The following is a 60,948-nucleotide window of genomic DNA, read 5'->3' on the forward strand; positions in this document are numbered from 1 at the left end:
ACACCAATCTCCTCCTGTCTGATATAAACCAACCCCACAGTCACTGACACCAATCTCCTGCCGTCTGATATAACCCAACCCCAGTCATTTACCAATCTCCTCCCGTCTGATATAAACCAACCGCACGGTCACCGACACCAATCTCCTCCCGTCTGATATAAACCAACCCCAGTCACTGACACCAATCTCCTCCTGTCTGATATAAACCAGCCCCACAGTCTCTGACACCAATCTCCTCCTGTCTGATATAAACCAACCCCACAGTCACTGACACCAATCTCCTCCTGTCAGATATAAACCAGCCTCAGAGTCACTGACACCAATCTCCTCCTGTCTGATATAAACCAACCCTACAGTCACTGACACCAATCTCCTCCTGTCTGATATAAACCAACACCACAGTCACTGACACCAATCTCCTCCTTTCTGGTATAAACCAACCCCACAGTCACTGACACCAAGCTCCTCCTGTCTGATATAAACTAACCCCACAGTCACTGACACCAATCTCCTCCTGTCTGATATAAACCAACACCACGGTCACTGACACCAATCTCCTCCTGTCTGATATAAACCAGCCTCACAGTCACTGACATCAATCTCCTCCTGTCTGATATAAACCAACCCCACAGTCACTGACACCAATCTCCTCCCATCTGATATAAACCAACCCCACAGCCACTGACACCAATCTCCTCCTGTCTGATATAAAGCAACCCCACAGTCACTGACGCCAATCTCCTCCTGTCTGATATAAACCAACCCCACAGTCACTGACACCAATCTCCTCCGGACTGATATAAACCAACCCCACAGTCACTGACACCAATCTCCTCCTGGCTGATATAAACCAACCCCACAGTCACTGACACCAATCTCCTCCTGTCTGATATAAACCAACCCCACAGTCACCGACACCAATCTCCTCCCGTCTGATATAAACCAGCCTCACAGTCACTGACACCAATCTCCTCCTGTCTGATATAAACCAGCCCCACAGTCTCTGACACCAATCTCCTCCTGTCTGATATAAACCAACCCCACAGTCACTGACACCAATCTCCTCCTGCCTGATATAAACAAGCCTCACAGTCACTGACACCAATCTCCTCCTGTCTGATATAAACCAACCCCACAGTCACTGACACCAATCTCCTCCTGTCTGATATAAACCAACACCACAGTCACTGACACCAAGCTCCTCCTGTCTGATATAAACGAACCCCACAGTCTCTGACACCAATCTCCTCCTGTCTGATATAAACCAACCCCACAGTCACTGACACCAGTCTCCTCCTGTCTGATATAAACCAGCCTCACAGTCACTGACATCAATCTCCTCCTGTCTGATATAAACCAACCCCACAGTCACTGACACCAATCTCCTCCCATCTGATATAAACCAACCCCACAGTCACTGACACCAATCTCCTCCTGTCTGATATAAAGCAACCCCACAGTCACTGACGCCAATCCCTCCTGTCTGACATAAACCAACCCTACAGTCACTGACACCAATCTCCTCACGTCTGATATAAACCAACCCCACAGTCACTGACACCAATCTCCTCCGGACTGATATAAACCAACCCCACAGTCACTGACACCAATCTCCTCCTGTCTGATATAAACCAACCCCACAGTCACTGACACCAATCTCCTGCCGTCTGATATAACCCAACCCCAGTCATTTAACAATCTCCTCCCGTCTGATATAAACCAACCGCACGGTCACCGACACCAATCTCCTCCCGTCTGATATAAACCAACCCCAGTCACTGACACCAATCTCCTCCTGTCTGATATAAACCAGCCCCACAGTCTCTGACACCAATCTCCTCCTGTCTGATATAAACCAACCCCACAGTCACTGACACCAATCTCCTCCTGTCTGATATAAACCAGCCTCAGAGTCACTGACACCAATCTCCTCCTGTCTGATATAAACCAACCCCACAATCACTGACACCAATCTCCTCCTGTCTGATATAAACCAACACCACAGTCACTGACACCAATCTCCTCCTTTCTGGTATAAACCAACCCCAGTCACTGACACCAAGCTCCTCCTGTCTGATATAAACTAACCCCACAGTCACTGACACCAATCTCCTCCTGTCTGATATAAACCAACCCCACGGTCACTGACACCAATCTCCTCCTGTCTGATATAAACCAGCCTCACAGTCACTGACATCAATCTCCTCCTGTATAATATAAACCAACCCCACAGTCACTGACACCAATCTGCTCCCATCTGATATAAACCAACCCCACAGTCACTGACACCAATCTCCTCCTGTCTGATATAAAGCAACCCCACAGTCACTGACGCCAATCCCCTCCTGTCTGACATAAACCAACCCTACAGTCACTGACACCAATCTCCTCCCGTCTGATATAAACCAACCCGACAGTCACTGACACCAATCTCCTCCTGTCTGATATAAACCAACCCCACAGTCACTGACACCAATCTCCTGCCGTCTGATATAAACCAACCCCACAGTCACTGACACCAATCTCCTCCTGTCTGATATAAACCAACCCCACAGTCACTGACACCAATCTCCTCCGGACTGATATAAACCAACCCCACAGTCACTGACACCAATCTCCTCCTGGCTGATATAAACCAACCCCACAGTCACTGACACCAATCTCCTCCTGTCTGATATAAACCAACCCCACAGTCACCGACACCAATCTCCTCCCGTCTGATATAAACCAACCCCAGTCACTGACACCAATCTCCTCCTGTCTGATATAAACCAGCCCCACAGTCTCTGACACCAATCTCCTCCTGTCTGATATAAACCAACCCCACAGTCACTGACACCAATCTCCTCCTGCCTGATATAAACCAGCCTCACAGTCACTGACACCAATCTCCTCCTGTCTGATATAAACCAACCCCACAGTCACTGACACCAATCTCCTCCTGTCTGATATAAACCAACACCACAGTCACTGACACCAAGCTCCTCCTGTCTGATATAAACTAACCCCACAGTCTCTGACACCAATCTCCTCCTGTCTGATATAAACCAACCCCACAGTCACTGACACCAGTCTCCTCCTGTCTGATATAAACCAGCCTCACAGTCACTGACATCAATCTCCTCCTGTCTGATATAAACCAACCCCACAGTCACTGACACCAATCTCCTCCCATCTGATATAAAGCAACCCCACAGTCACTGACGCCAATCCCTCCTGTCTGACATAAACCAACCCTACAGTCACTGACACCAATCTCCTCCTGTCTGATATAAACCAACCTCACAGTCACCGACACCAATCTCCTCCCGTCTGATATAAACCAACCCCAGTCACTGACACCAATCTCCTCCTGTCTGATATAAACCAGCCCCACAGTCTCTGACACCAATCTCCTCCTGTCTGATATAAACCAACCCCACAATCACTGACACCAATCTCCTCCTGCCTGATATAAACCAGCCTCACAGTCACTGACACCAATCTCCTCCTGTCTGATATAAACCAACCCCACAGTCACTGACACCAATCTCCTCCTGTCTGATATAAACTAACCCCACAGTCTCTGACACCAATCTCCTCCTGTCTGATATAAACCAACCCCACAGTCACTGACACCAGTCTCCTCCTGTCTGATATAAATCAGCCTCACAGTCACTGACATCAATCTCCTCCTGTCTGATATAAACCAACCCCACAGTCACTGACACCAATCTCCTCCCATCTGATATAAACCAACCCCACAGTCACTGACACCAATCTCCTCCTGTCTGATATAAAGCAACCCCACAGTCACTGACGCCAATCCCTCCTGTCTGACATAAACCAACCCTACAGTCACTGACACCAATCTCCTCACGTCTGATATAAACCAGCCCCACAGTCACTGACACCAATCTCCTCCGGACTGATATAAACCAACCCCACAGTCACTGACACCAATCTCCTCCTGTCTGATATAAACCAACCCCACAGTCACTGACACCAATCTCCTGCCGTCTGATATAACCCAACCCCAGTCATTTACCAATCTCCTCCCGTCTGATATAAACCAACCGCACGGTCACCGACACCAATCTCCTCCCGTCTGATATAAACCAACCCCAGTCACTGACACCAATCTCCTCCTGTCTGATATAAACCAGCCCCACAGTCTCTGACACCAATCTCCTCCTGTCTGATATAAACCAACCCCACAGTCACTGACACCAATCTCCTCCTGTCAGATATAAACCAGCCTCAGAGTCACTGACACCAATCTCCTCCTGTCTGATATAAACCAACCCCACAGTCACTGACACCAATCTCCTCCTGTCTGATATAAACCAACACCACAGTCACTGACACCAATCTCCTCCTTTCTGGTATAAACCAACCCCACAGTCACTGACACCAAGCTCCTCCTGTCTGATATAAACTAACCCCACAGTCACTGACACCAATCTCCTCCTGTCTGATATAAACCAACACCACGGTCACTGACACCAATCTCCTCCTGTCTGATATAAACCAGCCTCACAGTCACTGACATCAATCTCCTCCTGTCTGATATAAACCAACCCCACAGTCACTGACACCAATCTCCTCCCATCTGATATAAACCAACCCCACAGCCACTGACACCAATCTCCTCCTGTCTGATATAAAGCAACCCCACAGTCACTGACGCCAATCCCCTCCTGTCTGACATAAACCAACCCTACAGTCACTGACACCAATCTCCTCCCGTCTGATATAAACCAACCCCACAGTCACTGACACCAATCTCCTCCTGTCTGATATAAACCAACCCCACAGTCACTGACACCAATCTCCTGCCGTCTGATATAAACCAACCCCACAGTCACTGACACCAATCTCCTCCTGTCTGATATAAACCAACCCCACAGTCACTGACACCAATCTCCTCCGGACTGATATAAACCAACCCCACAGTCACTGACACCAATCTCCTCCTGGCTGATATAAACCAACCCCACAGTCACTGACACCAATCTCCTCCTGTCTGATATAAACCAACCCCACAGTCACCGACACCAATCTCCTCCCGTCTGATATAAACCAGCCTCACAGTCACTGACACCAATCTCCTCCTGTCTGATATAAACCAGCCCCACAGTCTCTGACACCAATCTCCTCCTGTCTGATATAAACCAACCCCACAGTCACTGACACCAATCTCCTCCTGCCTGATATAAACAAGCCTCACAGTCACTGACACCAATCTCCTCCTGTCTGATATAAACCAACCCCACAGTCACTGACACCAATCTCCTCCTGTCTGATATAAACCAACACCACAGTCACTGACACCAAGCTCCTCCTGTCTGATATAAACGAACCCCACAGTCTCTGACACCAATCTCCTCCTGTCTGATATAAACCAACCCCACAGTCACTGACACCAGTCTCCTCCTGTCTGATATAAACCAGCCTCACAGTCACTGACATCAATCTCCTCCTGTCTGATATAAACCAACCCCACAGTCACTGACACCAATCTCCTCCCATCTGATATAAACCAACCCCACAGTCACTGACACCAATCTCCTCCTGTCTGATATAAAGCAACCCCACAGTCACTGACGCCAATCCCTCCTGTCTGACATAAACCAACCCTACAGTCACTGACACCAATCTCCTCACGTCTGATATAAACCAACCCCACAGTCACTGACACCAATCTCCTCCGGACTGATATAAACCAACCCCACAGTCACTGACACCAATCTCCTCCTGTCTGATATAAACCAACCCCACAGTCACTGACACCAATCTCCTGCCGTCTGATATAACCCAACCCCAGTCATTTAACAATCTCCTCCCGTCTGATATAAACCAACCGCACGGTCACCGACACCAATCTCCTCCCGTCTGATATAAACCAACCCCAGTCACTGACACCAATCTCCTCCTGTCTGATATAAACCAGCCCCACAGTCTCTGACACCAATCTCCTCCTGTCTGATATAAACCAACCCCACAGTCACTGACACCAATCTCCTCCTGTCTGATATAAACCAGCCTCAGAGTCACTGACACCAATCTCCTCCTGTCTGATATAAACCAACCCCACAATCACTGACACCAATCTCCTCCTGTCTGATATAAACCAACACCACAGTCACTGACACCAATCTCCTCCTTTCTGGTATAAACCAACCCCAGTCACTGACACCAAGCTCCTCCTGTCTGATATAAACTAACCCCACAGTCACTGACACCAATCTCCTCCTGTCTGATATAAACCAACCCCACGGTCACTGACACCAATCTCCTCCTGTCTGATATAAACCAGCCTCACAGTCACTGACATCAATCTCCTCCTGTATAATATAAACCAACCCCACAGTCACTGACACCAATCTGCTCCCATCTGATATAAACCAACCCCACAGTCACTGACACCAATCTCCTCCTGTCTGATATAAAGCAACCCCACAGTCACTGACGCCAATCCCCTCCTGTCTGACATAAACCAACCCTACAGTCACTGACACCAATCTCCTCCCGTCTGATATAAACCAACCCGACAGTCACTGACACCAATCTCCTCCTGTCTGATATAAACCAACCCCACAGTCACTGACACCAATCTCCTGCCGTCTGATATAAACCAACCCCACAGTCACTGACACCAATCTCCTCCTGTCTGATATAAACCAACCCCACAGTCACTGACACCAATCTCCTCCGGACTGATATAAACCAACCCCACAGTCACTGACACCAATCTCCTCCTGGCTGATATAAACCAACCCCACAGTCACTGACACCAATCTCCTCCTGTCTGATATAAACCAACCCCACAGTCACCGACACCAATCTCCTCCCGTCTGATATAAACCAACCCCAGTCACTGACACCAATCTCCTCCTGTCTGATATAAACCAGCCCCACAGTCTCTGACACCAATCTCCTCCTGTCTGATATAAACCAACCCCACAGTCACTGACACCAATCTCCTCCTGCCTGATATAAACCAGCCTCACAGTCACTGACACCAATCTCCTCCTGTCTGATATAAACCAACCCCACAGTCACTGACACCAATCTCCTCCTGTCTGATATAAACCAACACCACAGTCACTGACACCAAGCTCCTCCTGTCTGATATAAACTAACCCCACAGTCTCTGACACCAATCTCCTCCTGTCTGATATAAACCAACCCCACAGTCACTGACACCAGTCTCCTCCTGTCTGATATAAACCAGCCTCACAGTCACTGACATCAATCTCCTCCTGTCTGATATAAACCAACCCCACAGTCACTGACACCAATCTCCTCCCATCTGATATAAAGCAACCCCACAGTCACTGACGCCAATCCCTCCTGTCTGACATAAACCAACCCTACAGTCACTGACACCAATCTCCTCACGTCTGATATAAACCAACCCCACAGTCACTGACACCAATCTCCTCCGGACTGATATAAACCAACCCCACAGTCACTGACACCAATCTCCTCCTGTCTGATATAAACCAACCCCACAGTCACTGACACCAATCTCCTGCCGTCTGATATAACCCAACCCCAGTCATTTAACAATCTCCTCCCGTCTGATATAAACCAACCGCACGGTCACCGACACCAATCTCCTCCCGTCTGATATAAACCAACCCCAGTCACTGACACCAATCTCCTCCTGTCTGATATAAACCAGCCCCACAGTCTCTGACACCAATCTCCTCCTGTCTGATATAAACCAACCCCACAGTCACTGACACCAATCTCCTCCTGTCTGATATAAACCAGCCTCAGAGTCACTGACACCAATCTCCTCCTGTCTGATATAAACCAACCCCACAGTCACTGACACCAATCTCCTCCTGTCTGATATAAACCAACACCACAGTCACTGACACCAATCTCCTCCTTTCTGGTATAAACCAACCCCAGTCACTGACACCAAGCTCCTCCTGTCTGATATAAACTAACCCCACAGTCACTGACACCAATCTCCTCCTGTCTGATATAAACCAACCCCACGGTCACTGACACCAATCTCCTCCTGTCTGATATAAACCAGCCTCACAGTCACTGACATCAATCTCCTCCTGTCTGATATAAACCAACCCCACAGTCACTGACACCAATCTCCTCCCATCTGATATAAACCAACCCCACAGTCACTGACACCAATCTCCTCCTGTCTGATATAAAGCAACCCCACAGTCACTGACGCCAATCCCCTCCTGTCTGACATAAACCAACCCTACAGTCACTGACACCAATCTCCTCCCGTCTGATATAAACCAACCCCAGTCACTGGCACCAATCTCCTCCTGTCTGATATAAACCAGCCCCACAGTCTCTGACACCAATCTCCTCCTGTCTGATATAAACCAACCCCACAGTCACTGACACCAATCTCCTCCTGCCTGATATAAACCAGCCTCACAGTCACTGACACCAATCTCCTCCTGTCTGATATAAACCAACCCCACAGTCACTGACACCAATCTCCTCCTGTCTGATATAAACCAACACCACAGTCACTGACACCAAGCTCCTCCTGTCTGATATAAACTAACCCCACAGTCTCTGACACCAATCTCCTCCTGTCTGATATAAACCAACCCCACAGTCACTGACACCAGTCTCCTCCTGTCTGATATAAACCAGCCTCACAGTCACTGACATCAATCTCCTCCTGTCTGATATAAACCAACCCCACAGTCACTGACACCAATCTCCTCCCATCTGATATAAACCAACCCCACAGTCACTGACACCAATCTCCTCCTGTCTGATATAAAGCAACCCCACAGTCACTGACGCCAATCCCTCCTGTCTGACATAAACCAACCCTACAGTCACTGACACCAATCTCCTCACGTCTGATATAAACCAACCCCACAGTCACTGACACCAATCTCCTCCGGACTGATATAAACCAACCCCACAGTCACTGACACCAATCTCCTCCTGTCTGATATAAACCAACCCCACAGTCACTGACACCAATCTCCTGCCGTCTGATATAACCCAACCCCAGTCATTTAACAATCTCCTCCCGTCTGATATAAACCAACCGCACGGTCACCGACACCAATCTCCTCCCGTCTGATATAAACCAACCCCAGTCACTGACACCAATCTCCTCCTATCTGATATAAACCAGCCCCACAGTCTCTGACACCAATCTCCTCCTGTCTGATATAAACCAACCGCACAGTCACTGACACCAATCTCCTCCTGTCTGATATAAACCAGCCTCACAGTCACTGACACCAATCTCCTCCTGTCTGATATAAACCAACCCCACAGTCACTGACACCAATCTCCTCCTGTCTGATATAAACCAGCCCCACAGTCTCTGACACCAATCTCCTCCTGTCTGATATAAACCAACCCCACAGTCACTGACACCAATCTCCTTCTGTCTGATATAAACCAACACCACAGTCACTGACACCAATCTCCTCCTTTCTGGTATAAACCAACCCCACAGTCACTGACACCAAGCTCCTCCTGTCTGATATAAACTAACCCCACAGTCACTGACACCAATCTCCTCCTGTCTGATATAAACCAACCCCACGGTCACTGACACCAATCTCCTCCTGTCTGATATAAACCAACCCCACGGTCACTGACACCAATCTCCTCCTGTCTGACATAAACCAGCCTCACAGTCACTGACACCAATCTCCTCCTGTCTGATATAAACTAACCCCACAGTCACTGACACCAATCTCCTGCCATCTCATTAAAACCAACCCCACAGTCACTGACACCAATCTCCTCCTGTCTGATATAAACCAACCCCACAGTCACTGACACCAATCCCCTCCTGTCTGACATAAACCAACCCCACAGTCACTGACACCAATCTCCTCCCGTCTGATATAAACCAACCCCACAGTCACTGACACCAATCCCCTCCTGTCTGACATAAACCAACCCTTCCGTCACTGACACCAATCTCCTCCCGTCTGATATAAACCAACCCCACAGTCACTGACACCAATCTCCTCCGGACTGATATAAACCAACCCCACAGTCACTGACACCAATCTCGTCCTGTCTGATATAAACCAACACCACAGTCACTGACACCAATCTCCTGCCGTCTGATATAAACCAACCCCAGTCACTTACCAATCTCCTCCCGTCTGATATAAACCAACCCCACAGTCACTGACACCAATCTCCTCCTTACTGATATTAACCAACCCCACAGTCGCTGACACCAATATCCTCCCGTCTGATATAAACCAACCCCACAGTCACTGACACCACTCTCCTCCTGTCTGATATAAACCAGCCCCACAGTCTCTGACACCAATCTCCTCCTGTCTGATATAAACCAACGCCACAGTCAGTGACACCAAGCTCCTCCTTTCTGATATAAACTAACCCCACAGTCTCTGACACCAATCTCCTCCTGTCTGATATAAACCAACCCCACAGTCGCTGACACCAATCTCCTCCTGTCTGATATAAACCAGCTTCACAGTCATTGACACCAATCTCCTCCTGTCTGATAGAAACCAACCCCACAGTCACTGACACCAATCTCCTCCCATCTGACATAAACCAACCCCACAGTCACTGACACCAATCTCCTCCTGTCCGATATAAACCAACCCCACAGTCACTGACACAAATCTCCTCCTGTCTGACATAAACCAACCCCACAGTCACTGACACCAATCCCCTCCTGTCTGACATAAACCAACCCCACAGTCACTGACACAAATCTCCTCCTGTCTGATATAAACCAACCCCACAGTCACTGACACCAATCCCCTCCTGCCTGATATGAACCAGCCCCACAGTCACTGACACCAATCTCCTCCTGTCTGATATAAACCAACCCCACAGTCACTGACACCAATCTCCTCCGGACTGATATAAACCAACCCCACAGTCACTGACACCAATCTCCTCCGGACTGATATAAACCAACCCCACAGTCACTGACACCAATCTCCTCCCGTCTGATATAAACCAACCCCACAGTCACTGACACCAATCTCCTCCGGACGGATATAAACCAACCCCACAGTCACTGACACCAATCTCCTCCTGTCTGATATAAACCAACCCCACAGTCTCTGACACCAATCTCCTCCTGTCTGATATAAACCAACCCCAAAGTCACTGGCACCAATCTCCTCCGGACTGATATAAACCAACCCCACAGTCGCTGACACCAATCTCCTCCTGTCTGATATAAACCAACCCCACAGTCACTGACACCAATCTCCTCCGGACTGATATAAACCAACCCCACAGTCGCTGACTCCAATCTCCTCCCACCTGATATAAACCAACCCCACAGTCAGTGACACCAAACCCCTCCTGTCTGACATAAACCAACCCTACAGTCACTGACACCAATCTCCTCCCGTCTGATATAAACCAATCCCACAGTCACTGACTCCAATCTCCTCCCACCTGATATAAACCAACCCCACAGTCAGTGACACCAAACCCCTCCTGTCTGACATAAACCAACCCTACAGTCACTGACACCAATCTCCTCCCGTCTGATATAAACCAACCCCACAGTCACTGACACCAATCTCCTCCGGACTGATATAAACCAACCCCACAGTCGCTGACACCAACCTCCTCCTGTCTGATATAACCAACCCCACAGTCACTGACACCAATCTCCTGCCGTCTGATACAAACCAACCCCAGTCACTTACCAATCTCCTCCCGTCTGATATAAACCAACCCCACAGTCACTGACACCAATCTCCTCCTGTCTGATATAAACCAGCCCCACAGTCTCTGACACCAATCTCCTCCTGTCTGATATAAACCAACCCCACAGTCACTGACACAAAGCTCCTCCTGTCTGATATAAACTAACCCCACAGTCTCTGACACCAATCTCCTCCTGTCTGATATAAACCAACCCCACAGTCACTGACACCAATCTCCTCCTGTCTGATATAAACCAGCCTCACAGTCACTGACATCAATCTCCTCCTGTCTGATATAAACCAGCCCCACAGTCTCTGACACCAATCTCCTCCTGTCTGATATAAACCAACCCCACAGTCACTGACACAAAGCTCCTCCTGTCTGATATAAACTAACCCCACAGTCACTGACACCAATCTCCTCCTGTCTGATATAAACCAACCCCACAGTCACTGACACCAATCTCCTCCTGTCTGATATAAACCAGCCTCACAGTCACTGACATCAATCTCCTCCTGTCTGATATAAACCAACCCCACAGTCACTGACACCAATCTCCTCCTGTCTGATATAAACTAACCCCACAGTCACTGACACCAATCTCCTCCTGTCTGATATAAAGCAACCCCACAGTCACTGACGCCAATCTCCTCCTGTCTGATATAAACCAACCCCAAAGTCACTGACACCAATCTCCTCCTGTCTGATATAAACCAACCCCACAGTCACTGACACCAATCTCCTGCCGTCTGATATAAACCAACCCCACAGTCACTGACACCAATCTCCTCCTGTCTGAAAGAAACCAACCCCACAGTCACTGACACCAATCTCCTCCTGTCTGATCTCAACCAACCCCACAGTCACTGACACCAATCTCCTCCTGTCTGATATAAACCAGCCTCACAGTCACTGACACCAAGCTCCTCCTGTCTGATATAAACTAACCCCACAGTCTCTGACACCAATCTCCTCCGGACTGATATAAACCAACCCCACAGTCACTGACTCCAATCTCCTCCCACCTGCTATAAACCAACCCCACAGTCAGTGACACCAAACCCCTCCTGTCTGACATAAACCAACCCTACATTCACTGACACCAATCTCCTCCCGTCTGATATAAACCAACCCCACAGTCACTGACACCAATCTCCTCCGGACTGATATAAACCAACCCCACAGTCGCTGACACCAATCTCCTCCTGTCTGATATAACCAACCCCACAGTCACTGACACCAATCTCCTGCCGTCTGATACAAACCAACCCCAGTCACTTACCAATCTCCTCCCGTCTGATATAAACCAACCCCACAGTCACTGACACCAATCTCCTCCTGTCTGATATAAACCAGCCCCACAGTCTCTGACACCAATCTCCTCCTGTCTGATATAAACCAACCCCACAGTCACTGACACCAATCTCCTCCTGTCTGATATAAACCAGCCTCACAGTCACTGACACCACTCTCCTCCTGTCTGATATAAACCAACCCCACAGTCACTGACACCAAGCTCCTCCTGTCTGATATAAACTAACCCCACAGTCTCTGACACCAATCTCCTCCTGTCTGATATAAACCAACCCCACAGTCACTGACACCAATCTCCTACTGTCTGATTTCAACCAGCCTCACAGTCACTGACATCAATCTCCTCCTGTCTGATATAAACCAACCCCACAGTCACTGACACCAATCTCCTCCCATCTGATATAAACCAACCCCACAGTCACTGACACCAATCTCCTCCTGTCTGATATAAAGCAACCCCACAGTCACTGACGCCAATCCCCTCCTGTCTGACATAAACCAACCCTACAGTCACTGACACCAATCTCCTCCCGTCTGATATAAACCAACCCCACAGTCACTGACACCAATCTCCTCCTGTCTGATATAAACCAACCCCACAGTCACTGACACCAATCTCCTGCCGTCTGATATAAACCAACCCCACAGTCACTGACACCAATCTCCTCCTGTCTGATATAAACCAACCCCACAGTCACTGACACCAATCTCCTCCGGACTGATATAAACCAACCCCACAGTCACTGACACCAATCTCCTCCTGGCTGATATAAACCAACCCCACAGTCACTGACACCAATCTCCTCCTGTCTGATATAAACCAACCCCACAGTCACCGACACCAATCTCCTCCCGTCTGATATAAACCAACCCCAGTCACTGACACCAATCTCCTCCTGTCTGATATAAACCAGCCCCACAGTCTCTGACACCAATCTCCTCCTGTCTGATATAAACCAACCCCACAGTCACTGACACCAATCTCCTCCTGCCTGATATAAACCAGCCTCACAGTCACTGACACCAATCTCCTCCTGTCTGATATAAACCAACCCCACAGTCACTGACACCAATCTCCTCCTGTCTGATATAAACCAACACCACAGTCACTGACACCAAGCTCCTCCTGTCTGATATAAACTAACCCCACAGTCTCTGACACCAATCTCCTCCTGTCTGATATAAACCAACCCCACAGTCACTGACACCAGTCTCCTCCTGTCTGATATAAACCAGCCTCACAGTCACTGACATCAATCTCCTCCTGTCTGATATAAACCAACCCCACAGTCACTGACACCAATCTCCTCCCATCTGATATAAACCAACCCCACAGTCACTGACACCAATCTCCTCCTGTCTGATATAAAGCAACCCCACAGTCACTGACGCCAATCCCTCCTGTCTGACTTAAACCAACCCTACAGTCACTGACACCAATCTCCTCACGTCTGATATAAACCAACCCCACAGTCACTGACACCAATCTCCTCCGGACTGATATAAACCAACCCCACAGTCACTGACACCAATCTCCTCCTGTCTGATATAAACCAACCCCACAGTCACTGACACCAATCTCCTGCCGTCTGATATAACCCAACCCCAGTCATTTACCAATCTCCTCCCGTCTGATATAAACCAACCGCACGGTCACCGACACCAATCTCCTCCCGTCTGATATAAAGCAACCCCAGTCACTGACACCAATCTCCTCCTGTCTGATATAAACCAGCCCCACAGTCTCTGACACCAATCTCCTCCTGTCTGATATAAACCAACCCCACAGTCACTGACACCAATCTCCTCCTGTCTGATATAAACCAGCCTCACAGTCACTGACACCAATCTCCTCCTGTCTGATATAAACCAACCCCACAGTCACTGACACCAATCTCCTCCTGTCTGATATAAACCAACACCACAGTCACTGACACCAATCTCCTCCTGTCTGATATAAACCAACCCCACAGTCACTGACACCAATCTCCTCCGGACTGATATAAACCAACCCCACAGTCACTGACACCAATCTCCTGCCGTCTGATATAACCCAACCCCAGTCATTTACCAATCTCCTCCCGTCTGATATAAACCAGCCGCACGGTCACCGACACCAATCTCCTCCCGTCTGATATAAACCAACCCCACAGTCACTGACATCAATCTCCTCCTGTCTGATATAAACCAATCCCACTGGCTCAGAAAGATTAAACTCAGCCCATTACTTGAATTGGACTTGTCTCCATTCCCGTGCCGAGGGGATTGCTGTACCAGACGGGAGGGGCAACATTTGGGGATCCTCGATTCTCCACCAATTCCCATTCCCCTTCTTTCTGGTGGATAATGGAGTTGCCACTGTGTGTAATGTGCAAGTCAGTAAGAATTGTCAGTGAGGATTAATCAGCACTTTCTAATTGGAGATGTTAATCAGTGGAACTTTTCAGACAATAAATTGTAAATTTTGTACCAAATGTCAATTTTGGGTTAAAGTAAAATTCATAATTTTATTGTCAAATAATTTCTTATGAAAGTCCTGAATTAAGGGGAACGATCACAGACAATGGTTCTTAAAGGGACACTGCAGCCCCAACAAGTCAATCAGCTATATATCCAGAATATTAAACTCCAGCCAGTTATAGGGTTATTATCATCAGCAGAAACAAACTACAACTGTCAGAATGAACATGGTTCAGTCCTGGCTGTAATTAACAGCAGCAATAACATCAGAATCCAACCCCTGCAGTTAGTTGTGAACTCGCTGGTGTCTCAGCAGGTTGGATGACTGAGTGAATCCCTTCCCACACACAGAGCAGGTGAACTTCCTCTCCCCGGTGTGAACTTGCTGGTGTGTCCGAAGGCCGGATGAACAAGTGAATCCCTTCCCACACACAGAGCAGGTGAATAGCCTTTCCCCAGTGTGAACTCGTTGGTGTTTCAGCAGGCTGGATGAACAAGTGACTCCCTCTCCACACACGGAGCAGGTGAACGGCCTCTCCCCAGTGTGAAGTCGCTGGTCTGTCAGCAGTTTGGATAACTTAATGACTCCCTTTCCACACATGGAGCAGGTGAATGGTCTCTCCCCAGTGTGAGTGCGCTGGTGTACAATGAGATCGGATGAATACCTGAACCTCTTCCCACAGTGAGAGCAACTGAATGGTTTATCGTCAGTGTGAACTCGCTGGTGTTGAATCAGTTCCTCGGAGCTTTTAAAGCAGTTCGCACACTCGGAGCATTTAAAAGGTCTCTCGTCAGTGTGAACTCGCTGGTGTCTCAGAAGGTGGGCTGAATTAGTGAATCCCTTCCCACACACGGAGCAGGTGAATGGCCTCTCCCCGGTGTGAACTCGCTGGTGAGTCAGCAGGTTGGATGACTGAGTGAATCCCTTCCCACACATGGAGCAGGTGAATGGTCTCTCCCCAGTGTGACTGTAACGATGAGTTTCCAGCTGGGATGGGGAAATTAATCCCTTCCCACACACGGAGCAGGTAAACGGCCTCTCCCCAGTGTGACTGCGTTGATGAGTTTCCAGCTCAAACAGGTAATTGAATCCCTTCCCACAGTCCCCACATTTCTACGGTTTCTCCAAGGTGCGGGTGTCCTTGTGTCTCTCCAGGTTGGACGATCGGTTGAAGCCTCGTCCACACACAGAACACGTGTACGGTTTCTCCTTGCTGTGAATGGTGCAATGTTTTTTCAGGCAGTGAAACTGGTTAAAGCTCTTTCCACAGTCAGTGCACGGGAACACTCTCACTCGGGTGTGTGGGGCTCGGTGCTTTTCCAGTTACACTGATGTTGAGGTGATGTTTGGTTTGAGTTTCCTGTCTGTAAACCCTCCCCTTCTAATACCCTGTAAAAGAAGTTTACAAAAGACATCACTCTAAGTAGAGGATAGAAATTCAGAACAGACAATTCTAGTTTCTATGGAACATTCTTTCCTCTCTTTTTCCCCAAAGCTGTAAATCCCCGTCCCACACACTCTCGCTCCTCCCTGTGCTGAAATCCAAACCCATCGCACCAACTCCAACATTTTTCCTTTCAATTGACTTTTCTTCCTCCCCCTGAAAGTGTTGACTCTGATGGGTTCAGTTCTACACTCATGAGTGACTGGAAGCCAGCACCCTGCAGGGACCAGACTCTGTCATAAAATAATGGCTTCAGAAGAGAAATTGAAATGATTTGAATTTTTCGAAGGGGTGACTATGTGTGTGGATGAGGGTAGTGCAGTGGATGTGGTTTACATGTATTTCAGTAAGGCTTTCGATAAAGTCCCGCATAGGAGACTGGTCAAGAAGGTAAGAGCCCATGGGATCCAGGGTGCCTTGGCACATTGGATCCAAAACTGGCTTAGTGGCAGAAGGCAGATGGTGATGGTCGAAGGTTAGAGTCATAGGGGGAGAAATTGGGTATAGCCCCATTTGGGGCGCTAGTTCTGGTGAAGCGCAAAGCCTAGTGCCAGGCGGGATTTAGTGCTACCTGGCGCAATATTGGGTCGTTGCGCCCCTGAGGGTGATTGCGGCGCTAAATCAGGTGCTGCACGAGGCTCCTAAGTCGCTAACTCGGCGGCGCAACCCAATTTCGCGGCGGCGGGGCGCAGCGAAGGTGCTGTCAATAATCACTTTTCTGATACACACTGGCGCCGCCCAGCTCTTAAAGGGGCAGGTCAATTGGCATCACCAGACACACTCACTGCCTTGTAGGCCTTCAAATCGGTGGGAGCCTACCTGTGGCGCACCAGCCTAGCAAGACATGGAAAGGGTGAGGCAGAGGGCGGAACGCCTCACTGATGGGGCATTGGATGCTTTGGTTGGCGCAGTGGAATCAAGGCCAAGGAAGATGGTCGGAATGTGATTTATGTTTTGGACAGTCTCCCGGGTGTGAGAGGCAGTTATGTGTCAGTGTATTCGTTTTGCTTTCTGTTGCCATAGCTTTCTCATGTTTGAAGGAACCACATTTTGTGAAATGAAACACTTTCTTCATTTACAATGGCCATGCCAGCTATTTACATGCATCTTGCCCTTCACAGGCTTGGGGGCATCAGATGGATCCATTCCTGTTCTTGGAATGGCAGCAAGCATTCTGTGAGAGGGGCCTAGAAGCTACTTCTGATCAGCCTCTGATGCGCATCCTGAGAAGAGCCGCTCGCGTAGAAGTTCAGGGCAGCAGTCATCTTCTCAGCCACCGACAGAGATGTCCTGCACCTTATCTGAGGCTGCAGATCTGGCTGAAGCAGCTGGCACAGCTCAGTCACCACCTCCTCTCTAAATCGCAGCCTTCTGACACACTGCTCCTCCGACATGTTCATGTAGGAAAACTGCTGTCGGAAAACCCTGCCAGCATAAGGTCTGCTGTGGCGACGTCTGTTGGCCCTCTTCCGTCTGGCCATGGCCGCACCCCTCTCCCTGCGTCTCAGTGCCCTTTCCAGATGATTCAGCAGCAGGACGTTTCCTTCCAATGCAGCCCCCGTAATAAGTGCCCACAGGAAGGTTCCCCGTTGTTAAAGCTCACCAACAGCCAGGCGATGGTCAGAAGGCTGAAGATCGTCTGCCTGCGCTGGCTCAGTGGTCAAATGGCTCTCAGTGTGCAGCTCAGCAACTCTTTGTAACTCACAAAGAAGTTGTGCTCCAGAAATGGCTGCCGTTTTTAAACCACGCCAGTCACCTTTAAATAACGCCCCCCCCAGGCCGAGAGCGATTGGGTAAGGTTCCCTGTAAGCTGTCACTAATAGCGCCAGGCGCTACGGAGAGGGGCGCCACTGAATTTCCGATCCGGGGCACGCAAATGGTGTTGCACACTGAAATGACATCATAATCTGCCTGTGCCCATGAGTGGGCGATACGAGTTTGCGCCAGCGCTAAATGCATGGTCAATATGGGGCGAGGCGCTAGGCACCCTGCGCCAGCCCGGAAATTGGCTAACGCCCCACTTCTCGGCCTCTTTAGGTGTTAATCGGTGGCGCTACCAGCCGAATTTCTCCCCCATAGAGTCATAGAGTTATACAGCACAGAAAGAGGCCCTTCAGCCCATCACCTCCACGCCGGCCATCAAGCCCTGTCTAATCTAATCCCATTTTCCAGCATTTGGTCTGTAGCCTTGTATGCTAAGGCATTTCAAGTGCTCATCCAAATGCTTCTTGAATGTTTGAGGGTTCCTGCCTCTACCACCCTTTCAGGCAGTGAGTTCCAGATTCCAACCACCCTCTGGGTGAAAAAGTTCTTCCTCAAATCCCCTCTAAACTTCCTGCCCCTTACCTTGAATCTATGCCCCCTTGTTATTGACCCCTCCACTAAGGGAAAAAGTTCCTTTCTATCTACCCTATCTATGCCCCTTATAATTTTGTACACCTCAATCAGGTCCCCCCTCAGCCTTCTCTGCTCCAAGGAAAACAACCCCAGCCTGTCCAGTCTTTCTTCATAGCTGAAGCGCTCCAGCCCAGGTAACATCCTGGTAAATCTCCTCTGCACCCTCTCCAAAGCAATCACATCCTTCCGATAGTGTGGCGACCAGAACTGCACACAATATTCCAGCTGTGGCCTAACCAGCATTTTGTACAGCTCCATCATAACCTCCCTGCTCTTATATTCTATGCCTCGGCTAATGAAGGCAAGTATCCCATATGCCTTTTTAACCACCTTATCCACCTGTTCTGCTGCTTTCAGGGATCTATGTACATGTACACCAAGGTCCCTCTGATCCTCTGTCTTTCCTAGGGTCTTACCATTCATTGTGTATTCCCTTGCCTTGTTAGTCCCTCCAAAATGCATCACCTCACACTTTTCAGGGTTAAATTCCATTTGCCACTGTTCCGCCCATCTGACCAACCCATCTATATCGTCCTGCAGACTGAGGCTACCCTCCTCGCTATTTACCACCCCACCAATTTTCGTGTCATCTGCGAACTTACTGATCATACCAGTTGTTTTTGTGACTGGAAGCCTGTGTCCAGTGGGGTACCGCAGGGATCGGTGCTGGGTCCCTTGCTGTTTGTGGTCTACATTAATGATTTCGATGTGAATGTAAAAGGTATGATCAGTAAGTTCGCAGATGACATGAAAATTGGTGGGGTGGTAAATAGCGAGGCGGGAAGCCTCAGTCTGCAGGACGATATAGATGGGTTGGTCAGATGGGTGGAACAGTGGCAAATGGAATTTAACCCTGAAAAGTGTGAGGTGATGCATTTTGGAGGGACTAACAAGGCAAGGGAATACAGAATGAATGGTAAGACCCTAGGAAAGACAGAGGATCAGAGGGACCTTGGTGTGCATGTACATAGATCCCTGAAGGCAGCAGAACAGGTGGATAAGGTGGTTAAAAAGGCATATGGGATACTTGCCTTCATTAGCCGAGGCATAGATTATAAGAGCAGGGAGGTTATGATGGAGCTGTACAAAACGCTGGTTAAGCCACAGCTGGAATACTGTGTGCAGTTCTGGTCGCCACACTATAGGAAGGATGTGATTGCTTTGGAGAGGGTGCAAAGGAGATTTACCAGGATGTTACCTGGGCTGGAGCGCTTCAGCTATGAAGAAAGACTGGACAGGCTGGGGTTGATTTCCTTGGAGCAGAGAAGGCTGAGGGGGGACCTGATTGAGGTGTACAAAATTATGAGGGGCATAGATAGGGTAGATAGAAAGGAACTTTTTCCCTTAGTAGAGGGGTCAATAACAAGGGGGCATAGATTCAAGGTAAGGGGCAGGAGGCTTAGAGGGGATTGGAGGAAAAACTTTTTCACCCAGAGGGTGGTTGGAATCTGGAACTCACTGCCTGAAAGGGTGGTAGAGGCAGGAACCCTCACAACATTCAAGAAGCATTTGGATGAGCACTTGAAATGCCTTAGCGTACAAGGCTACGGACCAAATGTTGGAAAATGGGATTAGATTAGACAGGGCCTGATGGCTGGCGTGGACGCGATGGGCCGAAGGGCCTCTTTCTGTGCTGTATAACTCTATGACTCTATTTGATAGAAGGTGTGGTGGTGAAATGTTGGTCGGGTGCTCAGCATCTCACACATTGTGGAAGATTAACATTCCACATGTCTGAACCTTTCATTCCGTCCCTGATTTGGGAATCTCTTGAGCTGGCACTTCTTGTCCCATTATACCGAGTTGGAGCAACAGGAGAGCCAGGGATGAGGGTGATATTGGACAGGAAGCACACAGCACGGACATTACACTGCAGGTGGGATATGAGAGAGTGTTACAGTGAGGGCTTCGGGCACTTTATTAAACACACCCACAGCAGAAGCACATTAATCTGATGGGAGATCACTGACACACGAGCAGCCAGTGGTGTGGAGCCTCCTGAGAGTCCAGTCCCTTTACAGCCAGTATTTACAGGAGCTGGGACACAGAAAGAGTCTCATTAAAATCACTGATATATTTGTTCACACAAATCAACCCCCAAAAAATGCTGAATGATTTCTTCCAGACGCTCCCTGACCAATCTCCATTTCTCCTCCATTTCCAGACGCTCCCTGACCAGTCACCATTTCTCCTCCAGTTACAGACGCTCCCTGACCAGTCACCATTTCTCCTCCATTTACAGACGCTCCCTGACCAGTCACAATTTCTCCTCCATTTACAGACTCTCCCTGACGAGTCACCATTTCTCCTCCATTTACAGACGCTCCCTGACCAGTCACCATTTCTCCTCCATTTACAGACGCTCCCTGACCAGTCACCATTTCTCCTCCATTTACAGACACTCCCTGACCAGTCTCCATTTCTCCCCCATTCACAGATGCTCCCTGACCAGTCACCATTTCTCCTCCATTTACAGACGCTCTCTGACCAGTCTCCAATTCTTCTTCATTTACAGACGCTCCCTGACCGGTCATCATTTCTCCTCCATTTACAGGCCCTCCCTGACCAGACTCCATTTCTCTTCGCTTACAGACGCTCCCTGACCAATCTCCATTTCTCCTCCATTTACAGACGCTCCCTGACCAGTCACCATTTCTCCTTCATTTAGACGCTCCCTGACCAGTCACCATTTCTCTTCCATTTACAGACGCTCCCTGACCAGTCACCATCTCTCCTCCATTTGCAGACGCTCCCTGACCAGTCTCCATTTCTCCTCCATTTGCAGACGCTCCCCGACTAGTCTCCATTTCTCCTCCATTTACAGACGCTCCCTGACCAATCACCATTTCTCCTCCATTTAGAGACGCTCCCTGACCACTCACCATTTCTCCTCTATTTACAGACACTCCCTGACCAGTCACCATTTCGCCTCTATTTACAGACACTCCCTGACCAGTCCCCATTTCTCCTCCATTTACACACGCTCCCTGACCAGTCACCATTTCTCCTCCATTAACAGACGCTCCCTGACCAGTCCCTATTTCTCCTCTATTTACAGACACTCCCTGACCAGTCCCCATTTCTCCTCTATTTACAGACACTCCCTGACCAGTCCCCATTTCTCCTCCATTTACAGACGCTCCCTGACCAGTCACCATTTCTCCTCCATTTACAGACGCTCCCTGACTCACTTCCTGTCTGTCCCGGAGTTTGGTGCTTTGTTGAGATTCGGGCCGGAGTGAAACGTGAACCCGCGGGTGGAGGCGGATAATGCTCACTGCTCTTATAATCGGGCCTGAGGTCACACTCGGGGTGTGTGAAGCCCGCGTCCCCCCGGGGTTCATTAACCCGCCTCCCTCTGACCTGCTGCAGCCTCGCCACCCGCGCATGCTCAGCTCACACTGCCCAACAATCAGCCTCTCCCGCGCATGCTCAGCTCACCTTCTGTTGTTCAGGTTTAACGGTCAAGCCCCGCCCCTCACACACTCCGATTGGTTGGAGGACACGCCGCCCGCTCGGTCCTCCAGCCCCGACCCGGCTCTTCCTATTGGTCCGGTGCTCCCGTCAATCACCCGGGCAGTGTGAACAGAGCATGCGCGGACCTTGGCAGCAGCCGCTGACACATCAGGTGAGGGAGCTCAGGGAGCGGGTTCATGAACCCCGGGGATTGGGCATATATTATCAACATTTTATTTTCTGTATTTGATAAACCATTGCTAACTGAAATACTGAGTTGCATGTAATCAAGGAAAGGGAAATCAGTTGATTTGTTTCTTTGAAGAGACAAATATAACCAAATTAGTAAAAATACTGTCGAGGAGGAATTCCTGGAGTGTTTGCAGGATGGTTTCCTGGACCAATATGTCAAGGAACCAACTAGAGATCAGGCCATCTTAGACTGGGTATTATGTAATGAGAAAGGATTAATTAGCAATCTTGTTGTGCGAGGCCCCTTGGGGCGGAGCGAACATCATACGATAGAATTCTTCATTAAGATGGAGAGTAAAGTAGTTGACTCAGAGACCAGGGTCCTGAATTTAACTGAAGGAAACTACGATGGTATGAGGCGCGAGTTGGGTAGGATTGATTGGGGAATGTTACTTAAAGGGTTGACGGTGGATAGGCAATGGCAAACATTCAAAGATCGCATGGATGAACTTCAGAATTTGTTCATCCCTGTTTGGCATAAAAATAAATCAAAAAAGGTGACTCAACCGTGGCTAACAAGGGAAATTAGGGATAGCATAAGATCCAAGGAGAAGACATATAAATTGGCCAGAAAAAGCAGTAAACCTGAGGATTGGGAGCAGGTTAGGATTCAGCAAAGGAGGACAAAGGGATTAATTAAGAGGGGGGAAATAGAGTATGAGAGTAAGCTTCCAGGGAACATAAAAACTGACTGTAAAAGCTTTTATAGATATGTGAAAAGAAAAAGATTGGTGAAGTCAAACTTAGGTCCCTTGCAGTCAGAATCAGGGAAATTTATAATGGGGAACAAAGAAATGGCTGACCAATTAAATACATATTTTGGTTCTGTCTTCACAAAGGAGGACACAAATAACCTCCCAGAGATGTCGGGGAACATAGGGTCTGATGAAAGGGAGGAACTGAAAGAAATCAGTATTTGTAGGGAAATGGTGTTAGGGAAATTGATGGGATTGAAGGCTGATAAATCCCCAGGGCCTGATAATCTACATCCCAGGGTACTTAAGGAAGTGGCCCTAGAAATAGTAGATGCATTGCTGATCATCTTCCAACATTCGATGGAATCTGGAACAGTACCCATGGATTGGAGGGTAGCTAATGTTACCCACTATTCAAAAAAGGCGGTAGAGAGAAAACGGGGCATTACAGACCGGTAAGCCTGGCATCGGTAGTGGGGAAAATGCTAGAATCCATTATAAAAGATGTAATAGCAGAGCACTTGGAAAACAGTGACAGGATCGGACAAAGTCAACATGGATTAACAAAAGGTTAATCGTGCTTGACTAATCTACTGGAATTTTTTGAGGATGTAACTGATGAAATAGATAAGGGAGAACCAGTGGATGTGGTGTATTTGGACTTTCAAAAGGTTTTCGATAAGGTCCCGCATAAGAGATTAGCGTGTAAAGTTAAGGCACATGGGATTGGGAGCAAGGTATTGACTTGGATTCAGAACTGGTTGGCAGACAGAAAGCAAAGAGTTGCAATAAACGGGTCTTTTTCTGAGTGGCAGGCAGTGACTAGTGGGGTACCGCAGGGATCAGTCCTTGGACCCCAGCTATTCACAATATATATTAATGATCTAGACAAGAGAACTAGATGTAATATCTCCAAGTTTGCAGATGACACAAAGCTGGGTTGTCAGGAATGACCCAGGTTCTGTCTCGCCTCGCCACCAGAGGGCACCATGAACTCTTAATCATTTCCTTCTTTCTTCCTAACCGTACTCACCTGTGCATGGTTATATGCCTGCTATTTAAGTGGTGCTTAGTTTTATGTCCGGTGCTCAGTCTTGAGTTTCACACTGCCTTGTGATCCTCTTGCCGGCCTGCTAGTCTGTATCTGTGCTGTTGTTATTTTGTTTGTTTCTAGTAAAGTCTATCTTTGTTTTTGCAACCTAACCTCTGCCTCAATTTGCCTTCCTGCAGTTGGGTTCACCCAGTGCCACTCGTCACAGCAAGACTGAGCCAAACATAGACCCAGCAGAGAGGGACCAATGGCCACAACGAGTCTTTGAACATCTACAACTGATCTTGGATGAACTGCGGTGCTTCACCACGTCGTTCTCCCGAAGCCAGAAACAGCTGGAGGCCCTCGTCATTGCTTTCCATCAGAGCCAGAGTCAGGCGACCCAAGCTGCTCCAGCACCGTTACCCGCTCCTCCAGTTTCGCTTCCCCCTCTGAAAGAACCCCGATTACCTGCACCCGAGCGCTATGACGGTAACCCAGGAGGATGTCAAGGCTTTCTAACCCAGTGTTTCCTGGCTTTTGAGCTGCAAGGTTCATTGTTTCCCACTGACAGTTCCCGAGTAGCCTACATCATTTCGCTACTCGCCAGCAAAGCACTTACCTGGGCTACGGCCGTCTGGGAACAGCAAACTCCGGCATGTTCAAACTACCAACTTTTCACTGAGGAAATGAGAAGGGTCTTTGATCATCCTGTCAGTGGGAGAGAGGCATCTAACAAACTGCTTCGGCTTCGCCAGGGGGCTCGTAGCGTTGCGGACTTCGCCATTGAGTTTCGCACTCTCGCGGCGGAGAGCCAATGGAATTTGGAGGCGCTCATCGCCACTTTTCGCCACGGTCTCACGGATGAAATCAAGGACGAACTGGCTTCCAGAGATTCGGAGAGTGATTTGGAGTCTCTCTTTGATATGTCCATTCGAGTGGATAATCGTCTCCGTGAGAGGCGAAGAGAACGTCGCTCCTTTTTCACCCCACTTCCGGAAACAACAGCCTTCCCTGCTTCGAAGCCATCCGAGAGCCTCTGAGCCATCCCGAGTCCATCTTTGACTGCTCCAGAGGAGCCCATGCAGTTGAGAGTAACTCGTCTCTCGCAGCCTGAACGTGATCGCTGAATGAGAGAGGGATCTTGCCTCTATTGTGGGGAACCGGGCCACTTTTGCTCTTCTTGTCCAGAGTTGGTGGGAAAAGCCAGGGCTCGTCCAGGACGGAGGGACCTGAGATGAGCGTAACCATCCCTCCCAGCCCCACTGTTTCTAGGGTCCTGCTGGCATCTTCCCTTTTCTGGGGCAATCAACAACCTGATCTTAAGGCCCTGGTGGATTCTGGGGCCGATGGTAACTTCATGGATCTGGGTTTAGCTAAACAGCTCAAGATTCCCCTGACCCATCCAGATCACCCCCTCACTGTTATCGCCCTTGATGGAAGACCCCTGGGCTCCGGAACTATTCACCATCTTACTGCCCCCCTTGTGTTTGGGCATGGAAGGACAACATTTTGAGACCATCCAATTCTCCCTTATCCACTCTCCCGAGTTTCCATTAGTTCTGGGTTACCCTTGGTTGGCCTGCCATAATCCACGCATGGATTGGGCCGCCGGCCGGCTTACGGAATGGGGCTCCGCCTGCCACACCACCTGTCTTCGCTCCAAACCTCCTTCCCAGTCCCAGGAGCCCCCATCTCACTCTGAATTGTCCCGAGTGCCTCCCGAGTATGAGGATTTAAGAAAGGTTTTCAGTAAGGTTCGAGCCACATCACTTCCCCCTCATAGGCCATATGACTGTGCCATTGACCTCCTGCCTGGGACATGCCCACCTAGGGGTAGGATCTTCTCTCTTTCTGCTCCAGAGACCGCCGCCATGGAGGATTACATCTGTGACGCCCTCATCGCTGGCTTCATCCGTCCGTCCACCTCTCCTGCTGGTGCCGATTTTTTCTTCGTGAGTAAGAAAGGTGGAGGTCTCCGCCCCTGCATCGACAACCGTGGCCTTAACAAGATTACTATAAAGAACCATTATCCTCTTCCGCTCATGTCGACGGCCTTCGAGCTACTACAGGGAGCCACAGTCTTCACAAAATTGGATCTCCGCAATGCCTACAAACTCATCCATGTCCGCGAAGGGGACGAGTGGAAGACGGCATTCAACACACCTACTGGGCACTATGAGAACCTGGTCATGCCCTTTGGATTGGCCAACGCCCCTGTTGTGTTCCAGGCGCTCATCAACGACGTCCTCCGAGCCATGCTGAATCGCTTTGTCTTTGTCTACCTGGACGACATTCTCATTTTCTCCAAAACTCTTCACGATCATGTCCAGCATGTAAGGCAAGTCCTGCAACGTCTGCTTAACAACCTCTTGTTTGTCAAGGCTGAGAAGTTTCACGTTTCCACGGTTTCATTCCTGGGCTTCATCATCTCCAGCGGCAACATCCAAATGGACCCTGGCAAGACCCAAGCTGTCCGAGATTGGCCACCACCCACCTCTCTCAAACAGGTGCAACGTTTCTTGGGGTTTCCTAATTTCTATCGGAGATTCATCAGAAACTTCGGCACCATTGCTGCCCCTCTCAACGCCCTCACCAAAACCGCTTCCACCCGGTTCAGTTGGTCCGCTGAGGCTGCGCAGGCTTTCGAGGATCTCAAGCGGCGCTTCACGTCTGCTCCTGGCCTCGTGATTCCGGATCCCTCACTCCCCTTCATTGTCGAGGTGGATGCCTCTGATATAGGAGTGGGTACCGTTTTGTCCCAGCGGTCTAACGACAACAAACTGCACCCTTGCGCCTTCTTTTCTCACCAACTCACTCCTGCAGAACGAAACTATGATATTGGAAACAGGGAACTACTAGCAGTTAAGTTGGCACTGGAGGAGTGGAGACATTGGTTGGAGGGGTCTAAACACCCGTTCATTGTCTGGACAGACCATAAGAATCTGGCCTATATCCAGGAGGCCAAACAGCTTAACTCTCGTCAAGCTCGCTGGGCACTGTTTTTCAATCGTTTCGACTTTGTCCTGTCATATTGTCCAGGATCCAAGAATCTCAAGTCTGATGCTCTCTCCAGGCAATTTGATCCACCTGAGCGGGAGAGACAACCAGAACCTATTCTTCCAACTTCTCGAATTGTAGCACCGGTTCGCTGGGGGATCGAGACGCTGGTCAGAAAGGTGCAACAGAGGGAGGCAGACCCTGGCAACGGCCCACCAGGTCGCCTTTTTGTTCCCAACACGGCACGCTCACAAGTTCTGCAGTGGGGGCATTCGTCTCGACTCACCGGTCATCCAGGCATATCCAGGACACTGGAGTTCCTTCGCAGAAGGTTCTGGTGGCCCACCATGGAGAGGGACGTAAAGGCGTTCGTGGCAGCTTGTGCTACTTGTGCATGAAACAAGAACCCTCGATCCCGCCCCCAGGGTTTGCTGCATCCTCTCCCCATTCCCACCCTTCCCTGGTCACACCTCTCTGTGGATTTCATCACAGGCCTTCCACCATCTCAAGGCAACACTGTCATTCTGGTCATCGTGGATCGCTTCTCCAAAGCCTGTCACTTTCTGCCCTTGCCCAAGCTTCCCTCAGCCCAAGAGACAGCCGAGCTCATGGTCCAGCATGTTTTCAGGTTGTTCAGTTTGCCTCTTGACATCGTCTCTGACCGTGGTCCACAATTCGCCTCTCGGTTTTGGAGAGCCTTCTATAAGCTCATTGGAGCTACTGTCAGCCTTTCCTTGGGTTTCCACCCTCAGTCTAACGGTCAAACAGAACGGATCAACCAAGACCTGGAGACGACCCTGAGGTGTCTCGTGTCCGCTAACCCTGCGACCTGGAGCCGTCACATCGTCTGGGCTGAGTACGCACACAACACCTTGCGCTGCTCCTCCACAGGAATATCGCCATTCGAGTGCCAGTTCGGTTTTCAGCCTCCACTGTTCCAGGAGCAGGAGCTCGAGGTGGGGGTTCCCTCTGCGGAGAAGTTTGTCCAGCGCTGTCGATGGACCTGGAGGAGAGCGCGGCTGGCTTTACAACGAGCTTCTCGGCAATGACGGATCCAGGCCAACAAGCGGCGCAGACTGGCTCCTTTATTCCGTCCTGGTCAGAGGGTCTGGCTTTCTACTCAGGATCTCCCGCTGCGGGTGGAGTCCCACAAGCTGGCGCCTCATTTCATCGGTCCCTTCACGGTGTTGAGGAAGGTCAGCCCGGTGTCCTATTGTCTCCAGCTGCCTCGCTCCATGCGGATTCATCCCACCTTCCACATGCTCCGGCCAGTGGCTATCAGTTCCCTGGCGCCCGCCACGAGGCCTCCCCCTGCTCCCCGCATCATTGACGGCCAGCCTGCATACATGGTCCGTCGCCTGATGGACTCTTGCCGGGTTCGCAGGGGCCTCCAGTTTCTGGTGGACTGGGAGGGATATGATCCAGAGGAATGCTCCTGGGTCCCAGCCCGGAACATCCTGGATCACGACTTGGTGCAGGACTTTCTTCGTTGTCGCCATGGACCTTCTGGGGGTACGTCGGGGGCCGTTACTAGTGGGGGGTCCTGTCAGGAATGACTCAGGTTCTGCCTCGCCTTGCCACCAGAGGGCACCATGAACTCTTAATTGTTTCCTTCTTTCTTCCTAATCGTACTCACCTGTGCATGGTTATATGCCTGCTATTTAAGTGGTGCTTAGTTTTATGTCCAGTGCTCAGTCTTGAGTTTCACACTGCCTTGTGATCCTCTTGCTGGCCTGCTAGCCTGTATCTGTGCTGTTGTTATTTTGTTTGTTTCTAGTACAGTCTATCTTTGTTTTTGCAACCTAACCTCTGCCTCAGTTTGCCTTCCTGCAGTTGGGTTCACCCTGTGCCACTCGTCACATGGGTGGGCGTGTGTGCTGTGAGGAGGATGCTGAGAAACTCCAGGATGATTTGGACAGGTTGGGTGATTGGGCAGAAGCATGGCAGATGCAATATAATGTGGATAAATGCGAGGTTATCCACTTTGGTGTCAAAAACAGGCAGGCAGATTATTATCTGAATGGCAATAGATTGGGAGAAGGGGAAGTGCAACGAGACCTGGGTGTCCTTGTGCACCAGTCGCTGAAGGTAAGCATGCAGGTGCAGCAGGCGGTTAAGAAGGCAAATGGTATGTTGGTCTTCGTAGCGAGAGGGTTCGAGTACAGGAACAAGGATATCTTGCTGCAGTTGTACAGGGCCTTGGTGAGACCACATCTTGAGTATTGTGTGCAGTTTTGGTCGCCTTATCTGAGGAAATATGTTCTTGCCATGGAGGGAGTGCAGCGAAGATTCACCAGGCTGATACCTGGGATGGCAGGAATGACGTATGAGGAGGGAGTGGGTCGATTGGGCTTATACTCGCTGGAGTTTAGAAGAATGAGTGGGGATCTCATTGAAACTTATAAAATTCTAACCGGACTAGACAGACTAGATACAGGAAGGATGTTCCCGATGGCGGGGGAGTCCAGAACCAGGGGTCACAGTCTAAGGATGAGGGGTAAGCCATTTAGGACAGAGCTAAGGAGGAATTTCTTCACCCAGAGAGTGGTGAACCTGTGGAATTCTCTACCACAGAAGGCAGTGGAGGCCAATTCATTAAATATATTCAAGAAGGAGTTGGATATATTTCTTAAGGCTAAAGGGATCAAGGGATATGGAGAGAAGGCAGGGACAGGGTACTGAATTTGGACGATCAGCCATGATCTGATTGAATGGCGGAGCAGGCTCGAGGGGCCAAATGGCCTACTCCTGCTCCTATCTTCTATGTTTCTATGTTACTGTGACATGTCAGTCTTTTTGAAAGTGCTGTACAACAAGTATTGATACTTTTACAAAAATAGAATGCTTATGTTTGATGTTCTTTTGGACTCTTTCTGGGCTTTTGAATAATTTATATTTCAGCCCAAGAAGCTTCTTGGCTGATTGTTGGATTCATGTTGCATTAGATGTACTATATTACAGAAAGGAAAAATGATTAAAAGATCAGTATGTTTTAACTTGGCTGTAAATAAAGTTTGTTATACATAAAAAAAATAAACCCCGGGGGGACGCGGGCTGCTAACACCCCGAGTGCGGCCCCAGGCCCCATTATTAAAACACTCAACATTATCCGCTTCACACAAACCCGGGGTGGACCTGAGGCCCCGAACAAGAACCTCCGGGCCAGGCGTTTGCCCCGAGCGGGGCGGCAGCTGTGGGGCTTTCTTCCCGGTGACAGGCCCGGGTTAACGGCCGCCATCTTGAGAGGTTCAAGGTGCAGCAGGGCGCATGCGCAGCCCCCTTGCCCAGGAACCAGGAGGAGAGAATCTTGTCAATTTCTATCCTGGACTCACAGTGATGGCTTTTGTAAACTCCTTTTACAGGCTGTGAGAAGGGCAGCATTTACACACCGCAAACTCAAACCAAACACCACATCAAGATCTGACAGAGTCACTCCATTCATCAGGACCTGAATATCATCGGCCTTTGAATGTGGAAGGAGAAATGTTTGTCTGTTCTGTCTGTGGGAAAAGATTTCAAACATCAGTGTGACTGGAAAAGCACCGAGACACACACACCCGAGTGAGAGTGTTCCAGTGCACTGACTGTGGAAAGAGCCTTAACCAGTTACACAGCCTGAAAAAACATCACACCATTCACAGCAGGGAGAAACTGTACACATGTTCTGTGTGTGGACGAGGCTTCAACTGATTGTCCAATCTGAAGAGACACAAGGACACACGCACCACGGAGAATCCGTGGAAATGTGGGGACTGTGGGAAGGGATTCCATTTCCCGTCCCAGCTGGAAACTCATCAACGCAGTCACACTGGGGAGAGACCATTCACTTGCTCTGTGTATGGGAAGGGATTCACTCGCTTGTGCATTCTGCAGACACATCAGCGAGTTCACACTGACGAGAGACCATTCAGCTGCACTCACTGTGGGAAGAGGTTCAAGCAGTCATCCAACCTCATTCTGCACCAGCGAGTTCACACTGGGGAGAGCCGTTCACCTGCTCCGTGTGTGGGAAGGGGTTCACTCGGTCATCCCACCTGCTAACACACCAGCAAGTTCACACCGTGGAGAGGCCATTCACCTGCTCAATGTGTGGGAAGGGATTTAATCAGTCATCCAAACTGCTGACACACCAGCGAGTTCACACTGGGGAGAGGCTGTTCACCTGCTCCATGTGTGGGAAGGGATTTAATCAATCATCCAACCTGCTGACACACCAGCGAATTCACATGGGGAGAGGCCGTTCACCTGCTCCGTGTGTGAGAAGGGATTTAATCATTCATCCAACTTGCTGACACACCAGCAAGTTCACATGTGACTGCAGGGTTTGGATTCTGCTCTTAATTACATCCAGGACTGAACCATGTTCATTCTGACAGTGGGGTTTGTTTCTGCTGATATTAATAACCCCTATAACTGGGCTGGAGTTTAATATTCTGCATATATAGCTGATTGAGTTGTCGGGGCTGCAGTGTTTATTTAAGAACCGCTGTCTCATCTTTCCCCTTAACTTCTGATGAGAGTCGCTGAATTATTTTACAGTAAAATTATGAACTTTTACAATTCAGTGTCTGAAACGTTCCACTGATTAACATCTCCAATTAGAAAGTGCTGATGAATCCTCGCTGACAATTCTTACTGACTTGCACATTACACACAGTGGCACCTCCATTATCCACCAGAAAGAAGGGGAATGGGAATTGGTGGAGAATCGAGAGTCCCCAAATGTTGCCCCTCCCGTCTGATACAGCAATCCCCTCAGCATGGGAATGGAGACAAGTCCAGTTATAGTGACGGGATGAGTTAAAGGTATTTACTCAGACGGGTGGAAGGTGGGAAGTGGTGTTCCCCAGAGATCGGTGCTGGGACCACTGTTGTTCACCATTTACATGAATGATTTGGACTCGGGAATCAGAAGTTCATAGAAACATAGAAGATAGGAGCAGGAGTAGGCCATTCGGCCCTTCGAGCCTGCTCCACCATTCAATGAGATCATGGCTGATCATTCAAATTCAGTACCCTGTCCCTGCCTTCTCCCCATATCCCTTGATCCCTTTAGCCTTAAGAAATATATCCAACTCTTTTTTGAATATATTTAATGAATTGGCCTCCACCGCCCTCTGTGGCAGAGAATTCCACAGGTTCACCACTCTCTGGGTGAAGAAATTCCTCCTCATTTCAGTCCTAAATGGTTTACCCCTTATCCTTAGACTATGACCCCTGGTTCTGGACTCCCCGGCCATCAGAAACATCCTTCCTGCATCTAGTCTGTCCAGGCCTGACAGAATTTTATAGGTTTCGATGAGATCCCTTCTCAATCTTCTAAACTCCAGCGAGTATAATCCCAATCGACACAATCTCTCCTCATACGTCATTCCTGCCATCCCAGGTATCAGCCTGGTGAATCTTCGCTGAACTCCTTCCATGGCAAGAACATCCTGTGGTAAACCACTGTCATACCTGTCTGTGTCTGTATGTGTATTCCACTAGGTACAGGTCTGGACATGCCTCGGCTGACTCCTCCCACTATTCCAGGTATATAAGTGACTACCTCCCAGTCCCTTAGTATTCTGGACGGGTCGACCACTCGAGACAAGACCTTCATTCTTTAGTTAATAAAAGCCTGATTGTTACTCGCTCAACTTCAGTCTTTTGAGTAATTGATGGCGCATCAATTTTATTAACTAAATTTTTTATAATGGAGAAGATCCTCACACCAGCATGCCTGGACCTGGACAGTCGGGAAGCGGACGCTTCCACCAAGTTTGCTCACTGGCTCACGTGCTTCGAGACATTCCTGACTGCCTCCACTGCAGTCGAAACGGATGCGGACAAACTGTCTGTCCTGATCTCCAAGGTGAACCACCGAGTGTACTCAGTCATCCGGGACGCGACCTCGTACACAGCCGCCCTCCAGCTCCTCAAGACCCAGTACACGCGCCCTGTGAACGAAGTATATGCCAGGCACCTTCTGGGGAGTCGCAAGCAACAACCTGGGGAATCGACTGAGGAATACCTCCAAGCACTGTCCGTGCTTGGCCGGGCCTGTGGGTGTAAGGCGGTAACGCCCACTAAGTACACGGAGGAACTGATCCGGGATGCCTTCGTAGCGGGCCACAGGTCCAACTACACCCGACAGCGACTGCTGGAGCAGAGTGACCTCACCCTCGACAAAGCCTCCGACATCGCACTAACGCTGGACGCAGCCTTCCGGGGCATGGATGCCTACTCCTCTGCACCGTGGACGCCGCGGGGAACGACAACCTGGGACACGGTAGGACAGCCCCATAGCACCGTGCCACCCCAGCCACAGCCCAACAACGGCCCAACTACCGCAGCAGTGTCCCAAAGCCAGACAGCAGTATCCCAAGGCCAGAAATGCTACTTCTGTGGCCAGGCCAAACACCCCAGAGCGCGCTGCCCGGCGAAGAATGCAACCTGCTCGGGCTGCGGGAAAAAGGGACACTACGCCAGCGTCTGCAAGGCCAAAGCCACCCCGAACGCCAGCAGCGCCGCGTGTGGGCCGTGCGAGCCGCCATCTTGGGCCTCCCCAGCCATGTGCGAACCACCGCAGCAGCAGCCATCTTGGACGACTCCAGCCACATGGGAATCATGGGCGCCGCCATCTTGGACACCAGCCGGGATGCAGCAGACCGCCAACCCCCCCCCATCTGATACTCGCAGCGACACACCGACCCCTACGCTGGCCTCTGTGACGCTGGACCAAACGAGACCGCACCAGCTAGCTCGGTCCAAAATGGACGTTAAGGTAAACGGCCATGCAATAAACTGCCTTTTTGACTCCGGGAGCACAGAGAGCTTCATCCACCCCGACACGGTGCGGCGTTGCTCTCTCCCAGTCCTGCCTGCGCACCAGCGGATTTCTATGGCCTCCGAGTCCCAGTCAGCGGACATTGGCGGCTACTGCGTGGTGACACTAGTAGTAGACGGGACTGTGTTCAATAATTTTAAACTCCTGGTCCTGCCCGACCTTTGCGCTGCCGTTCTACTGGGGTTGGATTTCCAGTGCCACCTCAAAAGCGTTACGATGGCGTACGGTGGCCCCCTCCCCCCACTCACAGTCCGCAGCCAGCAGCCTCCAAATTGCCCGCCGCGCACTAGATGCAACCTCTCCACACTCAGAGTCCCACCCCCCCCACTGTTTGCTAACCTCACCCCCGACTGTAAGCCCATCGCCACAAAGAGCAGGCGATACAGTGCCGGGGACAGGGTTTTCATCAAAACCGAAGTGGAACGGCTCCTGAAGGAGGGGATTATTGAGGGCAGCTCCAGCCCCTGGCGAGCCCAGGTTGTGGTCGTTAAGACCGGCGAGAAACAACGCCTGGTCATCGACTACAGCCAAACAATAAACCGCTACACCCTGCTGGACGCCTACCCACTCCCCCGCATAGCTGACATGGTCAACCAGATCGCGCAGTACCGCGTCTTTTCGACCATTGACCTGAAATCAGCGTACCACCAGCTCCCCATCAGCCCTGAAGACCGCCAGTATACTGCTTTTGAGGCAAACGGCCGCCTCTATCACTTCCTTAGGGTTCCCTTCGGCGTTACCAACGGGGTCTCCGTCTTCCAAAGGGAGATGGACCGGATGGTCGATCAAAACGAGCTGCAGGCCACTTTCCCTTACCTAGATAATGTGACCATCTGCGGCCATGACTTGCAGGACCATGACGCAAACCTCGAGAAATTCCTCCGCACCGCCCAACTCCTGAACCTGACATATAACAAGGAGAAGTGCATATTCCGCACAGACCGCCTCGCCATCCTTGGCTGTGTTGTAGAACACGGGGTCATCGGTCCCGACCCGGACCGGATGCGTCCCCTTATGGAACTCCCACTGCCCCACTGCCTAAAAGCTCTGAAGAGGTGCCTAGGGTTTTTTTCCTACTACGCTCAGTGGGTCCCCTACTATGCAGACAAAGCCCGTCCGCTGATCAAGTCCACCTCTTTTCCCGTGACGGCAGAGGCCCGCTTAGCCTTCCACCGTATCAAGGAAGACATTGCCAAAGCCACCATGCACGCAGTGGACGAATCCATCCCCTTCCAGGTGGAAAGCGATGCGTCCGACTTCGCTCTGGCCGCCACCCTTAATCAGGCGGGGAGACCTGTGGCATTCTTCTCACGAACCCTCCAGGGCCCGGAGACCAGACACTCCGCGGTCGAGAAGGAGGCCCAGGCTATCGTGGAGGCTGTGCGTCATTGGAGGCACTACCTGGCCGGAAAACGATTTACCCTGCTCACTGACCAGCGTTCAGTTGCTTTTATGTTCAACAACAAGCAGAGGGGCAAAATCAAAAATGACAAGATCTTGAGGTGGAGAATCGAACTTTCCACCTACAATTACGAGATCTTGTACCGGCCTGGGAAGCTCAATGAACCCCCAGATGCCCTATCGCGTGGCACCTGCGCCAGCGCGCAGATCGATAGGCTGAGGGCCCTCCACAATGACCTCTGCCACCCGGGGGTCACCAGGTTCTTCCACTTCATCAAGGCCCGCAACCTGCCTTACTCCATTGAGGAGGTCAGGACCATGACCAAGAACTGCCAAGTCTGCGCTGAGTGCAAACCGCACTTTTATAGACCAGACAGAGCCCACCTGATAAAAGCCACTCGCCCTTTCGAACGCCTGAGCGTCGATTTTAAAGGGCCTCTCCCCTCCTCCGACCGCAATGTGTACTTCCTCAACATCATTGACGAGTACTCCCGGTTCCCGTTCGCTATCCCCTGCCCGGACATGACCAGTGCCACGGTCATTAAATGTCTGAACAGCCTCTTCACCCTGTTCGGTTTCCCCAGCTATATCCATAGCGACCGGGGCTCATCGTTTATGAGCGACGAACTCCGCCAGTACCTGCTCGCTAGGGGTATAGCCACAAGCAGGACCACCAGTTACAACCCCCGGGGGAACGGACAGGTGGAAAGAGAGAATGCAACTGTTTGGAAGGCTGCCCTACTAGCCTTAAAGTCTAGGGGCCTTCCGACCTCCCGCTGGCAGGAGGTGCTCCCCGATGCGCTCCACTCGATTCGGTCACTTCTCTGCACTGCCACCAATGCCACCCCTCACGAGAAAATGTTTGTCTTCCCAAGGAAGTCCACATCGGGGACATCGTTACCGCCATGGCTGACGTCCCCAGGGCCGGTACTACTGAGAAGACACGTGAGGGCCAATAAAACGGACCCCCTGGTCGAGAGGGTCGACCTCCTCCACGCCAACCCCCAGTACGCTTACATTGCGTACCCGGACGGGCGGGAGGACACAGTCTCCATACGAGACCTCGCACCCTCGGGGACCGCTGTAACCCACTACCCATTACCACCCCCCCCAACGACCCGATATCCAACCCCAGCAGCCGGCTCGCCTTGGACCGTCACCCACGAGGACTACACTCCAGGGCCCCAGCCTACACGGGACGCGACGCCGGAAGCTCCACCACCCCTGCCGTCGCCACGTCGATCACAGCGGCAGACAAGACCTCCGGAGAGACTCCAATACACGAACTTTTAAATACACTTCACCCCGCCGGACTCATTTTTAAACAAGGGGTGAATGTGGTAAACCACTGTCATACCTGTCTGTGTCTGTATGTGTATTCCACTAGGTACAGGTCTGGACATGCCTCGGCTGACTCCTCCCACTATTCCAGGTATATAAGTGACTACCTCCCAGTCCCTTAGTATTCTGGACGGGTCGACCACTCGAGACAAGACCTTCATTCTTTAGTTAATAAAAGCCTGATTGTTACTCGCTCAACTTCAGTCTTTTGAGTAATTGATGGCGCATCACATCCTTCCTCAGATAAGGCGACCAAAACTGCACACAATACTCAAGAGGTGGTCTCACCAAGGCCCTGTACAACTGCAGCAAGACATCCTTGTTCCTGTACTCAAACCCTCTTGCTACGAAGGCCAACATGCCATTTGCCTTCTTAACTGCCTTCTGCACCTGCATGCTTACCTTCAGCGACTGGTGCACAAGAACACCCAGGTCTCGTTGCACTTCCCCTTCTCCCAATCTATTGCCATTCAGATAATAATCTGCCTTCTTGTTTTTGCCACCAAAGTGGATAACCTCGCATTTCACAGATCACAGAAACCCCACAGTGCAGATAGAGGCCATTTCGGCCCATCGAGCCTGCACCGACACATATCCCACCCGATCCCCGTAACCCCTACACCAACACATATCCCACCCTATCCCCGTAACCCCACATATTTAATCCCCCTAACACTAAGGGTCAATTTTTTATCATAGCCAATCATCCTAACCCGCACATCTTTATCCACGTTATATTGCAGAGTCCTGGCGGATCATATAACTAGGGCTGTAGAGAGGGCTTTAAACTAACTAGTCGGGGGGAGGTTCCTAGAGAGCAAATAATAAAAATGACAACAGAGAAGGTCATAGACTTAGGTAGCAGTGGGGAAATTAAAAACCAGAGCATGTCAGGAAGGGGCAGAAGGTATGGAGTAAAAGGTAAAGTAATAAAAAGGGCAAAAGCAGGAACTAAGTGTCACAAAACATCTTTGAAAGTTCTCTACCTGAATGCACGTAGCATTCGTAACAAAATAGACGAGTTAATGGCACAAATAATTACATATGGGTATGATCTTGTGGCCATTACAGAAACATGGCTGCAGGGTGACAATGCCTGGGAATTAAACATACCAGGTTATTTAACGATCAGGAAGGACAGGCAGGAAGGAAGGGGAGGTGGGGTGGCTATGTTAATAAAGGAAGGAATCACTGTAATACAGAGAAATGATATTGGGTCAAAAGATCAGGATAATGAAACAGTTTGGGTGGAGGTAAGGAATAATAAGGGGAAAAAAACACTAGTGGGCGTAGTCTATAGGCCTCCGAACAGTGGCAACTCTGTTGGACGGAGTATCAATCAGGAAATAGTTGAGGCTTGTAATAAGGGAACATCTATAATTATGGGGGATTTTAACTATCATATTAATTGGACAAATCAAATTGGGCAGGGCTGCCTTGAGGATGAGTTCATTGAGTGTATTAGGGATGGGTTTCTTGAGCAGTATGTAACTGAACCGACCAGGGGGCAAGCAACCTTAGATCTGGTCCTGTGTAACGAGACAGGATTAATTAAAAATGTCCTAGTAAAGGATCCCCTTGGAATGAGTGACCATAACATGGTTGAATTCCATATTCAATTAGAGGGTGAGAAGGTTGGATCTCAAACAAGCATGCTAAGCTTGAATAAAGGAGACTAAGAAGGTATGAGAGCGGAATTGAGTAGAGTGGATTGGGAAAATAGATTAAAGGGTAAGACGATACATGATCAGTGGTGTACATTTAAGGAGTTATTTTACAACTTCCAAAAAAATATATATTCCACTGAGAAGAAAAGGGTGTAAAAGAAAAGACAGCCATCCATGGCTAAGTAAAGAAATTAAGGATAGTATTCAACTAAAAACAAGGGCATATAAGGTAGCCAAATCTAGTGGGAGGATAGAGGATTGGGAAAACTTTAAAAGACAGCAAACAATAACAAAAAGATTGATTAAGAAAGGGAAGATAGATTATGAAAGTAAATTAGCAAAAAATATAAAAACAGATAGTAAGAGTTTTTATAGTTATATAAAAAGAAAAAGGGTGACTAAAGTAAATGTTGGTCCCTTAGAGGATGAGACCGGGAAATTAATGGTGGGAAATATGGAGATGGCAAAAACACTGAATGAATATTTTACATCAGTTGTTACAGTAGAAGACACTAAGAATATCCCAACACTGGACAAACAGGGGGCTAAAGGGGGGGAGGAGCTAAACACAATCAAAATCACTAAGGAAGTGGTACTCGGTAAAATAATGGGACTCAAGGCAGATAAATCACCTGGACCTGATGGCTTACATCCTAGGGTCTTGAGGGAAGTGGCGGTAGGGATTGTGGATGCATTGGTAATAATTTTCCAAAACTCCCTGGGCTCGGCAAAGGTCCCGGCAGACTGGAAAACTGCTAATGTAACACCCTTATTTAAAAAGGGCAGTAGACAGAAGGCTGGAAACTATAGACCGGTTAGCCTAACATCTGTGGTAGGTAAAATTTTGGAGTCCATTATTAAGGAGACAGTAACAGGACATTTGGATAATCATAATTTAATAGGACAAAGTCAGCATGGTTTTATGAAGGGGAAGTCATGTTTGACAAATTTGCTGGAGTTCTTTGAGGAAGTAACATATAGGGTGGATAAAGGGGAACCAGTGGACGTAGTGTATTTAGACTTCCAAAAGGCATTTGACAAGGTGCCACACAAAAGATTATTGGTTAAGATAAAAAATCACGGGATTGGGGGTAATATTCTGGCATGGATAGAGGATTGGCTATCTAACAGAAGGCAGAGAGTTGGGATAAATGGTTCATTCTCAGACTGGCAATCAGTAACTAGTGGTGTTCCACAGGAGTCAGTGCTGGGTCCCCAACTCTTTACAATCTATATTAACGATTTGGAGGGGGGGACCGAGTGTAACATATCAAAGTTTGCAGATGATACTAAAATGGGAGGGAAAGTAGTGAGTGAGGAGGACATAAAAAACCTGCAAGGGGACATAGACAGACTAAGTAAGTGGGCAGAGATTTGGCAGATGGAGTACAATACTGGAGAGTGTGAGGTTATGCACTTTGGCAGGAAAAATCATAGAGCAAGTTATTATCTTAATGGCAAGAAACTGGAAAGTACTGAAGTACAAAGGGATCTGGGGGTCCTGGTGCACGAAACTCAAAAGGTTAGTATGCAGGTGCAGCAAGTGATTAAGAAGGCCAATGGAATGTTGGCTTTCATTGCTAGGGGGATAGAATTTAAAAATAGGGAGGTATTGCTTCAGTTGTACAAGGTATTGGTGAGACCGCACCTGGAATACTGCGTACAGTTTTGGTGTCCATACTTAAGAAAGGACATACTTGCTCTCGAGTCAGTACAAAGAAGGTTCACTCGGTTAATCCCGGGGATGAGGGGATGGACATATGAGGAGAGGTTGAGTAGATTGGGACTCTACTCATTGGAATTCAGAAGAATGAGAGGCGATCTTATTGAAACATATAAGATTGTGAAGGGGTTGGATCGGGTGGATGCGGGGAAGATGTTCCCGATGATGGGTGAAACTAGAACTAGGGGGCATAGTCTTAGAATAAGGGGCTGCTCTTTAGAACTGAGATGAGGAGGAACTACTTCACTCAGAGGGTGGTAGGTCCATGGAATATGCTGCCCCAAAAAGCTGTAGAAGCTACATCATTACATAAATTTAAAACAGAAATAGACAGTTTCCCAGAAGTAAAGGGAATTAAAGGTTACGGGGAGCGGGCAGGAAATTGGACATGAGTCTAGGTTCGGATCGGTCATGGCCCTGTGGGTAGCGGAGCGGGCCCAGGGGCCGTGTAGCCCGATCCTGCTCCTATTTCGTGTGTCTAATTCTGTTAGATTCAGGAGATGGTTCTGTGATAGTGGATTGGCGGTTAGGAACAGATCAGCCATGATCTTATTGAATGGCGGAGCAGGCTCGAGGGGCCGATTGGCCTACTCCTGCTCCTATTTCTTATGTTCTTATGCATCTGCCATGTTTTTGCCCAATCACCCAACCTCTTCAAATCATCCTGGAGTTTCTCAGCATCATCCTCACAGCACACACGCCCACCCAGCTTTGTGTCATCTGCAAATTTGGAGATATTACATCTAGTTCCCTTGTCTAGATCATTTATATATATTTTGAATAGCTGGGGTCCAAGGACCGATCCCTGCGGTACCCCACTAGTCACTGCCTGCCACTCGGAAAAAGACCCGTTTATTCCAACTCTTTGCTTTTTGTCTGCCAACCAGTTCTCTATCCAAGTCAATACCTTGCCCCCAATCCCATGTGCCTTAACTTTACACGCTTCAATGTCAAAATTTGCAGATGACACTAAACTGGGGGGTGTAGTTAATACTGAGGCAGACTGCGATAGCATCCTTGTAGAATTATTCAGTTGTGTTCAGTAAATAGCAGCATCTTTTAATTTGCTTTGACTGATCACATCACTATATAGTTACGTGAAAAACACAAATCATTAACAGCTCCCAATTTCAGAATTGTCAGATTCAAACTCAACTTCTTCCAAGTACAATCTAACATTTCAAAAATTGTAATGGATGTAGGCGAGATATTAGGGCTGTTGTCTAACACAATCCAAACACAGTGACACACAGACAGATGGGCAGGTGTAGCTTCAGAGCGAATCCTTTCAAGCCTCACTAAAAAGTGGCAGACTGGCAATCCATTGTTCACTAATGGAGTTGTGATCTTTGTAAATTAAGAAATGGAAATGTGTCAAAAAATTGATTAACAGAGCGGGGCATCATCTCCCTTTGATTTCTATTTCTGACACCAGGCAACAAAAAAAGGTCATTACAACACAAAATAAACAGACTCTTCAGGTGTGAGACATCAGACTTCAGAAGAACACGTCTGCCAGCTCTAGCCACAAACCTCAGTACAGTCAACCTTTCAGCAGCTGCAGCCCTGATTAAATAACTAGTAGTTTAACATGTCTAGTAGAGCTTTTGTATTTATATTCAAAATAGAACAAAATGTATTTGTGACACACACACAATTAATAATTACATCACAATGTGATTGTGAGGATCGATTATCGTCTCTTTAACCCGAGGTGTCCACCGGTCGAGGAAGGTATCAAGTGAACCGGTGGACACCGCCTGCTCCCTCTCCAGGGCCACCCGGGCAGGGACAAGACCACGGGAGAGAGGCAGGCAGCCAGAGTGACCCCTCATGGACCCCGGCCATCCTGGGCCTACAAATTGCTGTTTTCACCAGGCCCAAGAGCAGGTCCAGGAGAAGATCCTCTGACTTACCCACCCCCCTCCGCACCGGGCGGCCAAAGATTAGGAGCGTGGGGCTAAAGTGTAACCAAGAGTTGAGGAGCAGCCCCTTCAGGTAACTATACAGGGGCTGCAACCTCTCACACTGAATATATACACGGCCCATGGACTCCTCTAGGCTGCAAACATCACATCTGGCATTGGAGTCCGGAAAGGAGCTTAAAAACTGTTGCACACGACAGCTCCTTGTAACAGTCTCCACCCCAGATCCCCAATGGTGCAGGGAAGGACCCCCGCATAGAGAGCCCTCCATTGGGGAACCTCGCCTCCGCCGGACAGCAAGATGACCCGCCAGTCTGATTGAGATTGGGCAATAAACAAATGAATCAATAAATGATACAGAAACCCGAGTCCCCGGGTCCTCAGCCCTGGTGTGAAGTGCGCTGGCCACCAATTTTCCGTTACTGACTCGCACCTCAGGCCCCGCCCAGTCTGGTTTAATTACTAAATGTTTTCTAACTCGGGTTCAGGCCTGTCATTGTGAGGGAAACAAGGCCTCAGTTACTGGTGTGTCCCACCCGAGCGGCTGTTAATGGCTTTAATAAACTGGCAGCAAGGTTGTTTTAAAGGTGGAAAGTGGTGAAAAACGCCACTAGCGATGCCTCAAAACTCACAGAGAAATCCACTTCATCAGCACCCCTGCCACAGGACTCAATATCCACCCCCTCCACCACTGGTGCACTGTGTCTGCAGTATGTACGGTCTACAAGATAACCACGGTCAGGCCGTGTGGAGTCAAAGGTCAGGTAAGAGAATGGATGGAAAGATCGCAACAAACTTCCCTTAACTCCAACCCTCTGATTTCTGTTTTGTAGCCAGCTTTCCATCCATTCTGCTGCCTGGCCCTTCACTCCACACGGCCTGACCTGGGTCATCTTCTCGATCTTACAAACTGTTATGGATAGCAAGCTGGTTACAAAACAGAAAACAGAGAGTAGGGGTTGGGAGTAGCTACTCAGACTGGCAAAAGGTGGGAAGTGGTGTTCCACAGGGATCGATGCTGGGACCACTGTTGTTCACCATTTACAGAAACGGTTTGGACTCGGGAATAAGAGGTACAATTCCAAAATTTGTCAATGACACCAAATTGGGAGGTAGAGTTAATACTGAGGAAGACTGTGACAAAATCATGGGTTAAACTCTCTCTCTAACAGCACTGTGGGAGCAACTTCACCACACGGACTGCAGCGGTTCAAGAAGGCGGCTCACCACCACCTTCTCAAGGGCAACTAGGGATGGGCAATAAATGCTGGCATTGCCAGCAACGCCCACATCCCATGAACGAATATTTAAAAAACGCAAGACTTCCAGAATGGGAGGGCAATTAGCAAATTAATTTTAAGAAAGGTGGTGCATTTTGGTAGGAATAATAAGGAGGCCACAAACTACTTGGAAAATAAGAATCTAAATGGGGTAGAGGAGCAAAGGGATCTCGGGGTCCAGATACACAAATCACTAAAAGTAGCGACGCAGGTTAATGAGGCCATAACAGGAGCAAACAATGGACTGGGGATCATTTCTAGAGGGATAGAATTAAAAAGCAGAAAAGTTATGTTAAACTTGTATCGAACCTTGGTTAGACCACACTTGGCGTACAGTGAACAGTTCTGGTCACCATATTATAAAAAGGATATAGAGACACTGGAGAAGGTGGAAAAAGGCTTTGCAAGGATGATCCTAGAACTGAGAGGATATACTTATCAGGAAAGGCTGAACAGGCTGGGGCTCTTTTCTCTAGAATAAAGAGAAGGCCGATGGGTGACCTGATCGAGGTCTTTAAGATTATGAAAAGGTTGTATCGGGTGGACCTGGAGAAAATGTTTCCACTTGTGGGGCAGTCCAAAACTACAGGTCATAAATATAACACAGTCTCTAATAAATCCAATGGGGAATTCAGGAGAAACTTCTTTACCCAAAGAGAGGTCAGAATGTGGAACGTGCTACCACAAGGAGTAGTTGAGGTGAATAGCACAGATACATTCATGGGGAAGGTAGATAAGCACATGAGGGAGAAAGGAATAGAAGGATATGCTAATAGGGTTAGATGAAGAGTGGTGGGAGGAGACTCGTGTGGAGCAGAAACACCGGCATTGACCAGTTGGGCCGAATGGCCTGTTCCTGTGCTGTAGACTCTGTAATTCTATGTAACTCTGTGTAACTATGTCTTCTGACTCCTGACATAGCTGGAAAAGCTTTTACTATTATTACCACAATTGTACAACATCTTCCAAAAGACCTCTGAGCTTCTCTAACGGCTGCTTTTGTCTCCCTCAACTGTGGGTGATATTTGTCCCTATTCTCCTATAAACTGAACTCACCTTGATCTGAACTGGGTTCAATGTAAGACAGTTCGGGGAGTCAGGAATCATTCACCCCTAGACCTACGCTGGCCGGTAAAACCCCAGACGGTTCCTCAGTAAGGATTCCTCTGGTTCCTCGCCCTATATTTGTCAGGATACTGAAGCCCAGCTTTCTTACTGTCCACTCCTGGAGGCCCCACTCCGAGCCTACAACCTTCAGCAGGGTCGGTGGTGGAGTTCCACAGCGGGAGTGATCCCAGAGTAACTGTCGGGATCGCACCCCCGTGGATGTTCCGGGTCGTGTATTTTTAGTTATCCTGGTGACTAACACACACACATCAATAAAACAGGGAGTTCCTGGAAACACGCTGCAGGTCCTTCTTTATCTGGAGATCAAATGTCTGTTGTATAATTGTACCAGCAGTTAACAGGCTCCTGTGAACTCCTCCCTCTGCTTTTTAATGCAGACTTTAACCAATTTATTTTAACCGGCCTTAAAATGGTAGATTCAGGACTGTCACACAAACACGTTAAACCTTTGTAGAATAATTACCAGTCATATTTAGACTGGAAACTTAAACCTGCTGTTTCGCTTTCAGTCAGGAACAGATCACAGTTTTACACCAATCTCTGATTTGACAGCACGTTTCCAGCATTCACCGTTGTTCTTCCCGACTCTAAACACAGTTGTAAAGGAGTCTTCTGTTCCGTGCCTAGGAGCTCTGAACCATGGCAGAGAGCGGCTGGGACACGTTCCTCACATGCCTCAAGATAAACCCGCACGGGGACTTTGCTGTCAGTGAAGAGAGACGAGAAAGACCAAAGTGCCGTTTGCCCCTCGCAGTGTGGCCCTGAAGGACTGTGTCCAGGCTGAAGTTCTGTTCCCGCCGGACGATCCTCCCCCAGATTGTCCTTTCTGAGCTTCAGCCAGGTGATGTTAAACACTCAGGTGGGAAAGAAGAAAATCTACAACAATGTGTTTAAAACAAATCTGATTTACCCGACATCTAACCAGAAAATTAAACTCCAGCCCAGTTATAGGAGTTATGAACATCAGCAGAAACAAAGCCAAACTGTCAGAATGAAAATGGTTCAGTCCTGGATGTGATTAACAGCAGCAATAACAACAGAATCCAACCCCTGCAGTGAATTGTGAACTCGCTGGTGTCTCAGCAGGTGGGATGAACGAGTGAATCCCTTCCCACAGTCAGAGCAGGTGAACGGCCTCTCCACAGTACTCGCTGGTGTCTCAGAAGGTCGGATGACTGAGCGAATCCCTTCCCACACACGGAGCAGTTGAATGGCCTCTCCCCAGTGTGAACTTGCTGGTGTGTCACCAGGGTGGATGACTGAGTGAATCCCTTCCCACACAACAAGCAGGTGAATGGCCTCTCCCCAGTGTGAACTCGCTGGTGTGTCAGGAGGTTGGATGACTGAGCGAATCCCTTCCCACACACGGAGCAGGTGAATGGCCTCTCCCCAGTGTGAACTTGCTGGTGTGTCACCAGGGTGGATGACTGAATGAATCCCTTCCCACACAATAAGCAGGTGAACGGCCTCTCCCCAGTGTGAACTCGCTGGTGTCTCAGCAAGTACGATGAACAAGTGAATCCCTTCCCACACACAGAGCAGGTGAACAGAATCTCCCCAGTGTGTGTGCGTTGGTGTGTCAGCAGAGTGCATGACTGAGTGAATCCCTGCCCACACACGGAGCAGGTGAACGGACCCTCCCCAGTGTGAACTCGCTGGCATCGCAGCAGATCATTTTTGCTTTTAAAGCTCTTCTCACAGTCAGAACATTTAAAGGGTCTCATATCAGTGTGAACAAGCTGGTGTGTCAGCAGGTGGGATGATTGAGTGAATCCCTTCCCACACTCAGAGCAGGTGAACGGCCTCTCCCCAGTGTGAACTCGCTGGTGTCTCAATAGGCTGGAGGATCGGCTGAAGCCTCGTCCACACACAGAACACGTGTACGGTTTCTCCCTGCTGTGAACGGTGCTTTTTGCTTCCATGTGCAAAGGCCGATGATATTCAGGTCCTGATGAAGCAAGTTACTCTTGACGTGATGTTTAGTTTGAGCTTCCTGTCTGCAAATCCTCCCCTTCTAATACCCTGTAAAATGAATTCAAAACAGGAAAAAGGAAGCGTGAGAGAGAACCCAAAAAAAAGGAAAAGCAGTTTGTGAAACTGCGCTCAATGAATCTGGTCATTTGTGGGGCCAGCACCAGAAAAAAGTGACCATGAAAGCTGTCGGATTGTCATAAAAACCCAACTGGTTCACTAATAAGAACATAAGAAATAGGAGCAGGAGTCGGCCACTAGGCCCCTCGAGCCTGCTCCGCCATTCAATGAGATCATGCCTGATCTGATCTTGGGCTCAGCTCTATTTCCCTGCCCACTCCCCATAACCCTTCACTCCCTTATTGTTCAAAAATCTGTCTCTCTCCACCTTAAATGTATTCAATGACCCAGCCTCCACAGCTCTCTGGGGCAGAGAACTCCACAGATTTACGACCCTCTGAGAGAAGAAATTCCTCCTCATCTCAGTTTTAAAAGGGCGACCCCTTATTCTGAAACTATGCCCCCGAGTTCTAGATTCCCCCACGAGGGGAAACATCCTCTCTGCATCTACCTTGTCGAGTCCCTCAGTATCTTATATGTTTCAATAAGATCACCTCTCATTCTTCTAAACTCCAATGAGTACAGGCCCAGCCTGCTCAACCTTTCTTCATAAGTCAACCCCCTCATCTCTGGAATTAACCTGGTGAACCTTCTCTGAACTGCCTCCAATGCAAGTATATCCTTCCTTGAATAAGGAGACTAAAACTGTACGCAGTACTCCAGGTGTGGTCTCACCAATACCCTGTACAGTTGTAGCAGGACTTCCCTGCTTTTATACTCCAGCCCCCTTCCAATAAAGGCCAAAATTCCATTTGCCTTTTTGATTACTTGCTGTACCTGCATGCTAACTTTTTGTGTTTCGTGCACCAGGACCCCCCGGTCCCTCTGAACTGCAGCATTTTGTAATATCTCTCCATTTAAATAATCATTTGCTTTTTTATTTTTCCTACCAAAGTGGATAACCTCACACTCTCCCACATTATACTCCATCTGCCAAATGTTTGCCCACTCACTTAGCCTGTCTCTATCCCTTTGCAGATTCTTTGTGCCCTCTTCACAACTTGCTTTCCCACCTATCTTTGTATCATCAGCAAATTTGGCTACATTACACTCAGTCCCTTCATCCAAGTCATTAATATAGATTATAAATAGTTGAGGCCCCAGCACCGATCCCTGTGGTGCCCCACTAGTTACCGTTTGCCAACCGGAAAATGACCCATTTATCCCGACTCTCTCTTTTCTGTTAGTTAGCCAATCCTCTATCCATGCTAATATATTACCCCCAACCATGTGAGCTCTTGTGCAGTAACCTTTTATGTGGCACCTTATCGAATGCCTTCTGAAAATCCAAATGTCCTTCAGGGAAGGGAACCTGCCTACACAAGACTCTGGCCTCTATGGGAGGAAAGAGAGAGAGAGGTGGGGGAGAAGGAGAGGGGCTTTATACATCTGCAACTTTGACTGAACCTCCCAAGCCCACAACCTCCACCACCTAGAAGGACAAGGGAAACCGGTGCATGGGAGCACCATCACCTCCAAGTTTACCAGTAAGCCACACACCATCCTGACTTGGACATATATCGCCGTTCCTTCACCAATCCTGGTTGGGAATCATGTAACTCCTTACCTAACAGCATTGTGGGAGTACTTTCACCACACGGACTGCAGCGGTTGAAGAAGGCGGCCCATCATCACCTTCTCAACGGGAAACTGAGGATTGGCAATATATGATGGGTAGTGGCGTTCCACAAGGATCAGTGCTGAGACCACTGCTGTTCACAATTTACATTAACAATTTAGACTTTGGAATCAAAAACTCAATTTCTAAATTTGCGCATGATACCAATTGGGGGGGGGGGGGCTAGTCAATACTGAGGAGGACTGCAACAAATTACAGAGGACATTAATAAACTTGCAGAATGAGCATATAATTGGCAAATGAAGTTCAACACAGATAAATGTGAGGTATTACATTTTGGTAGGAAGAATGGGGAGGTCACTTATCACTTGGAGGGTGCGAGTCTAGGTGGGGTAGAGGAACAAAGGGATCTCGGAGTACAAATACACAAATCACTAAACGTTGCGACACAGGTTTGCAAGGCCATAAAAAAGTAAACCAATCACTAGGGTTTATTTCTAGAGGGATAGAATTGAAAAGCAGGTAAGTTATGCTAAACCTGTATCAAACCTTGGCTAGACCACACTTGGAGTACTGCGTACAGTTCTGGTCACCATATTATAAAAAGGATATAGAGGCACTGGAGAGGGTGCAGAGAAGGTTTACAAGGATGATACCAGAAATGCGAGAGTATACATATCAGGAAAGGATGAACAGGCTGGGTCTCTTCTCTTGTAAAAAGGCTGAGGGGTGACCAAATAGAGGTCTTTAAAATTATGAAAGGTTTTGATAGAGTGGATACAGAGAGAATGTTTCCACTTGTGGGGAAGAGCATAACTAGAGGCCATCAATATAAGATAGTCACCAAGAAATCCAATAGGGAATTCAGGAGAAACTTCTTTACCCAGAGAGTGGTGAGAATGTGGAACTCACTACCACAGGGAGTGGTTGAAGCGAACAGTATCGATGCATTTAAGGGGCGGTTAGATAAGCATATGAGGGAGAAGGGAATGGAGGGATATGCTGATAGATTTAGATGAGGAAAGACGGGAGGAGGCTCGAGTGGAGCATAATGGACTGGCTGGGCCGAATGGCCTGTTTCTGTGCCGTATATCCTACGTATGTATGTAATATATGTTGGCCTTGCTAGTGACGCCCACATCCCAATAATGAATTAAAATAAATCTGTATCTGCAAAATGGATTAAAAGCCTCTACAGAAATACTTGTTGCTAAAACAATACTCTTTTACATTGTAGGGACAGTGTCTGTTTAACAACCTAATCTCCCCCAGAATCCACCTCCCCTGACAGTCTCACATTGGAAATCCACCATCTGCAGTATTTTCTTTTCACATTGGAAATTGTTGGGTCCTCCTGGGCTCAGAAGTACTGGGGGTTAAACCCAGCAGCTTCAAACACTCCCAGGGCAGGTACAGCACGGGTTAAATACAGAGTAAAGCTCCCTCTACACTGTCCCATCAAACACTCCCAGGGCAGGTAGAGCACGGGTTACATACAGAGTAAAGCTCCCTCTACACTGTTCCATCAAACACTCCCAGGGCAGGTACAGCACGGGTTAGATACAGAGTAAAGCTCCCTCTACACTGTCCCATCAAACACTCCAGTGCAGTGCTGAGGGACTGAAGCCCGGCGCAGAGTAAAGTTCCCTCTGCTCTGCTCCACCAACATGCCTGAGCCCTAAACTCAGACGAGCGCCCTCTGCTGCCTGACACTGGTCTCAGCAGCGGGAAAACCAGGCGGCGGAGGTCCCGCCCCTCAGACACCCCGATTAGTTGGAGGACCCGCCGCCACCTCAGTCCTCCAAGCTCCGCCCACTCTCCCTATTGGTCGGAGCTCACGTCAGTCCTCGCCTGGAGTTGATAACGTGCCCAGTCCCGCTCCCTGCAGCAGACGCCGGGTTGCGGCCGCTCAATCCGCCGGGAGGGCACTCCGGTTTGTATTTTCTTTATTTTTTTTATCTCCCTGCCCGCACTTCTCTCCACGATATATATATATTAAAAAAAACCTCATAAAGCTCACAATCCGCCGGCCATCCGGGCTCTCGGACGGTGACCCGGACCTTCCCCAGAATGCCCCAGGCGGGGACCCCGCGCAGGCGCGGTAGCGGCTCATTGTCCGGTGCGGGTCTTGCCGAGCATGCGCAGTCCGCCGCCCAGGGCCTCGGCCGAGAATCAGCGCCCGCCGCGGAGCCCGGCACAGGCCGCCAGCGCGCAGGCGCCGTACAGAGATAGATGGTTGGGGGAGGGCTGGTGTCTTGAGCATGCGCAGTGCGGGCCGGCGCCTGTGGAGCAGTAGGGGGCGGGGCCATGTGGCGCATGCGCGATGTCAACCACAGCTCAGCGCGGGGGCCGGAACGCGGGGGCTTGTGGGTATTGAAACCTTTCAACCTGTGCAGCAGCTGGAGCCTGAAAATCAGCTTCACTGCCCCTGGGCTGGGAAAGGGGAACAGGAGGCAATATTCTCCCTCTTACCCCTTTCTAAACTCGTTTTACAGGGCTTTAGAAGTGGAGCATTTACAGACAGGAAGCTCAGACCAAATATCACGTCAAGATCAGACAAAGTCGCTCGATTCATCCGGACCTGAATATCATTGGCCTTTGCACATGGAAGGAGAAAGCAGCGATCGCAGCGCAGACAAACTGCGCACGAGTTCCGTGTGTGGACGCGGATTCAGCCGATCGCCTGACCTGACGACACTGGGTCAAGTTGGGGACGCCGGGAATGGATTCAGTTCCCCATCTGCGTCGGAAGTTCATTGGCGCAGTCACACCGGGGACAGTCCGTTCACCTGCTCCATGTGTGGGAAGGGATTTGTTTATCCATCCCACCTGCTGAGACACCAGCTTGTTCACACTGGTGAGAGGCCATTTAACTGTTCTGAGTGTGGGAAGAGCTTTAAAAGCTCCGGGGCTCTGAAGCAACACCAGCGAACTCACACTGGGGAGAGACCGTTTACATGCTCTGACTGTGGTAAGAGTTTTAATAGCCCCGGGCAGCTGAAGGCACACCAGCTTGTTCACACTGATGAGAGACCGTTTACATGTTCTGATTGTGGGAAGAGCTTTAAAAGCTCCGGGATTCTGACAATACACCAGCGTGCTCACACTGGGGAGAGGCTGTTCACCTGCTCTGTGTGTGGGAAGGGATTCACTGATTCATCCAACCTGCTGAGACACCAGCTTGCTCACACTGATGAGAGACCATTTAAATGTTCTCAATGTGGGAAGAGCTTTAAAAGCTCTGGGGAGCTGAAGGGACACCAGCGAGCTCACACTGGGGAGAGGCCGTTCAGCTGCTCCGTGTGTGGAAAAGGATTTGCTCGGTCAACCAACCTGCTGAGACACCAGCACCTCCACACTGGAGAGATGCCGTTCACCTGCACCGAATGTGGGAAGGGATTCACTGAGTCATCCACCCTCCTGTCACACCAGCTTGTTCACACTGACGGAAGACCCTTTAAATGTTCTGACTGTGGGAAGAGCTTTAAACGCACCCGGGAGCTGAAGCGACACCGACACCTACACACTGGGGAGAGGCCATTCACCTGCTCCGTGTGCGGGAAGGGATTCGCTCGGTCCTGCAATCTGTTGGCACACGAGCGAGTTCACACCGGGGAGAGGCCATTTACCTGCTCCGTGTGTGAGAAGGGATTCACTCATTCGTCCAACCTTCTGACACATCAGCGAGTTCACACTGGAGAGAAACCCTTTAAATGTTCTGACTGTGGGAAGAGTTTTAAAAGCTCCCGGGAGCGGAAGGGACACCAGCGAGATCACACTGGAGAGTGGACGTTCACCAGGTCCGTGTATGGGAAGGAATACACTGAGTCATCCACCCTCCGGTCACACCAGCTTGTTCACACTGACGAGAATCCGTGAAATGTTCTGACTGTGGGAAGAGCTTTAATAGCTCTAAGAACCTTAAGAAACACCAGTGTCTTCACACTGATCATAGAATCGAACACCACAGAAGGAGGTGATTCAGCCCATCGTGTGTGTGCCGGCTCTTTGAAAGAGCTGTCCAATTTAATCCCAAACCCCAGCTTTATCCCCAGAACTCTGCAAACTAGTCCTCTTCAAGTACATGTCCAATTACCGTTTGAAAGTTCCTGTGGAACCTGATTCCAGCATCCTTTCAGATGGTGCGTTCCAGATCTTAACAACCCTATGTGTGAAAACAATTCTCCTCATTCACCTCTAGTTCTTTTAGCAACTATTTTAAATCTGAGACCTTTGGTTACCGACCCACTTGCCAGAGTGAACAATTTATCTCACTTGCTCGATCAAAACCCCTCATCATTTTGAACACCTCTATTAGGTCTCCTCTTAACCTTCTCTGCTCTAAGGGGAACAATCCCAGCTTCTCCAATCTCTCCACATAACTGAAGTCCCTCATCCCTGGTACCATCCTGGTCAACCTCCTCTGTACCCTCTCCAAGGCCTTGACATCCTTCCTAAAGTGTGGTGCCCAGAACTGTACACAATACTCCAGCCGAGGCCTAACTAGTGATTTGTAAAGGTTTAGTGTAACTTCCTTGTTTTTGTATTCAATGGCCCTATTTGCAAAGCCAAGTATTCCATACGCTTTCTGAACCGCCTCACCAACTTGCCGTGGCACTTTCAAAGATTTGTGAATATGGATCCCCAGGACCCTCTGCTCTTGCACCCCCTCAAAATAGTCCTATTTAGATTATATGGCCTCTCCCTGTTGTTTCTCCCAAACTGCATCACTTCACACTTATCCTCATTTAATTTCATCTGCCTTGTGTCTGCTCATTTCACAGTCTGTCTCTGTCCTTCTCAAGTATGCTACTACTATGCTCACTATTTACTACGTTGCCAAGTTATGTATTGTCCATAAACTTCAAAATTGTACACCTATACCCAAGTCCAGGTCATTTATATATAACAGAGAAAAGCAATGGTCCTAATCCCGACCCCTGGGGGAACCCACTGCATACTTCCCTCCAGTCAGAAAAACATCCCTCAGCACTGCTCACTGTCTCCTATCCCTTAGCCAATTATATACCCAAATTACCATCAACCCTTTAATTCCTTATGCTTCTATTTTCTGAGTAAGTCTCTTATGTGGTACTTTATCAAATGCCTTTTGAAAGTCCATATATACAACATCTGCTGCACTACCTTCATCAACCCTCTGTTACTTCATCAAAGAACTCAATCAGGTTAGTCAGACACGATTTACCTTTAACAAATCCATATTGACTGCCCCTTATTAACCCATGCTTCTCCAAGTGAGAATTAATTGTGTCCTTGATAATGGTCTCTAGTCGTTCACCCACCACTGACATTAGACTGATTGGCCTGTAGTTACCAGGTTTATCCCTCTCCCCTTTTTAAAACAGGGTGTAACATTTGCAATCCTCCAGTCTTCTGGCACCACTCCCATATATCTGAGGGAGGTTGAAAGATTGTGGTCAGAGCTTCTGCTATCTCCACCCTAGCTTCCCTCAGCAACCTAGGATGCATCACATCTGGACCGGGTGACTTGTTAACTTTGAGTGATGACAACCTATTTAGCACCTCCTTTCTATCCATTTTTATCCTATCCAATTTCTCTACTCCCCCCTCCTCTACTGCGACATTAGCTTCATTCTCTTCTTTTGTGAAGACATATGCTAAGTACTCATTCAGTACCTCAGCCACGCCCTCTGCCTCCGTATGATGAGCTCCTATTTGGTCCCTAATCGGCCCCACCATTCCTTTAACTATCCTTTTACTTTTCATATGTTTATAGAAGATTTTTGGGTTTTCTTTTATGTTACCCGCTAATCTTTTCTCATATTGTCTCTTTGCCCTTCTTATATCCTGTTTCATTTTCCCCCGCACTCTCTGTATTCTGCCTGGTTTTTGACTGTATTCGGCACCTGACATTTGTTGTAAACCTTTTTCTGTTTTATTTTAACCTCTATATCCTTTCTCACTAGGGAGCTCCAGCTTTGGATGCCCCATCTTTCCTCCTTATAGGAATATGCTTGGTTTGTACCTGAACTATCTCAGCCCTGAAGGCCTGCCATTGGTCAGTCACTGTTTTCCTGGACAATCTTTGTTTCCAGTCCACCTGTGCTCGATCCCTTCTCAAATCACTGAAATTGGCTCTCTTCCAGCTAGGTATTTTCACCATTGATTTTTCTTTGTCCTTTTCCATAACTACTTTAAACCTATTGATATTGTGATCACTGCTAACCAGATCCCTCCTGCCCCAGAACCAATGAGAGACCCTTTAAATGTTCTGACTGTTTAAAGAGGTTTCAGAGTTCATCCAACCTGCTGAGTCACCAGCGAGTTCACACAAATCCTCAAAAAAAGGAAGACATTTTAGAAAGGCTGGTGACACTAAAAGTTCGCAGCCATCTCAGAGTAGTGTCCCTTTAATTACAATCTCACAGAACAAGGAGAATCACTGTCCCTTTAACTATCACAAATCCCTGTGTGGAGGAGAGGGGAGATACAGTCTGTCCCAGTAACTGTCGCAGAACAGAATTAGCGACCCTGTCCCATAAGGGCTTGTCCCTCCCCCACTCCCTGCTTTTCCTCAAGTGTCTCATCCTTAAAATTCTCATTCTTGTTTTCAAATCCCTCTGTGGCCTCGCCCTCCCTATCCCTGTAATCTCTTCCAGCCCCTACAACCTTCCGAAATATTTGCACTTCTCTAATTCCGGCCTCTTGAACATCCCCGATTTTAATCGCTCCACCATTGGTGGCCATGCCTTCAGTTGCCTGGGCCCTAAGCTCTGTAATTCCTTCCCTAAACCTCTCCATCTCTCTACCTCCTTCTTTAAGATGCTCCTTAAAACCGACCTCTTTGACCAAGCTTCTGATCGTCTGCCTGAATATCTCCTTTTGTGGCTCGTGTCAAATTTTGTTTTATAATGATCCTGTGAAGAGCCTTGGGATGTTTTACTACATTAAAGACGCTTTATAAATACAAGTGGTTGCTGTTTCCTCAAACTAATAAATTCCCCAGAGGGAAAAAACTTGTAGTTTTACTCCCAAATATTAAAAAGTTTGTTCTACAGAAGCACGGGGTTTATCTGCTTTTATTCATGAATTTAAAAAGTCTGTGTTAAAACCTGAGCCAGTGTGTTGTGAGACAAAGAGCCTTGTGTCCAATAAGGGGAATAAAGGCCCACAGCCTCCCCTGGCCCCGGGCCCTGAACAAGGGACTGGAGAAACTCGCTGCCCTGCGGATCAGACAATCAGCCGGCACTAGTCCCGCCCCTCGGGCACCCCGATTGGTTGGAGGACCCACCGCCGGCTCGCTCCTCTAGCCCCGCCCCGCTCGCTCCCTATTGGTCGGATGCTCCCGTCAATCAGGCCGTGGGCCCGGGTCACGTGTCCCTCACCGACTTTACAAAGAAAGCCTCGCGCGGTCACCGGGCGGAGCTGTAGTTCGGCGGGGTCAGGAGATTAATAAACTGCAGGTAGGGCGCGCCGCAGTTGGAGAATGGCCTCAGGCCCGAATGAGATCCTGCGGCCGAATGTGTTCCGCCGGACTGAGCGGTGAGGCTTTTTCTTGGTGACAGGCTCGGGTTACGAGGCACCATCTTGGTGGAGGAAAGACAGACCGGTTCCATCTGCAGCACGGCGCATGCGCGGCCATCTTGGTACAGGAGCACGGAGTGGGCGGGGCTTCAGGGTCCCAGTGACCAGGAGAGCCAATCATTGACTCATTGATTTTATTCTCACTCTGCACACAGTGGGTGTAGAACTGAACCCAACCAGAGCAGAGGGAGGGAGAAAACTGGGAGTGGAGGAAAGAAATGTTGGAGATGGTGCATTGGGTTTGGATTTCAGCACAGGGAGGAGGGAGAGTGTGTGGGACGGGGATTTACAGCTTTGGGGGAACAAGAGAGGAAATAATGTTCCATAGAAACTAGAATTGTCTGTTTTGAATTTCTATCCTGTACTTCCAGTGATGACTTTTGTAAACTCCTTTTACAGGATATTGGAAGGGGAGGATTTGCAGACAGGAAACTCAAACCAAACATCACATCAAGATCTGACAGAGTCACTCCATTCATCAGGACCTGAATATCATCAGCCTTTTTCTCTGTTCTGTCTGTGGGAAAAGATTTCAAACATCAGTGTGACTGGAAAAGCACCGAGACACACACACCCGAGTGAGAGTGTTCCAGAGCACTGAATGTGGAAAGAGCTTTAACCATTTACATGGCCTGAAAAATCATCGCACCATTCACAGCGGGGAGAAACCGTACACGTGTTCTGTGTGTGGACAAGGCTTCAACCGATCATCCAACCTGGAGGGACACAAGGACACCCGCACCACGAAGAAACCGTGGAAATGTGGGGTCTGTGGAAAGGGTTTCCGTTGCCCATCCCACCTGGAAACTCATTGACGCAGTCACACCAGGGAGAGGCCGTTCACCTGCTCCATGAGTGGGAAGGGATTCACTCAGTCATCCCACCTGATCAGACATCAGCGAGTTCTCACTGGAGAGAAAACGTTCACCTGCTCCGTGTGTGGAAAGGGATTCATTCATTCAACCGCACTACTGAGACACCAGCAAGTTCACACTGGGGAGAGACCGTTCATCTGCTCCGTGTGTGGGAAGGGATTCACTCATTGTTCCACCCTGCGAAAACACAATCTTGTTCACTCTGATAGACCTTTTAAATGTTCTAAGTGTGAGCTGAGCTTTAAAAGTGCAAGTGGTCTGCTGTGTCACCAATGCACTCACACCGGGGAGAGGCCGTTCACCTGCTCTGTGTGTGGGAAGGGATTCATTAATTCATCCCACCTGCTGACACACCAGTGAGTTCACACTGAGGAGAGACCTTTTAAATGCTCGGACTGCGGGAAGTGCTATAAAAGTTCTGAGGAACTGATGCGCCATCAACGTGTTCACACTGACGAGAGACCGTTCAGGTGCTCTCACTGTGGGACTGCGTTCAGGCAATCGTCTGAACTCACTGTACACCAGCGCACTCACACTGGGGAGAGACCGTTCACCTGCTCCGTGTGTGGGAAGGGATTCACTCGCTCATCCCACCTCACTGATCATCAACTTGTTCACACTGATGAGAGACCTTTTAAATGTTCTGACTGTGAGAAGAGTTTTAAAAGCAAAAGGAAACTGATACAACATGAACGCACTCACACTGGGGATTGGCCGTTCACCTGCTCCGTGTGTGGGAAGGGATTCACTCAGTCATCCACCCAGCTGAGACACCAGCCAGTTCACACTGGGGATTGGCCGTTCACCTGCTCCGTGTGTGGGAAGGGATTCACTCAGTCATCCACCCTGCTGAGACACCAGCCAGTTCACACTGGGGAGAGGCCGTTCACCTGCTCCGTATGTGGGAAGGGATTCACTCAATCATCCCACCTGCTGAGACACCAGCCAGTTCACAAGTCACTGCAGGGGTTGGATTCTGCTGTTGTTGCTGCCGTTAATCACATCCAGGACTGAACCATGTTCATTCTGACAGTTGGGGTTTATTTCTGATGAGGTTAATGACCCCTATAACTGGGCTGGTGTTTAATATTCTGGATATGTGTCAAATAAATCAGCTTTGTTTTCAATGCATTTTTGTAGATTTTTGTCTTCTCACCTGAGTGTTTAGCATCACCTGGCTGGAGCTCAGAAAGGACAATCTGGGGGAGGATCGTGCGGCGGGAACAGAACTTCAGCCTGGACACAGTCCTTCAGGGCAACACTGAGAGGGGCAAACGGCACTTTGGTCTTTCTCATCTCTCTTCACTGACAGCAAAGTCCCCGTGAGGGTTAATCTTGAGATGTGTAAGAAATGTGTCCCAGCCGCTCTCTTCCGTGGTTCAGAGCTCCTAGACATGGAGCAGAAGGCTCCTTTACAACTGTGTTTAGAGTCAGGAAGAACGGCGAATGCTGGAACTGTGCTGTCAAATCAGAGATTGGGGTCAAACTGCGATCAGTTCCTGACTGAAAGTGAAACGTATGAGCGCCTCATGACTCTTCGGCTCACCCTAGCCCAGAACCAGTGTGCTTCGGTCATCAGTGTGTACACCCCAACACTGACACCCTAGCCCAGAACCAGTGTGCTACGGTCATCAGTGCGTACACCCCAACACTGACACCCTAGCCCGGAACCAGTGTGCTACGGTCATCAGTGCGTACACTCCAACACTGACACCCTAGCCCGGAACCAGTGTGCTACGGTCATCAGTGCGTACACCCCAACACTGACACCCTAGCCCAGAACCAGTGTGCTACGGTCATCAGTGCGTACACCCCAACACTGACACCCTAGCCCGGAACCAGTGTGCTTCGGTCATCAGTGCGTACACCCCAACACTGGTACCCTAGCCCGGAACCAGTGTGTGCTACGGTCATCAGTGCGCACACCCCAACACTGACACCCTAGCCCGGAACCAGTGGGCTACAGTCATCAGTGCGTACGCCCCAACACTGACACCCTAGCCCGGAACCAGTGTGCTACGGTCATCAGTGCGTACACCCCAACACTGACACCCTAGCCCGGAACCAGTGTGCTTCGGTCATCAGTGCGTACACCCCAACACTGACACCCTAGCCCGGAACCAGTGTGCTTCGGTCATCAGTGCGTACACCCCAACACTGACACCCTAGCCCGGAACCAGTGTGCTTCGGTCATCAGTGCGTACGCCCCAACACTGACACCCTAGCCCGGAACCAGTGTGCTTCGGTCATCAGTGTGTACACCCCAACACTGACACCCTAGCCCGGAACCAGTGTGCTTCGGTCATCAGTGCGTACACCCCAACACTGACACCCTAGCCCGGAACCAGTGTGCTTCGGTCATCAGTGTGTACACCCCAACACTGACACCCTAGCCCAGAACCAGTGTGCTTCGGTCATCAGTGCGTACACCGCAACACTGACACCCTAGCCCGGAACCAGTGTGCTACGGTCATCAGTGCGTACACCCCAACACTGACACCCTAGCCCAGAACCAGTGTGCTTCGGTCATCAGTGCGTACACCCCAACACTGACACCCTAGCCCAGAACCAGTGTGCTTCGGTCATCAGTGTGCACACCCCAACACTGACACCCTAGCCCGGAACCAGTGTGCTTCGGTCATCAGTGCGTACACCCCAACACTGACACCCTAGCCCGGAACCAGTGTGCTACGGTCATCAGTGCGTACACCCCAACACTGACACCCTAGCCCAGAACCAGTGTGCTACGGTCATCAGTGCGTACGCCCCAACACTGACACTTTAGCCCAGAACCAGTGTGCTTCGGTCATCAGTGCGTACACCCCAACACTGACACCCTAGCCCGGAACCAGTGTGCTTCGGTCATCAGTGCGTACACCCCAACACTGACACCCTAGCCCAGAACCAGTGTGCTTCGGTCATCAGTGCGTACACCCCAACACTGACACCCTAGCCCGGAACCAGTGTGCTTCGGTCATCAGTGCGTACACCCCAACACTGACACCCTAGCCCGGAACCAGTGTGCTTCGGTCATCAGTGCGCACACCCCAACACTGACACCCTAGCCCGGAACCAGTGTGCTACGGTCATCAGTGCGTACACCCCAACACTGACACCCTAGCCCAGAACCAGTGTGCTTCGGTCATCAGTGCGTACACCCCAACACTGACACCCTAGCCCAGAACCAGTGTGCTTCGGTCATCAGTGTGCACACCCCAACACTGACACCCTAGCCCGGAACCAGTGTGCTTCGGTCATCAGTGCGTACACCCCAACACTGACACCCTAGCCCGGAACCAGTGTGCTACGGTCATCAGTGCGTACACCCCAACACTGACACCCTAGCCCGGAACCAGTGTGCTACGGTCATCAGTGCGTACGCCCCAACACTGACACCCTAGCCCGGAACCAGTGTGCTACGGTCATCAGTGCGTACACCCCAACACTGGCACCCTAGCCCAGAACCAGTGTGCTACGGTCATCAGTGCGTATACCCCAACACTGACACCCTAGCCCAGAACCAGTGTGCTACGGTCATCAGTGCGTATACCCCAACACTGACACCCTAGCCCAGAACCAGTGTGCTTCGGTCATCAGTGCGTACGCCCCAACACTGACACCCTAGCCCGGAACCAGTGTGCTTCGGTCATCAGTGCGTACACCCCAACACTGGCACCCTAGCCCAGAACCAGTGTGCTTCGGTCATCAGTGCGTACACCCCAACACTGACACCCTAGCCCAGAACCAGTGTGCTACGGTCATCAGTGCGTACAACCCAACACTGACACCCTAGCCCGGAACCAGTGTGCTTCGGGCATCAGTGC

General features: G+C 49.4%; 2 pseudogenes across 1 annotated transcript; one reads left to right on the forward strand and one right to left on the reverse strand.

The window, feature by feature from the left end:
• Positions 1 to 15,538: 15,538 nt before the first annotated feature.
• On the reverse strand, positions 15,539 to 50,895 carry LOC147119202 (uncharacterized; annotated as a pseudogene). The gene is made up of 3 exons (XR_015077876.1): positions 50,690 to 50,895; positions 46,019 to 47,035; positions 15,539 to 16,759 (listed from the first exon to the last, which is right to left on the reverse strand). The product of XR_015077876.1 is annotated as an uncharacterized LOC147119202 (transcript).
• Positions 50,896 to 51,002: 107 nt separating this feature from the next.
• On the forward strand, positions 51,003 to 58,253 carry LOC147119203 (uncharacterized; annotated as a pseudogene).
• The last annotated feature ends 2,695 nt before the right edge of the window (positions 58,254 to 60,948 follow it).

This window comes from Somniosus microcephalus, chromosome 4, assembly GCF_052327205.1.
Source record: "Somniosus microcephalus isolate GS21.2 chromosome 4, FLI_Smic_1.0, whole genome shotgun sequence".
NCBI lineage: Eukaryota > Metazoa > Chordata > Chondrichthyes > Squaliformes > Somniosidae > Somniosus > Somniosus microcephalus.